The sequence below is a fragment of the Ricinus communis genome, chromosome 4 (genome assembly GCF_019578655.1).
Source record: "Ricinus communis isolate WT05 ecotype wild-type chromosome 4, ASM1957865v1, whole genome shotgun sequence".
Lineage (NCBI taxonomy): Eukaryota > Viridiplantae > Streptophyta > Magnoliopsida > Malpighiales > Euphorbiaceae > Ricinus > Ricinus communis.
The window spans coordinates 388,941-451,880 of NC_063259.1; the positions used below are offsets into that span (position 1 = coordinate 388,941).

Consider the following 62,940-nt stretch of genomic DNA (forward strand, 5'->3'; position numbering starts at 1 on the left):
AAACACAATAGTCAAGAGCAACCAGCGCCCTGAGTGAGGTCACAGGTAGCTTGGCCCAACCAAGCGAGGCGTGGAAGCTCCCACGAGAAGGGCAAGCGCTACACGATGAAAGGACGAGGCCACTCGTGAGACATGGGCAAGCAGCAAGGTCGAGGGACATGGAGCCACGAGCCGCGGACAAGGAAGCAATGTAGGCAGAAGTTGCACCAATGACACATCACGAGCTCGCGGAGGAGCCACCAGGCATAAGAGGCACTGCCACGTGTAGAAATTTGATTTTTTATTTTATTTTTAATTTTTTTTTTATTTTCTAGAAACAAAAGTTTAAAAAAAGAGAATTTTTGAATAAATAATTTTTAATACACAAAATATAATAAATAAAAATTATTTATTTCAATTAAAACACACTACTAAAACACCTTAACCCCTCCCATATAAATACATCTTTTTTTCTCTCTCTCACATCACTTTCCTTAATTAACATCATCTTTCATTTTATCTCTCCTCATTTTCTTTCTCTCTCTATAAAAAATGTTCACTTTTCTCTCAATTTTCAAGAGTTTCTCACTCAAAATCTCTAATACATCTATTATAATACTTAGAAATGGCCCCAAGGATTAGAAAAGGAAAAGAAAATAGCATCAAGCTTTCATGAAGGAGAACCAAGTTTAATGGCAACTTATGAAGCTCCTTTGACATCTATACCTATGAGGAAGGTAAAGATTTCTAAGTCTTGCTACAAGAGAGCAAATTTTATGTAAGTTTTTTAATGCTCCTACTCTAATTAAATTGGATACTTTAAGAGAATGATGATTCTATTGAATAGATTAGGATGAAATTATTTTTTTTCAAAGCATTACCATCATATAGTAAATTGAATTTAGAGTTTTTCATAACTCTACAATACAATTCTTCTGATGACAAAGAGATTAAAGTTAGACTATTTGGGTATAATTACACTATCACTTGTAATATGATTGTGCAAGCTTTCGGATTGAAGAAGAAAAGTATTTGGGAACAACATCATAGATTTGATATTAAGAAGCTTTGGAAAAAACTAACGGGTCAAGATAAACATGATGTTAACAATATTCTAAATAATGTCTTTAATAATCATTGTTTTTTGCTTATTTTAAAGTTTATCTGTGGAGGCATATTTGGTAGGAAAGAGACAAATAAGATGACTAAACAAGAGCTTAATTTTTATGGTGTTTAAACACTCATAAATCCATCTCCTGGGATATTTTATTTTATAAAGTCCACTAAAAATATCGGTTAGATCTAAGAATTATATTATTTTAGGGCATTTGTTATTACGAGTTTGCTATGTATCTTTATAGCTTTGATTCAGAGTCTTCTCTGAGGAATTACCCTTTATGAAAAATTTGGATATTAATCCTCTACTTAGAGCTAATTTAGTTAAGTATTGTGGTGGTCCTATTACTTTTAAGACCGAATTAAGTGGAGGATGTAGTAGAAGTGTGGCTAGAGAAGAGCCACTAAGAGAAGAGAGGGAGGAAGAAGCAAATAATGAAGAAATAAGAGGCCAAGAATGGGGTAGTCAAGGTTGGAACCAAGTATAGAATCAATTGCAAAATATGAATACTAAGCTTAACCAAAAGCTCGACGCATTTTGATTCCCGCTTGACTAATATGGAGAGGAGCCAATATTGACAAACATACAAGCTAAATTGCTACTTTGAGTAGATTGATTTTGATGCACCATTACCAACGCCGTCCCCACCTCATTATTGATTTTAGATATTTATATCAGAAATTTTATTTTTATATTTTTAGGACTTAGCTACCTAGTTATTTTAAAAAATTTGTTTTGCTTTTAGCCACCTTAGAATTTCTATGCTTTCTAGCCATTTAGGATTTATTTTATGCTTTTATTTTGTAATCATGACTTTATGATTATGTTTTAATTTAAGCATTTTATATTTTATTTTAGCTAATGTATTGCTTTTAATCAATGTGGTTCTTTCAATTTTACTTAAGGTGAATTTGGATGGTGATTAATTGAATAATTATGGCAACCAAGTTGCACTTTAAAATATCAAGGAAGTATTATATTTTTTTCTCTCTTGTTGATTCTTAATATATGCCTATGACATTGAGAGCAATGTCAAAAATAAATGTGGCAGAGGAGAATTAGAATAATTTTTTTTTACATGTATCTTAATTAATATGTCATGTATTTAGTAACTTTTAATTAATTTTTATAAAATTTAAATTTTTCTATTCAGCTTTTTATATTATTCTATATAAAGAATTAATGAAGGACTACTATTGTGTTAATTCTTGAGTTCTTGAGTTGTTTTTTAATAATGTGAACTCATGAGTTATTTGCACTTAAATGATCAAGTGTCCATTCTTTACATATAGACATGATGAGTAGTTTGGCAAGTTTGAATTAGGTATAATTAGAACTGAATGATTTGAGTTGCTATTTTCTTGTTATTAAATTGGCTTGCCTAAGTTTGTGAAATATGATATGGGCAAATAAATGCTCTAAAGTTTAATAATTCTACTCCGTTTATTTTAGTTGCTTAGTAACCGGGGATCTTCATGACCAATATCAATTTTCTCATAAAAAGGCAATTAATATTATGAGTATGCAAAGCATCTTGATGTATGTTTTGTTGAGTAACCAGGTGCATCATTACCTATATTTGTATTTATATAAAAAGACTTGACATCAAGAAAGAAAATAATCTCCAAGTAGCTAGATGAAAATCTAAGGGGTATAAGTAAAAAGAAAAGAGAAATGAAGAGCTCTAAAAGCAAATAAAATAAAATTTATAAATGTCTATTGATCTCTTGTTTGTGAATGAAAATTTTACCTTTTAAATAAGATTATGATGATTTGGATTATGCATAATAGTTGTGTCTTTTGATAATGAGTTAGGTTATTTGTTGTGAAACAGATGTGGAGGGTTGGATGCTTGAATCTTTTAATTAATAATTATTGAGTTTACACTTCTAAAAAAATTTATGGTTTAAGTTTTTTTGGATTAGCATGATCTCTGCATTAGTAAAATTCTTTTAAGTAATATCTTTAAGCTGAATATGAATATTCTTTGTTGTTTTTGCAATAGTTAATTCTTAAGTTGTTATTTACTTGAGAATAAATAAAGGTTTAAGTGTGGGGTATTTGATAATTTCATATTATGTATATATATTTAAGATATTTAGTGCTTTAACTATATTTTTTATATACATAATATGTGAAAATATATGTTTATTACCTCACTTTAGCTTTATTGTCAAATTACAAGTGTTATTAGCCAAAAAGAAAAAATATGAGCTAAAAAATACTACCAAATGGGCTTAAATAGAGTTGTTGCTATCCAGACTCATAATTAAAAATGTGTGGACTACTGATTTTACAGGCCTAACCGAATATATTAAGGCCCATGGAGAAATTAATTAAGTCTTTTATGTAATTATGGACCATTATTAGTTATATACTTAAGTTAGAATAGTTAAAAGTTGTAAAAGATAACTCTTAGAAGTTTTATACTTGGAGGAGGACTATGCATGAGAAATCTCTACAAGTAGTGGAGATGAAGTACATAATAAGAGGATATACTATTCAATATGCATCTGTCCATTATTCATTTATCTACAATTCTCTACAGTTCATCTTCCACAAACACTTTAGTTTAGTATTTTATTATTCTTTTAAGATCTAAGAAGCTTTTTAAGAAGTGGAGAGTGAGGATCAATCATCTTCCTACTTGAAGAATTTTACATTTCAATGGAGCTTTTATTTTCTATTTTGTTTCATATTTTTCTATTTAATTACATGATCATTGGATTAAATATGTCAGGCTAGGTTCATAAATGTTTAGTTTAGCCTTTTTACTTATGTAGGAACCTTGTTATTTATTTATTTGATAAATGATTTCTTTACCTTCATATTTTTATTAGTTTCAATTTTGTTGTTGATTAACCATCATATCAATTTAGAAAAAATTTAGGTTGAATGTATTAGAAGACACCATCTTTACTTCAATCTATATTGGTATAAGAAACTTTAGTTGCATCATTAGTTTTGAGTAATTAAAGAAAAAAACATATCACCATCTCATTCATTAGATCTAGGCTTAAAATAAAATAAGAGAATTATTAAGTAAATAGTTAGGCTAAGTTTTATTATATAATTTCATACATTTATCCTTGCATATTTATTTCATAGTTTATTATATTTATTTTTTGAATATTTTTTTTTTAAATATTGCTTTAGAGTGTTTATATTTATATTCAGTATTTTTGTGTGATAGTTAGTCTTTATAATAATGGCTCTGCAATTCCTTATGAGATTAACCTCGTGATGAACTTACCCCTACTATAGGAACGGTTCGTATAGTTGTGAGTACATATTGATAGACATCAGTTCATATAATGTTTAATATAATGCAAAGTTGCTAGTTATATTTGTGATTGTATTACTAAATATTTGCTTAGATTTTCTTAGTTTAATTTTAAAAGTTTGAATTTGTAATTAGATCACAGGTTTCAGTATCATACGATATTAAAAAAGCGGTTGGCATATTTAACATAAATAAATGGGTTGTCACACTAATTTATCCTTTAAAAATCCAATCCAAGCTAATTAAATGAGTTCTTCGAATTATATTTTAAAAATCAAATTCGATTAAAAACCAATTAATTAGAAATTATTTGTATTTTTAATTAAAAAAAATCTTGATTTTAATTTGGAATAAATGTAGTTTGGGTTAGAAGATAGGCTTTAATTCGATCATTGAAGATCTCATAGCAGAGGTGGGATTGGCATTCGCATGGCTGGTAGCAAGCACATGGTAATTTATATCCTAGATCCGGCAAAACCCCACATTTCATTTAAATGAGGGAGCTGAATTTTAAAACACATGTGTGAGAGAGTTTCATTTCAAATATAATGCCTATCTATTATTGACGATTTAAAATAAAATCGCAAGCTTTTCTTCAAAAGTTTGGTTTGATTTTATCTTTTTAATTCTCGATTCTCTATTATTTAAAGCTTCAAATTAGATTCTATAAGTTGTTGTTCTTCATTTCTTTCTTTCTTTCTTTTTCAATGTTGTATAATACTTTTTTTCTTTTTTTTTTGTTCTCATACATATTTATGCATATTTGCATATTATAAAAATATATTTTCAACAAACCATATGTGTTTACAATTTGCAAATTCATTTTGTAATACAATGAGCCTTATATTACTAACATATGAATATAAAAGTTTTATATAATGAACATACCATATGTGTTTAAAAATAAATCAGTATTCATAAGTTATAATGAACAAATTCATTATCTATAAACACCAGGTTCATTAAAGTATCACTTGAGGTTCATTATATATGAACTACAAGTTCATCATGTTGTTCATAATTTTGAAAAAGAACTATCTTTGAAATGAAATAGGTTCATTTTGTAGTATAATGAATCTTATATCATTAACAGATGAATATAAAAGTAATATGGATGGCCAAGGCTTAAAGATGTTGATTTGGATGGGCTTGATGATGAGTGCAACAAGAAAGAATCAAGGAAGGATCTATTAAGTTTGCCACAAGGTCTAATTACAAGGTTAAGGACCAAGAAGCTTCAAGAGTCCTTAAATGGCTATATGCAAGAGTGGGTTAACAATGGAAGTCTAATAGAATTCGTCCCAAATAAAATTCATAAAGAATGGGCTTTGTTTATTGTTCTTAAAGTCCAAGTTTATGAAGGCTAAATGGGCCCTGTTTAATGTTCTTCAAATCCAAGTTTACGAAGGCTTTGTTTAGATCTTAGTATCCTATTTGGTTAGATGTTAGAATTTCCTAAGCTTGTAAGGAAACTCATATTAGATCAGATTAGTTAAGTAATAGTTCTATCTTACTAGGACTTTGGATATGTCTTTAAAACATGTCAAATTCGTATGCCCTTGGTAGATTATGATTAATTAAAGTTTTTACTTTCTTTCAAGTCAAAATTGCTTGTATCTTATATTCTTGTTTGATGCAAAAATCACTTATCAAGGAGTTGATTTATCCTTGTGGTGTACCTAGGATTGGGGTTTAAGGGACGTAGTTTTTCTTAGATTTTAATTCTTGATTATCTTACACTCTAATTAGACGAACCTAGGGTTAATTTCAAGTTAGTGATTAACGGGTTCATAAGGATTAGAGTTCGTGGGTTCTATTCTTAGAGGTTCTTTAATATTTGGTATCAGAGCTTTTGGCTCTTGAATCAAGTTACTTATTCTTCTTTAATGTTAGTTCATTGTGTTCTTAAGTTTTCAAGTGATTTGATTCGTTTCTTGATAACAATCTTAACTGTTCTTGTTTAGCTTGTTCTGATATTCGAATAAAAAAAAAGAGAAAAGAAAACGAAAATAGAAAAAAAAGAAAAAAAGAAAGAAAAATATGAAAATAGAAAAAGAAAAGAAAAGAAAAGAAAAGGAGAGACAAAAAAAGATAGAAAAAAAATCAAATCTTAAAAGAATTCGATCTCTAAGTGTGTTTCTTGAAGAATCTTGATTTTGATAAGGTTATTGACTTTGTCTTCAATTCAGTTGGTGTTTTAATGAAACCCTATTGAATTTCATATTTTGTGATGATATTAGTATTGTTATGAGTCATAACATTGCTTGAATTTATAGGTTTCCTAATCCTTAAAGGATTCTTAAGTTAGATACATTATATCTTGAAAGGAATCCTTATTTACAAGGGAATAGGTGGCTGACTTATAGAGAACTACCTAATACTCTTTTTTATTATTTTTGATACTTATACACACATTTTTTAGGGTCTTTTCCTTCATTATTTTCATGTTTTTTCTTTGAAAATTTTTATTTTCGTTTTCTCTTCAAAATTGGGCAGATTTGGCATTCTTGTTGATCAAAGAGGTAATTTTCAATCTTGAATGAATTTCCTTAAATTTTTACATCTTAGATTGTTCCTTTTTCATGTACTTTGAATCTTTTTTGAGGTTTTTAAACTCTTGTTCTTATTATTGTTTGGTTTGGAATTCAAGATTCTTGACCAAAATTACTTTCTTGATTCTTGAACGATTTTTCTTAAATCTTTGCATCTTAGATGAATTCTTTCACATGTCTATTGAATCTTTTTGAGTTGTCTATTATCCTTGACTCCTATTTTTTTTATTTCAATGGTAGTTGTACAAACGTAGCTAGCACTTTAATGGTAGAGAAATTAGGATTATATCTCATTCCACATCCAAAACCTTATAAGTTTATTATGGTTAAACAATTGTGGTGAGATAAAAGTGAATAAATAAGTTATTGTGACTTTCAATATTGGAAGGTATTCAGATGAAGTGCTATGTGGTATATTGTCTATGCATGCTGGCCATATCTTGCTTGGTAGGCTATGACAATTTGATAGAAGGGTTGTCCATGATGGGTTCCTTAATAGGTTCTCTTTTGTAAAAGATGGGAGAAAAGTCATACTTACACCTCTTTCTCTAAAAGAAGTGTATAATAACCAATGTAAATTAGAGAGGGAAAGGAGTGAGGCTAAAAGTAGCAAAATTGAGGGAGAAAAATCAAGGAGTGTTAAAGATACAAAAGAGAGTGAGGTTCGGCCTAGAGAGAAAAATAAGAAAAATAGGAGCTTTTTGGCTAGAGAAAGGAGATAAGACACGTATTTCACTCAAGTAATTTTTTGTTTATAGTTACTTACGAAGATGTTTACTTGAACACTACTAAACTTGGTCTTTCCTTGCCGAGTACATTTTCTAACCTTTTGCAGGAATTTGCTGATGTCTTTCTCGAGAAGATGCCAAGTGGTTTACTACCTCAAAGAGGGATGAGCATCAAATAGACCTCACTCCAAGGGCTGCCATACCAAATTGACCAGCCTATAGAAGTAATCCAGAGGAGACAAAGGAGCTTCAAAGGCAAGTGGATGAATTGATGTATAAAGGGTATGTACAAGAGAGCTTAAGTCCTTGTATTGTTCTGGTCATTTTGGTTCCAAAGAAGGATGGCACTTGGAGAATGTATGTGGACTGTCATGCAATTAATAAGATAATGGTAAAGTATCATCATCTTATCCTTAGGTCAGATGATATGCTTAATGAGTTGCATATTGCATGTTACTTTACTAAGATTGATTTGCGTTCAGGATATTATCAAATTCACATGAAATTTGAAGATGAGTGAAAAACAACATATAAGACTAAGTATGGTCTTTATGAGTGGCTTGTAATGCCATTTGGGCTTACTAATACACCTAGCACTTCCATGAGGTTGATGAACCATATATTGCGTGAATTTATTGGTAAATTTGTAGTTGTATATTTTGGTGATATTCTAATCTATTCCAAGTCTTTCGATGATCATGTTATGCATGTGCGTAGGGTCTTAGATGTTCTTAGGGAAGAAAAATTATTTGGTAATCTAAAGAAGTGTAGTTTTTGCATGGATAAAGTCATACTTTTAAGTTTTGTTGTTAGTTCTAAAGGTCTAGAGGTTGATGAGGAAAAGGTGAAAGCAATAAAGGAATAGCCGACACCTACCAACATAAGCCAAGTTAGGATTTTTCATGGTCTGGCTAGTTTTTTTATAGAAGTACTAGGGACTTTAGTAGCATTGCCACACCTTTGAATAAGATTGTTAAGAATAATGTTGGGTTTAATTAGAGTGATGCACAAGGAAATGCTTTTAATTTACTTAAGGATAGATTGTGTAATACTCCTTTGCTGATTTTACTTAACTTTGACAAAACCTTTGAGATTGAATGTGATGCTAGTGGCATTAATGTTGGGGCTGTTTTGATGTAAAAACAAAGGCCAATTTGCTATTTTAGTGAAAAGCTAAATATGGCAGCACTTTGATACCCAACATATGACAGAGAACTCTATGCTTTGGTTCGTGTTTTGCAAACATGGCAACACTACCTTTGGCCTAAGGAGTTTGTCATACATATAGATCATGAGAGTTTGAAGCATCTTAAGGGGCAAGACAAGTTGAACATAAGACATGCAAAGTGGATGGAGTTCATTGAGTCATTCTCAAATATGATCAAGTATAAGAAAGGTAAGGAGAATGTGGTTACTGATGCATTATCCCGAAGGTATGCTTTACTTAATACTCTTAATTCTAAGTTGTTGGGTTTTGAGTTTATTAAGGAGTTGTATTTGAATGATAGTGACTTTGGTAATGTGTTTAATACCTGTGCTAATGAGGCTGCCATTAATGATTTCTATGTGTTTGATGGATATCTTTATAAAAAGAATCGCCTATACATTCCTAATTGTTCTTTGCGTAAGATACTTGTCAAGGAGGCACATAGGGGCAGTTTAATGGGTCATTATAGGGTGCATAAGACTTATGATATACTGATTGAACATTTCTTTTGGCCTTGCATGAAACATGATGTGAATAAAGTGTGTGGCTAATGCATTGTATGTTTAAAGGCTAAGTCTAAATTGCAACCCCACGGGTTATATACTCCTTTGCCTATCCCTGATGTTCCTTGGACAGATTTATCTATAGATTTTGTACTTGGATTGCCTAGGACTAGGAAGGGCCGAGATAGTATATTTATTGTTGTGGATCCGAGCTCGTTGAGCAGCATGAGAAGAATTGGTCTAATCTCAAGTAAACCATAGTCAGAGTCATAAGGAAAATCTCAGTTGGACAGGAAGGACCCACCGATTTAGTAAGATGGCTCACTTTATACTATGCCATAAAACCGATGATGCTACTTATATTGCTAAATTATTTCTTAAGAAAGTTGTGCGATTGCATAGAGTCCTAAGAACCATTGTAAGTGATAGGGATGTTAAATTCTTAAGTCATTTTGGCGTGTTTTATGGGGTAAGTTAGGCATTAAATTATTATCTTCTACTATTTGCCATCCACAAACAGATGGACAAACCAAAGTTGTTAATAGAACTTTGGTTCAATTGCTTTGTTCTTTAATTTCTAGGAATCTTAAATCTTAGGAGGTAGAGTTTGCATACAATAGGGTTGTTCATAGTACTGCACATTGTTTTCCATTTGAAATTCTTTATAGTTTTAACCCATTAACTCCTATTGATTTAATACATTTGCCTCTTAACAAGCTTGTTAGTGTTGATGGTTCTTTTAAGGCAGATTTGGTTAAAAGACTACATGAACAAGTTAAAGAGAAGATTGAGAAGCAAAATACTATAGTAGCCCGAAGGGTTAACAAAGAAAGAAAGCCAATGGTGTTCCAACCTAGAGATTAGGTTTGGGTGCATTTTTGCAAGAAAAGGTTCCCAAATAAACTAAAGTCAAAGCTAAGTCCAAGAGGTGATGGACCGTTTCAAGTACTTGAGAGGATCAATGACAATGCTTATAAAAATTGATTTACAAGGTAAGTAAAATATGAGTGGCACATTTTATATTGTTGATTTGAGTCCTTTTAATGTAGGTGATGAGCTTAATTCGAGGACGAATTATCCTAAAGAAGGAGGAAATGATATGGATGGGCCAAGGCTTAAAGATGTTGATTTGAATGGGATTGATGACAAGGGCAACAAGAAAGAATCAAAGAATGATCCATTAAGTTTGCCACAAGGTCCAATTACAAGGTTAAGGGCCAAGAAGCTTCAAAAGTCCTTAAATGGCTATATGCAAGACTGGGCTAACAATGAAAGTCCAATAGAATTTAGCCCAAATGAAATTTATAAAGAATGGACTTTGTTTAATGTTCTTAAAGTCCAAGTTTATGAAGGCTAAATGGGCTCTGTTTAATGTTCTTCAAATCCAAGTTTACGAAGGCTTTGTTTAGATCTTATATCCTATTTGGTTAGATGTTAGAATTTTCTAAGCTTGTAAGGAAACTCATATTAGATCGGATTAGTTAAGTAATAGTTCTATTCTTACTAGGACTTTGGATATGTCTTTAAAACATGTCAAATTCGTATGCCTTTGGTAGATTATGATTAATTAAAGTTTTTACTTTTTTTCAAGCCAAAATTACTTATATCTTGTGTTCTTGTTTGATGCAAAAATCACTTATCAATGAGCTGATCTATCATTGTGGCGTACTTAGGATTGGGGTTTAAGGGACTTAGTTTTCCTTAAGTTCTAATTCTTGATCATCTTACAATCTGATTAGACAATCCTAGGGTTTGATTTCAAGTTGTTCTTTGGGTTTTCAAGTTAGTGATTCACGGGTTCATAAGGATTACAGTTCGTGGGTTCTATTCTTGGAGGTTCTTTAACAAAAAGTTTTACACAATTAACATGTTATATGTACATAAAAATAAATCAGTATTCATGAGTTATAATGAACGGGTTCATTATCTACAAACAAAAGGTTTATTAAAGTATCAATTGAGGTTCATATATATGAACTACAGATTCATCAAGTTGTCTATAATTTTAAAAATAGATTTATTTTTAAAATGAAATAGGTTCATTTTGTAGTATAATGAATCTTATATTATTAACAGATGAATATAAATTTTTTACGTAATGAGCATACTAAATATGCATAAAAATAAATCAGTATTCATGAGTTATAATGAACTGATTCATTATCTACAAACAATAGGTTCATTATATATGAACTACAAGTTTATCATGTTATTCATAATTTTAAAAATAAATTTATTTTTAAAATGAAATAGGTTCATTTTGTAGTATAATGAACCTTATATCACTAACAAATGAATATAAAAGTTTTACTTAATGAATATATCATATGTGCATAAAAATAAATTAGTATTCATGAGTTATAATGAACGAGTTCATTATCTATAAACAACAAGTCCATTAAAGTATCACCGCAGGTTCATAATATATGAACTACAGGTTCATTATATTTTAAAAATAAATTTATTTTTAAAATAGAATATGTTTATTTTATAGTACAATAAACATTATATCATTAACAAATGAATATAACAGTTTTACGTAATGAACATGCCATGTATACATATAAATAAATCAGTATTCATGGATTAATAATGAATAGATCCATTATCTACAAACAACAGGTTTATTAAAGTATCACTTGAAATTCATTAGATTTATAATACGGTTTTACAGTATAGACTTATTTTTCATAAAGTTATACTCAACAATTTCATCATCTACTAGCAACAGATTCATCAACGTATCACTTGAGTTTCATCAAATATATAACAAAAATTCATTAAGTATAACTTATAATCAAGAAGTTCATCATGCATACATAAGATGTTTTAAAGGAATATTTTCTCATACAAAATAAATAATATATTCATCAAAAATAAAATTTATATAAAATATTTAGTTTTTCATTTATAAATTTTAGTTTCATAAAATTTAAACAATAGATTCTTTAATATTCTTACTGCTGTTTTTGCAAGGAATTTATGTAATTGTATTAAAATGTTATTTTAAATGAATATGAATATGTTTACAAAATAATGAGATTTGCAGAAATTTTAAACCTTGAAAGATTAAAATCGAAAGCCAACAAAATTGTAAAGATTATAATTTTAAGAATAGGAGAGTGTATGTAAAATAAAAATATAAAAAAATAAAAAAAAAAGTTGATTTTTTAATATTAGATAAGACAAATGTGTATTTTGGTTGAAGCAATAAATTATGTATTGAGCTCATGATTTTTTTTATTTTGATTGTGGATAAAAATCGTCAATTAAACTCAATATACTTTTAAAACACACAGGCCACACGTGCAAGTAATCTGAGGTATATAATACTAGATGCACTTAGGTCCAGGGTATGTACATTGTCACCTCTAAAAGCAGTCAATTTCTATGGTAAAGGGATTAACTCCATAGATGGTGTCAAAATGATAAACGTATGAAACGCAAGGCCTCAAAACTTAATTTTGCAACACAAGGACAATGTTAAAATAGCAACAAAAAGAAAGAGGAAAAGGAGTGATCAACCTTTCTTTTTGTAACAATACTTCCTTGGGAATAGAAATTTTTTAGGCACTCTAAATGTGGACTATTTTGTTTTTGATTCTGGCCTTTGTCTAGTTATAGATTGGACTTTCATCTTATGTTTCGTTTTTCAGTAAAATCTCCTAAAGAAAATAATAAAAATTTAAAAACATTGACAGGTTTTTTGCATTTATAAAATGGAAGAAAGAAAATGAGATTATTATAGATAATATTAATAATGACAGAGGCCATCGCTATCCACAGTAAAATTTAGGGGGGAAACCTCTTTAATGTAATCCAGTCTAAGTGCATGATCGAGTCAACTTGCTTCACCGCGCCCAACATTAACAATTCAACAACCAACCACTTGCAAATTTTTCAATGCTCACTTTATGACTTAGTGCCCATGGTTTTGTCTTCTTCTGCTTTATTATTTTATAAGATAGTATATCTTATCATCATTGACAGAAAGGAGATTGAGATTCTCAGACTAAATTTATAAATATAATCTAAATAGAAATGACAGACAGACTAAGTTCATGGATGTAAATATATCTAAGGATTGTAAACAATGGACTAGTTTTACACAATTTGCAGAATAATTCTTACAAGGATTTGATTCAAGAAAGAGGAGTATAAATAAAAATAAAAATTGAAGAAAGTATACAAACAGTAATGTAATTGTTGGTTCAAGTATGTAAAACTTTTGTTATAGTATTATTCCATCTTAGGAAGACGGCTTGGAAACATCATTTTGAGTTGGTGCTCTATTGTACTTCATGTGGCTTCTGACAAGCTGTCCAGCGGCAAGTGCGGCCATTAGAGAGAGCTCTCCAGCAAGGACAGAGCCAGCAACAATAGAGGCCAGAAGCCTTGAGTTAGCTCCTGGTGTCTCTTTGCTGGCACCCTTCACCCCAAGCAGGTTCAAGCATGCTGACTGTGAGGCAAGCTGTGTACCTCCTCCAACAGTACCAACCTTCACAATTTCAAACAAATTACACTCTTTAGCATACTTTGACAGAAACAACTCCCAAGTTGGTGTGGGTGTGGGTGTGTAAATTGCGAAGCACATGCATGAATTCAGCTTACAAACTGTTCAAGTTTGACTTAATTTGAGAATTGAGTTTTTAAGCCCAATTCCATTATAAGAAGACCCACCTACTGTTACACAACATATTGATTCCTGCTCAATTTTATCTGAAACCTTACTTACACCCAACACAACACACTTCTCATTTGTTTCTTTAAGAAAAATTAAAGTCAAACAATTGGGAAAGTTTGTACCTCAATAGAAGGCATAGTGACAGAGACATGAAGATCCTGCCCATCATTAACAGCTTCCATCATAGTGATACAGTGAGAACTCTCAACATTTTGTGCAGGATCTTGGCCAGTGGCTATGTAGACAGCAGTGACAATATTACTGGCATGAGCATTGAACCCACCTAGAGCTCCTGCCATGGCAGAACCAGTGAGGTTCTTGAGCATGTTAAGCTCCACCAATGCCTCAACGCTTGTCTTCAATACCTTCTTCACCATATTACCCTTAATGATCGCCTCGCATACTACTGATTTACCCCTTCCTTCGATCCAGTTAACAGCAGCTGGCTTCTTATCAGAACAGAAGTTACCTGTGATTAAGTTGTCAACAAATTCAGTATCATCAATTTAACAAAATAAAGAAAAGAAAAGGAAAGAAAGACCCGCCAACAATTTGTTTTCAGAAAGATATAATATTACCAGAGATGCCAATAACATCCATGTCTGGGAAATGATTCTGTAAGAAATCCAGTACATTCTGGACACCTTTGGATACCATATTCATGCCCATAGCATCACCAGTGCTGCAACAGAATCTCAAATAAAGATTTTTGCCAGCAATAGCACACTTAATGTTTTGAAGCCTACCGAATCTGCTTGATTTATTAAAAGCAGAGGAAATAACATCAAAATTGGAAGGATCTTCCAAATACAGCTTCAACTGGGCAGCTCTCTTAGCTGTCCCAAACCTGACAACAGGAGCCCTTGTCATTCCATCTCTCAAAAGCACACTCGTTGCACCACCAGATAAGTGAATAGCTTTGCAGCCTCTATTAGTACTTGCAACCAAACACCCTTCAGTTGTAGCCATGGGAACTGAGTATTCCTTTCCATCAAGCAACAAAGGCCCAGCAATTCCCACAGGAATCTGTACATACCCAATGGGTATCTCGCAGCATTGCCCCAATATAGAATTGTAATCAAATCCCTCTAGTGGCAATCCAGACAGGGACTTTCCAGTTATCCTCTCTAAGGCCAGACGCCTGATTGCAGCTGCTCGCTTGCAATCCCCCAATTTTGACTCCAGAGAGTACGAGGGAGTTTTCCCATCCACAACAGACCTGATGATCTCTTCATCTTCTTCGCCCAAATCAAAAGTGGTTGAGGAAATGGCGGTGGGGATTTCCTCCACCACCTTAGGCTTTGGTGGCTGTGGTGGCGATGAAAGAGAACAATCGAGTGCTTGCCCACATGAAAACCTGCGAGAATCATCTTTAAGAAGAGCGTCTTCAACCTCCCAGACATCATCATCAGTAGGTGGACGTAGAATTAAGGACTGCACAAAGTCAAACCCAAAAAAACCAAGCAGGTATATAAAAGAAGCTATGAACCCGAAAATGGCGGCGATTTCGGAGAGAGTAACAACGTGAAGAGGGGTGGAGGTCCGAATTTTCTCACGCCAACGGCTGAGGAGAAAATAAACAACCGAGAAGAACAAGGTGAAGCAGATAGCATTTGTTATATATAGAGAGACGGGTAATGCATCGGAGGATTTTGGGGCGCAAGTCTCATCATCCACCATTTTTACTTTAAGAGGCTGGACGGCTTTTGCTGTGGCGTTGGTGGGTCGTCGGCTAGCCTCCATTTTAGGGCGGCGATGCGACGGTGGATGAGAGAAATGGAATGTTAGATGGGTGTTTGTGCCTGGGTAATGTGTGCTGTTTGATTGATATTATATATAAGAAGAATAAGAAGAGAGAGAGGGGGGGTTGTTGAAGTCACGCGCATGGAGGAAATTACGAGCGAAGCACGTGATACATATTTTTCATTTTCTTTTTTATTACAATTTCAATTTTAATTATACAGTCAAACAAACCCTTCGATTCCTTTATTGTCTTCTTCTTTCTTGACCCTTTTAGCATTTACAAAATCCAATCCGTCTCGACAATATCCGTTTCGGTTCCAAATTCTATGGAAATTACTATCGCATCTGCAGAAAAATTGTTAAATGTTATGGTTATCCGTTCACAAAATTAATTATATAGTATTATATATTATTATTTACTGATTATTATAATTATTTATTAATTTCTAATTATAAATAATTGATAATATTAAATAAATTAATTAATATAATTTAATATTTAAATAATATTAAATATTATTATACAATTAATTTTATTTATAAATATAGTGTGATAATATATCTAAATTTACAATCTATCAAAATGAATAATGTCGTCAAATCTCGTTTCAATTTCTACAATGATTATATTTTAATTATAAATTTTATTACATAATATATATATATAAAGTATTATTTTTTAACTTAATTTTATTAAAATTTTAAAAATAAAATCTATAACTACTTTTCAAAATATATAATTTAAATGTTATTAAAGAAAAATACAAATTTTTATCTTTGCCACAATTTTTTCTCTCTTTTGCAAATATTAGTTATCTGGCTTCAATCCCTTATAAATAATAAAAATATTAAAACTACATCGTCCAGTCTTATTAACTTCCTTATGTTTCATCCACCGCTACCTATTTTTTATCATCCTTTCTTTAAAACTTTTCTTTAAAATATATAAATAAACCTAAAAACATTAAAATAATAATAATTAGAAAAATGACAACTTATAACAACGCAATTATGCAAATTGATTGTAAGAGAATGCATTGAAGATTAATACATATCAAATAATAATAATAATAACAATATATATATATATATATATATATCCTTCTTTTCTCTAGAAATTCTCTCAAATCCACACTCAAACCCTAGTAATGGTGATGAGCAAGGGTTATGAACACATGAATTTAGTGACTAAAATATAAATAAATTGTATAATGTTAGGGATTATAATCTTGTAACAATATTAAAATATTATCAAATTAAATTTGATGTACATTTGAATTTTCATGATTAAATGACAAAAACATAGAATTCTTAATAAATTTATTTGAAGGACTAAAAACATAAGGATTAAATTGTTTTAGATGATAAATTGCATAGGGCTGCATCCGTCAATATAATAAATTTTCAATTATTTTTATTCCAAAACAATTCATATTTATTTTCAATGTAACTTATGGTCAAAAATTACAATCCCATTTTCCCGTTTTGTTAGTCAAAGTTCTTCTTATTTAGTAATTATTTCCCCTTTTGTCTATTTCTTATGTAGTTACATAAACTTTTATTAAATCTGTCCTTGTTTAGTACATTACTCTTTTTAGTAGAAATTTACGAATCTTTATTCATTAAAAAAATAAGAATACATTTGATCAATTATCAAAACAAAAATAAATATAATTAAAAGTAAATAAATTGAAAAGAGATCCCCTCAATATAAAGTTATCTACAACAAATAAAAAATTAAATTAAGAAATAATAAAGAGAGAGGAGAAATGGCTAGAAGCTCTATCTAATTTTCATTTTAGTTTAATAAAATTTGATACTACGAATTTTGATAATATATTTTAGTTTAAGAAAGTTTAATTTGCACTATAAATTAGTCATAACATATAATAATTGGATAATAATATAGTTTTCTTATTAGCTCCCTCAAGAAAATATGCCACTTTTAAATAATCTCATATTCATTTTAGGTTATGAAGAAATGTAACTTCTTCTCTTCTTTTTACCAAAAATTGCCCAAAAGAAAGTATTAAAAAGAAGACAGCATTCTTTATCAAAGAGAGAAAACAACAATTTTCTTAAAATCCCCTTTTCAATGCTTTAGGAAAAAAAAAAAAGAAACAAAATTAATGTCCTTGACACTTGTCCTTTGGTTTTTTTAAGAAAGTTATTTGGTATTGAATATTTAAGAGTTAACATTTTATTATTCTTTTTGAAGATATTGTGTTGAAGCTAGTTTAGTACAACTAAGATAATTGTCTGCCCCAGTGGCAGTTTAATTTTAATATTAATAAAAATCTAAAATTAAAATTGAATAATATTAATATATTATAAAGATTTAATAAAAATACTAAGAAAATTAATTGACCATATAACTAACTAACTAATTATATATATATATATATATACATATATATTATATTGAGTCTTTTATTGGATATATAAACATGTTAGTTTTTAAGTACTTATTGATTTTTTATAACGATAAATTTATTCACTAAAAAAAATTATTTTCTCTTTTACATAATTTAATAATTTTCTATAGTTTGAACTCTTTAATCTTTTCTAAATTCATAACATCTATATAAAATTAAATAAATAGGAATATCTCATAAAATTAAATAAACTAAATATTTTAATAATATAAATCGAATCAAATTAAACTATTATGTTATAACTTGATTTAATATTAGATTATTTCATTTATTTTTTAATTTTTTGTTAATTTAATATTTTATATATTTTAAGTATATATTTCAATAATATTTTTCTTACTTTATATAAAAAAAATATAAATATTTTATGTTGTTTTATAATTTATTAAATTATAGAAAATCTAATCTAAAAATTAATTTTTAATTAACTGAATTCTTTACTTAGAAATTAAACTTGTTGACTCCGATTTGGATTGCGGGCGTGCCATGTGCGTGTGGTACACGAACCGTGTTTGGATTTTGCACTTATGACTTCTAACCAAATGTTGTGATTTTTTAAATGCCTTTCAGCCACAATTTATTTGAATGCTCTACTAAATGGCTATAAATGAATGTAAACTTGAATATAAAAAAAAGGTGCTAAAATAATATTGCTTGAGAGTTTCAAAATACAAAGAAAGCTTGATTGCATAAAGGAAATATAAAAAAAGAAATTGTTGCTTGAAATTGTCTGCGTTGTTTTGGTTGTCCTTATCCTCTTGCTTCTTTCTTACTTTTATTTCCTGTGTATTTCTGTAATTCCCACCAAGAATAAAACTGTAGCTTGAAACTAACTGTCCATATAACACGTGTATGCGTACTATAAAGTTAAAATTTCATAACTGTCACTGAAGAAGTTTCAAACAATTTCCATTTGAATCTCTTTTCTTGCGTGTCAAGAAACCAATTACTATTTAAATAATCGTTATCCACCACTTTAATTAAAAATAATTAAAATAATTATTTTTATTAAATTTTTTTAAAAATTATAGTGTAAACAAATGCCCTCTTTGTATGTATACAACAACCTAGCTAAAAGCCAAAGGCTTATATATATATATATATATATATAACATTTCTTAAGCCTAAGAAGAAAAGAAAAAAATTCTTTTTTCTCTCTTGCCATGGATGAAAACCACATTAGAATTAGGTATAGAAATTTTAAGTCCAAAGTTTTCTTTCTTCTTCCACCCATTCTACCCTCACACTTCACTATCAAAATCCATTCTCAACACCAAAACAACAAAGAACAACATCCAATCTTTCTTCACCATGGGCGTCAACATCACCCAATTGTGCCTCTATCGCTGATAAGCTCGAAAACCCACCTACAACGTTGTCTCTCTTAGACGACCTTTACATCTACAATAGCAACAATAACTTTTTCATTGGTACCAACAAGCTCTAAACATACCACCAGCTCTTTAGCTACTCAAACCATTATCAAAATCTCTTCCTCTTTCACCTCTAAATTTCAAAAACACAGACACCAAGTTTTCCCTTTTCTAGCATAAGATCTACTTTACCAAAAAATATCAAAAATATTTTAGGAATTTTTTTCCTAATCAATAGAGCAATTTTTTTTTTTGTTATATCAGAGAAAAAGGAGAAAGAAAGGTATTCACTTTTATTTTTTTAAAATATTATTTATTTTTATATATTGTGGGTTCAATTATTGAATTTGATAGTGTATGATTTTTGTGGTATGTTATTTTAATTTTAAAAAATATTTATGAATTGATTTGGTGAATTGTATTTTGAATGATGTAACAAAAATAAAAAATTTATGTCTTTGTTTAGCAAACCAAATTTTTAGCATTACCCCTAAATTTTAAATTGTAAACTTTGGAAGATATATGCATGTCCCTTAGAATGTAGAATTAAGCCTTCATAGAAATATATATGTGTGAGAAATAAGCCTTGATTTTTAGCAATTTTAATATTGAGGCTCTCTTGATCTCAAAATTGAAAATGAATTTGAGGCCCTCTGGATCCTTAAAATTTAAAATAAATTCAAGGCTCTCTGGAGCTCAAAATTAAAATGAATTTGAGATCCTCTAGAGCCTCAAAATTGAAAATGAATTCAAACTCTCTACGCCTCAAAATTTAAAATAAATTCGAGGCCCTCTCGATCCTCAAAATTAAAAATAAAATCAAGGCTCTCTAGTCTCAAAATTTAAAATGAATTCGAGGCTCTCTAGATTCTTAAAATTGAAAATAAATCAAGGCTTTTCGGAGCCTCAAAATAAAAAATTTAAAATGATTTGAGGCCCTCTAGAGCCTCAAATTTATTCAATCTCAATACAATTTTAGAAATCTCTTGGCTTCAATTTATTCTACTTTTACAATCTTGATTTTATGAGTAAGAGTATTCATATGTAAGCTTTTAGATGCTACTCGTGTCACTCATCAATTCAAGTGAATATATCTTTCATTACCTCTAAGAAGTTCCTCATATTATACTTACCATCTTTTAACTAAAAATAGTTAAAATGATATATAACCTTAGTTTACTTATATCTTTATCTTGAAACATATGTGAGCCATTAAATGTTATATATCTAATTTCTACACTTCACATATATCCATGATTATGCCAATTTTATGCAATACTTCAACGCATGATTCTGTTCCATTTCATTAACTGTTGATATACTCCATAGGCTATAAATTTATAGGTTATAAATTTATAAAAGATAAAGGATAGGAATGTGCACCTTCTAATTTATACTTCTTTCTTTGTACAGGTGTTGTCATGGATTCAGCAAGTACTTCACTCGAGCCAACTTGCCATTGATGTAGTTATTGCATATGTATCTTTTACTCAAGTCCTCTAATTACATATCTCATAAGTTGTTCTTATTATGACTTCACCTAGAAGAGCTACACTAGGCACCAACTTTATTCTAGATGTGATGTGGCTTTGACATCCTATGTTTGGCTATTACTTTTACTTTATAATATGGTCATGCTTTTTGTGTAGTTAGATTTGATATGGTTAGCTTCGATGATTAAATAAAATATGGCTATAAAGCCTACATACATCATACCACTTTACAATATCTCACTCATGCACCACAACCATATCATAACTCATGCAAGCATGCATCGTAGCCACTCCACTCAACACTTTACACACTACTCACTTTAGCCATTTTGCACCATACAACCATGTATTTATTTGCATTTATCTGCATTTTACTTTAAGAATTTGTGTTTTTGGCCATATGGTATTTGCTAGAAATTAGAAACAAAAACAATACAAATTACTCAAGCTTCAAAAGTGGTCATAAGGCCTACTTTTACTGAAACCAAACTTTCTTTTCAAGAAAAAAATATTGTACTAGCCATATATTTGGCCTCACATAAAATAAAACAATATTCTAACAAACATATATAACATAAAAACATAAAAAGAAATACATAAAACACATAAATCCTATCAATTATTCATGGCCACTTCATTGGCCCTAAACTTTCATTTCTTGTTTCTCAATCATTTCCCCACATGGTGGGATAATAATTCTCCAGCTATTTACCATTAATCTGTTTTAGTCTAGCCCTAAAGAATTTGGTATGGATATGATTCTCTATCTCCTGCCATGTGCATATGGACTTTCTTGGCAAAATAGCAATACCAAGCAAAGGTTGATCCTGTTAAATGATTAAAAAAAAGTCTCAACTTAAAATTGAAAAAAAAGAAGTTAAATTGGCTAATTCACCACCTTGAATAGTAAATTTAGTAATGTGCTCTAAAGCAGAATGACCACTCAAGAAAATGGTGAAATCAGAAACTTTATATTTTATAGGGTAAAGATTATCAACATTAACAACAAAAGAATATAGTATATGAAACTTTGGTTGACCTATTTGTCCGTATCTCAAGCCATGACCATACAATACTATATCTCTTATAGCCTCTATATCTACTCATAATTGTCTTTGGTGTTAGTCCAATATATCCCTACACTAATTAACTATTGGAGAATTACCCCCGGGCCTCCTTCCATATCATATACAGTAGTAGGTTGCTTAACATCTATATAAATCTGATGATGCAAATATGGCCTGCCAATGTTGTGGCGATTTGCAGTTGCCATCTTATAGAAAAATTAATCAAAAATTAAAATTATAAAAAAGGGATTATAATATAATTAAGATTTATAGTTAAGTTATTTTATGTTCCAATACAATCCTTAAAAAAAATTACTTAAAGTGGAAGTTATGAAAAAGAATTCAAAAAGGTGGAGGAAAGTAAAATAATTTTCTATCATAATTAAGGTGTTAAAGTTGTAATATAATACTTTATATAAAATAGTTAAAAAAATATTAGAATGATTAATTCACTAAGAATTAAGAAAAATACTTTATGATTCATATAATATGCCATGTGAAAATTATAAAAAAACTAAAAAAGTAGATAAATGTGAAATAATTATATATCATAATTAAAGTGTTAAAGTTATAATATAATATTTTATATAAAATAGTAAAAAAATATTAAAATGATTAATTCACTAAGAATTAAGAAAAATAGCTTAGGATTCATATAATATGTCATGTCAAAATTATAAAAAAGAATTAAAAAAAGTAAAGAAAAGTGAAATAATTATATATCATAATTAACGTATTAAAGTTGTAATATAATACTTTATATAAAATAGTAAAAAAATATTAAAATGATTAATTCTCTAAGAATTAAAAAAAATATAACTTAGAATTTATATAATATGTCATGTAGAAGAGAAAAAACAATGTTAAAATATTACTTTAATATATATAGATTTCTAAAGTACTCTTTAAAATATAGCTCGTTGATTATTATTATTATTTTTTATTCATTTTAGGATCAACAAGTCATAAACTACACAACATGAGTTAGTCATCCCCTTACACTTACCATAGAGATAAAAACTCAGCCTAATATAAAAGAAATGACTCAAACTCAAGACCTTTCACTTCCAAGAATAAATGATCCCGACACTTGAATTAGACCTCAAGTGTTAGCATGCTGATCATTAATTACTAGGATTAAATAGTATTTATCCAAGTGATTCTGTATTTTTAAATATTCTTGGTGAAGTCTATCTACAAGATGGAAAAACATATTGAAAATCGATGCATTCTAACTACTAAATTTCTGATTTTACTGGAAATAAATTTTAAGTAAAAACACAAATTCTATAAGAACAACTTTTTTGTGATCCTTAGTTTAAAATAAATTTCAATCATAACTCCCCATAAAAATAAAATGCATGAATTGATTAATTTTTTTACTTTTAAAAAGATATGCAATATAAACATATAGTTAAAAGACAAAACATCTTTTATACTTTCAAAATATACTTTAAAAGTATAATCTTTTAAGAAAACTTTTTTACTAAAACATATCTCTTATATTCTGTATGATATAAATTTCGTTTGGGCTACATAGTGCATGAACCGTCGTAAATTAAATATGCTCTAATTTCTTTCTCAAGTAATTATGAATTTTAAATTTTTTTAATCACAATTTATTTGATGCTCTATAAAATAGCTGTAAAATGACTGTAAATTGTTATAATAATATTGTTTGAGGAGTTTGAAATAAAAAAAAAAAAGAAGAAGTTTAATTTATAAAGTAAATACAAAGAGTTTGGTTTCTTGAATTTTGTCTGTGTATTTGGTTGTTTGTTGATGATATTTGATTGGCCTTTGTTGTATCTTGTGCTCTCCATAACCACCACACAACTGCTTAAAGCAATTGACTTAATTTAATAGACTGTAAAAATATGGTGCAAACATATTCTAAATAAAATCGTAAACGAAATATGAAGATGAAGAATAGTGCCCTTAGCTTGGGGTTGTTTTTGGTTCTTTAAACTCACAACTTCTTTCAAAGCAACCCTCGCCTGTTCTTTGTAAATATTCTACAACCATGTTAAAATAGCCAAAAAAAAAAAAAAGAATTTATATTTATTTATACCACTTATTTTGGATATTTTAAAAATCAAACGGATTTCAATTTTGATTCGGTTTTGCTGATTCGTACCACGTTACGCAAGAATAATATTTTTATTTTATTTTATTTTAGAGAATTAAGGTTTGATTATTTATAAGATAGCATACTTCTATGCTAAATACGATTTCAATGCAAAAATTGATTTTCTAATCCTCAATATAAAATTATCTCAAGTTGCTCTTAAAGTCAATAACATAGTACCCTCTTGATCACTTAACTCTCTTTTAATGAAATTATACCTTCCTATCTTGACATGCAACCTTCACAAAGACATCTTCAAATTTCTATTATTCCTTAGGGAAGACATTCGTATTATTGGTGAGATTAAATTCACCCTCCCCCATATAATTTATTTTGTTTGTTAAATGAAATATCTTTTATCTTAATAATGAAATAATAAATATAATATTAGCATATAATGCATTTGTCAAATTCTTAATAAATAAATATAATCATATGTAACCATCGAACAATAGTCTGAATATCAAAAGATCTGAAATTCTTAAATGGTTTTCGATTTTAAAATTGTAATTGTAATTGTAAGCTAATAAAAAAGAAAAAATATATTTTTATTTTCGCAGGCTTAATTTGATGGTGTACATATATCTCAATTTGAATAGAATCTCAAGTTTAAATATCATTTTTTTTAATTTATTTATTAAGAAAATCAGAAGAAAAAAGAATATATATTTCTGGCTTCCTATGACCCTTTCTGTGCAATCTCAACAAGATTTGTGCAAACTATTTATTTATAATGAATCTCAAATTATGATAATAACACGTTCATATACAAATAAAATAAAGGACAAAGGATCAAATACTCCCACGTACTTACAATTCATAGTCAAATAAATTTAATTTCAGTTATTTTAATAAATAGATCCATAATTTATGTTTAAAGGCTAAATAAAACTAATAAAATTGATGGCAACAGTGTTAATGATGATTTAACAAAATTGAGGATAATAGTGAAATAGAAGCAATAATTATTAATTTTAATTTTTTCAATAAAACATTAAAAAATCTAATATATAAAATTTTTAAAAATTTAAATTTAAATTTTATTTTGAATATTAGAAATAAATATTTATTTAGATTTTATTTTATTTAAATAATTTAAAATAGTTTAAATTAGATATATTTAGTACTGAGTTACTAATTTAGGAGGCTATTTGACCTTTTATCTATAAAATAAATGTAAAAGATACACATGCATAATTTTATTTTATCATAACCACTTAGGACAGATAATATAACATATATTTACAAATAAAAAATATTATTCTATATTATGACAACCACACAAAAGATGTACATATGGATGTACATTATTTTTCATATAAGATAAATATAATTGCAATTAAACTTGTTAACTAATTAAATAAAAAACAATTACATTAAATTAAATAATATGAATAATTCAACGAGGGAAAGTATAAAAGATATAAGATCCTTGAAATCCTTTCATACTAAAATATTCCAAAAAAGAAAATTAATTAAATTGTTAGAAAGCAGGTGTAGATGATATTGTTTGAGGCTAGCACGCATGTCGTTCGGGTGTAATAATAATAATAATTATTATTATTATTATGACAATAATATTTTGTTAACTCTTGTATACTTGATATTGGTATGGTGCCTAAAGTTGCGGGCATGGGTCAATTATTTATTGTTAATTATGATTAATTGGTGGCCACTAGGATAATGGTATGGTGCCTAAGGTTATGTTTATGGGTCAATTTAAGACTTAAACAAAGCTTATTCTTACATCTAATTAAGTAATTATAGGTGGAGCCATTTCAATTTATATCTCTGCCAAACAATATGATTTTTTAATTATGCAACCTCTTTAGAACTCAGTTTGGGATTGTGGTGGCATAAAACATATTAAAATGTTTTTTTTTTTAATTTCAGCAATTATTTGTAAATGATAAAAATAAACTTAAATTTAAAACCCTTTCTTTTTATAAGAATTTAGGAGCAATTTTACACAAACTCAAAGCATAATGAAACTTGACTTTGAGTTACAGTTATTTCTCTTTTGTTATATGGATTAAAATTAAGTAAAAGTATAATGTATGCTATGTTTAGTTGAATCCATTAAAATTATATTTTATATTAGTAAAAAATATAAAAGAGGAAGTATCGCCTTACTAATATGGAACTCATTTAAAAGAGATAAAATTTAGAATATATTCAATTGAAAGAAATATTTTGATGTTTTGGAATATATATTGACTTACTAATATGGAGTTCATTTGAATATTTTATATATTTTATTAAGATCTAGTTTAGCTATAACTAATTCTACACAAATTTGATTGGAATTCTAAAGGACATAAACTTTAAATTTACAAACCTCATTAATTTTAACCAAACATAATATTAACTATATGAAATTTAGTATTAATCACTTTGATACCTTAACTTTTGATTTAATTTAATAAATATATGAATTTTATTTTTATAATCTCTTAAACACTTTTGATTTTCGATTTAACTTAATAGACACATGTATATTATCTTTGAATAATATTCAATCACTTATTAATGGTACACTTGGATGTATTGAATGAAACTACAAATTAAAAGTATTTAAATATTATAAAAAAATAAAATAAGATGTCTATTAAATTATAAAATGAGATGTTTAAATGTACATTTTCTTTAAATAAATAAACACATGAATAGCAATAAATAAACTATAGTATAAGAAATTTGATAAAGACCTTTATCTTATTATATTTTATATAGATGGTGTTAAGGTGTCATTGTTTGCATGTGGGTCCATTTTCTAGCAAATTTGATTTTAGTGGAATCACGAAATATCAAACTGGGATATCAAAGTTGACAATATCCCTGCAAGTGTTTTATAATGAATGAGTGAAATGTGAATTCTATTATCAGACTATTCAATATAAAAATAATTAAAAAATTAGTTGTTTAAATTAGTGATTAAATTATTTATGTTTTTATTAGTAACCAATATAGAGGTTTTAAAAATATTTTCCTAATACAACATAATAATTTGATAATTTCGCTAGCCCTTGAAATTTAAAGTAAATCCCTTTTATAATATAACAGTATTTATAAAATATAAGACCAAATTAATTAAATAAAAATGATAAAAATTAATGAAATATATGATTTATTTATTAATATAAATTTAGATTCAACCAATATCAAAATAAATAAACTAATTATGAAATGAAACAACAAAGTCTATCTTCCTGGCTTTTTCGTAAAGCTTTACCTCTAAGTTAGATGTTTTTCTAAGGAATGTTTGGTTATATTGGACTTTGACAAAGATAAATGCATATTGTGTTAAAGTCAACTTTTAACGTACGTTTTATAGATGCTTTCATAAAAAACATATTTTTTTATAGATTAGAGAAACTAAATAAATAAATAAATATATATATATATATATATATATATGAATAATAATTAACAAATAAAGTAAAAATATATTGTATCATTCCATTAATTGTAACACATATTTATAAGCATGAATAGTTAGAAAGATAGAGTCATATTTACATAAGAAAATCTATCTATAGAGATAATGAAACATATCCAATATTACTGAAACACTTCATTATTATCATAACATTCCCTCTTGAATGTCTATTACAATGAATATATGCCTCATTAAAATTTTACTACGAAAAACCCTCTAGGAAAAAGTTTTAGTGAAAGAAAAAGAGTACATTATTCACATATAAACTTATGCCAAAATATTGTCTCATTAAAAATATTGCTAGGCAAATCCAATGAAAGAAAATCTAAGCTAAGAAGAAAAGAGTATAGTGTATCCCCTCAATAAAAACATGGCTTATAACAAATCTCTTAGTTAGCGCATGCTTATTTTATTCACCAACTTTTCAAATGTTGTTGTAGAGAGAACTTTTGTAAATAAATATGCCAAATTATCAATAGATCGAATTTGATGAACATCTAAAACTCCTTACTTCTGAAGCTTATATGTAGAAAAGAACTTTAGTGCTTGGTTCTATCTCCTTCAATGTATCCCTCTTTGAGTTGTGCAATACAAACAACATTATCTTCAGATAGCACTGTTGGACTTTCTTTATCAAATGGGAGATCACATGTTTCCTTAACATCTCGAATCATAAAAATCTCAATTATATCCATTCTTTACTAGCCTCGTGAATTGCCAATATTTCAGCATGATTAGATAATCTAACAGTTAGAGTTTGCTTAGTAGAATGCCAAGGTTATTATATGTAAACAAGTAACCCATTTGTGATCGAACTTTATGTAGATCAGATAAATATCCAACATTTGCATATCCAATTAATTCTGACTTTGAGTCTTGTAGATAAAATAAATTCATATCTAATGTGCTACATAAATAATGGTATACTTGCTTCACATCATTCCAATATCTTCGAGTTGGTGAGGAACTATATCTTGTTGGTAAACTCACAACAAATGTTATATCAGGTCTTGTACAATTAACAAGATACATCAATGCTCCAATAGCACTAAGATATAGTACTTCTGGACTAAGTACTTTTTCATCATCTTCTTGAGGAGTACTTTTTCATCATCTTCTTGAGGATGAAAATGGTCATATTTTATATCCAGGTGTCTAACAATCATGAGAGAACTTATTGGATGATATTTATCCATATTAAAATATTTTAATATCTTTTCAATATAAGTTTACTATGAAAAAAAATCCCTCCAGATAAATATTCAATCTTTAGGCTGAGACAAAATTTTGTTTATCCTAAATCTTTCATTTCAAATTCATTTTCTTAGATAAGTTACTGTTTCTGTCAATTCTGCAGGAGTCCTAATAATGTTTAAATCATTAACATAATTTCAATTATAGCAAAACCAAAATTTGTTTTCTTAATGAAAATACATGGAAAAATTGAATTATTAGTATATCCTTCCTTCAAAAGATATTCACTAAGTCGGTTATACTATATTCGTCCAAATTCTTTTAATCCATACAAGTAAATTTTGTAGCTTAATTAAATACATTTCTAGAGGTTTTGAGCTATATGCTTCAGAAATTTTTAATTTTTTAGAAACTTTCATATAAATATCATTATCAAGTAGTCTATGTAAATAATTTATAACAACGCCCATAAGATGCATACAAAGTCCTTCTAAACTTGTCAGGCAAATTAAAAATCTAAATGTAATTGCATTCACAACTAAGAATAAGTTTCTTCATAATCAATGCTAGGTCTTTGGGAGAATTCTTATACTATAAGTTGTGCTTTGTATCTCACAATTTCATTTTTCTCGTTGTATTTATGCAAAAAAAAAAAAATCTATTTATAACCTACTAGCTTAATATTGTCAAGTGTTAAAATAATAGGCCCAAAGACTTGGCCTTTTTTTAATGAGTTTAATTTTGTCTGGATTGCATCTTTCCATTTAGGCCAATCATTTCTTTGTCAATATTCATTAACAGACTTAGGTATAATGTGCTCACTTTCTTTTGCAATATCAATTGCTACTGTATATGCAATTTATTATTGACAACAGTTCCACATCAGTCCCATTTCTTACATGAAGTGACATAGTTAATTGATATCTCGTTGTTTTCATAATCTTCAGGCACTTAAACCTCTTCTAGGGTTACTTGTTAATCTATGGCTTATGCTATAGGCTTTTCACGAACATCAATTTTGGAATTGTTATTTTGTTTATTTTATTCCATTTTCTTTCTTAGATTTTTAACCTTGGAATCAGGTGGCGTACCATGCTTCTGGCGTGTCATGGACTCAGTTACTATAGTATTAATATATTGTCCTACTGGAACATCAATTCTAACTAGAGCATTTTTAGCTGGTATACTAGATTTAATAACTCTTTTTGGATCACAAAATACATTTGGCAACTAGTTTGCTATACTTTGCAAATAAATGATCTTTTAAACTTCTAATTCATGTTGTTTTAAATAACAATCAAGATGATTTAATGATGGCTCTTTTTGAATAATTTGTTTCTCTAATTGCCCCAACTTAGGAAATAAAACCTCATTAAATATGATAATCATTAAATCTCATGGTAAAGATATCCTCAATTAATGGCTCAAGATATTTAATTATAGATGGAGATTCATATCCAATGTATACTCCTAATCTCCTCTGAGGTCCCATTTATATGCAATGTGAGGAGTTAATTGAAAAGTTCTCAAAATCAGTGGTTCCTGTTTGGAGAAGAATCAAGAGAATGACTAATAGCATAAAAACAGATCCAAGTAGTATAAAGGAAAAACTGATATGCTGCCTTCCTCTCTTTTTTTTTTACTTCTTTTAAAACTGATAGTCTTTTCTCTCTTGATTGAGTTAAGGAAAGCCCTTGAATTGGAATCTTTTAGCAAAATATTTGGCTCATAGCTAGAAACCAATTATAACAGTGAAGATTTATGATAACTAGTTGGCCTGATGTAAATAGTAGTTGTTGTATGTAAAATCACATGTCCTTAAGCAATTATTGGAGGTTTATTTTCATAAACAATGGTTTAGCTATTAATTGGAGGCATTTAGTAAAAGATTTTGCTAGACCATTTTGAGTATGAACATAAGCTATTAGATATTCAACAATAATTCTAATTGATATACAATAATCATTAAAAGCCTTATATGTAAATTCACTAGCATTATCAAGAAGAATTGTCTTAATAGCATATTCTGAAAATTATACTCTTAATCGAATTATTTGAGTTAGTAATCTAGCAAATGCTAGATTTAGAGTAGATAATAAGCATACATGAGACACTACAAAATAATTGTGCTTAGCGACGGATAAAAGTGAAAAATGTGTCAGTAAAGTGATTTAATGATGGCCTAGTGACAGACCATTGTCATTGCTAAAAAATGCATTATTACTTGTGACACAACATCTTCAGTACCTGTCGGTAAATATGGCAGCTTCAAATGTCGTCACAATAGCATAAGGTTTTTGTTACTGATGGTGTAGCCAATTAGGCGTCATATCTCACTTTACCGACGAATACAGTCCGTCAATGAACTGTTGAGAAAAGAACCCCTCACTAAATAGCCGTTGGTAAGCTGTCGCTAAACATTGTTATCTTTATTTTTAAAATAATAAATGTCAATCACTAAATTTTTCTATTTAAAATATATTTATTTAATAATCATCGCTAATCTGTCGGTAAATTTTTTTATATGAAAAATATTTATTTAATAGTTGTTGTTAATCTGTCGCTAAGTGTATTTTTTTTATTTTTTTAAAAAAATTAATTAGCATATAATATTAATATTAATAGAAGAAACATAAATTAAAATTATAAAATTGTAAAATATAAATAATTATATACAAAAATATATAGTAAAAATAATGTACTATAAAAAATATTATAAAGTAAAGTATAAACAAATATGCTTCTAATCGAAGCTAGTGGACAAGGAGGAGTCGCCCTAGTCCTAAGCTAAAGGACTCTTACGAGAGCGTTTGTCTGCCATCTGAATTATTTCATTTTTTTGAATATTACAAACAGTACTGGTTTATTTAAAAAAACATTCATAAGAAGCATGTTCACAGATAATAGAAAGTAGTAAATATAACAACAACATAAAATAATAAAAAGTCATAATACGTCTAAGTTAGTTACAAAAAAAGATCTTATATGCCTAAGTATTATTATTATCTAATGTTGAGATTTTGAGTTGTTAGGGTTGTTAGGATATGATAAGTATTTATCTTTTAAATTTAGAGTCTAGCTATTAAGAGGTTGTTATTTAGTTTCTATCAAAGTCTTACATATAAGTATAAATATAAGGCTGATGTATCTCTTTTTAATATCAGAATACAATAATGAAAACCTAATTCTTAGGTTATTTCTTTCAAGTTAGTATTAGAGCTTACAAAAAAAAAGGCTTTGAAACACTTAAAACAACATAAGTGGTAGAGATGGTGAACCATCTGGATCGAAACCTATTATCATTCAATCTGAAGGAGCATTCAATGCAGGAATTACGCTTACAGAATCGAATTATGACGTATGATCTCAACTAATGAAAATGCATATTACTGAAAGAGAAAAGCTTTCCTATATTCGGGGAAAAACAAAACCACCTGTTGAATCAGAGGATGGGTATGAAAAGTGGTATGCTGAAAACCAAAAGGTGAAGAGATGGCTGCTAATGTCTATGAGTCCAGAGATCATGAAGCGATATTTACGCTTATCCACTGCCCATGAAATCTGAACTGCTTTATCAAAAGCTTTCTATAATGGCAGTGACGAGTTGCAGCTCTTCGCCTTAAACCAGAAAGCCTTTGCAGCCAAACAGAATAGAAGATCTCTCTTTGAATATTATAGAGAACTAACTGCAATTTTTCAGGAATTGGATCACAGAGACAAAGTGGTCATGAAGGATCCTGATGATGTGGTTGCATACCAAAAATCTATTGAACGACTACGGGTGCACATATTTTTAGCTGGACTGGATGATCACTTTGAGCAGGTTCGCGGAGAAATCCTATGTCAGGAGTCTACTTCAGGCCTAGAAGAAAGTTATGCCCTGATTCGACGAGAGGAGAACCGTCGTGTAACATTAAAAGGAGACTATGGAGACTCCGATGCTGCTGCTATGGTGATTCGCAACAAGTAAAAGACATCTATTGGTATTGGAAAGTCCACAAAAGAATGTACTCATTGTGATAAGTTAGGCCACATCAAATATCGTTGCTTTGAGCTTGTAGGCTATCCAGATTGGTGGGATCAGAATCGAGGATCACAAAGAAGGAAAGCTAAGAATTCCCTAATTTCCGCTGTTGCTGAAACCAAAACAAGTGTGGACAATATTGAATCAACTTCAACATTAGTAGCAACCACAAGCAAGGAAGGTAAGGTGTTTAATATTTCTACATCTGTTTGTGATAGTACATGGATAATTGATTCTAGTGCTTCAAATCATATGACCTTTGATTCTGGACAGGTTAAGAAACTTAGACCATCCTTACAAAAATCTATTTCGATAGCAAATGGTAATGAGGTTCCAATTATTGGAGAGGGATCTATTACTGCCACCAATTTTTTAAATTTAGACTCAGTTTTAATTGTTCCATCATTAAATTACAGCCTTTTATCTGTTTCCCAAATAATATCAGCTTTGTCTTGTGTTGTTATTTTTTGGTCCAATTTCTGTTGATTTAAGGATATCCAAACGAAGCAGACGATTGGTTGTTGTATTAGGTGAGGGAATTTGTACTACTTAGATATGTAATCGAATACTTCTTCCAAGTTGCATCATGCGTTTGCAATGGATGGTCCAAAGAAGGAAAAGAATGAAGCAGACATCTGGTTACAACATAGACGACTAGGCATGCTTCTTTTGGCTACCTAAAAAAATTATTTCCTGGTTTGTTTAACAACATTGATGTTTCTATTTTTTGTTGTGATGTTTGTGAACTTACCAAGAGTCATCGAAGTTCTTTTTCATCAAGTTTTAATAGAGGTCATTTACCTTTTATGATTGTTCATTCTGATGTTTGGGTCCATCTAAAATTTCAACTTTGGGGGGATCTCATTGGTTTGTTACTTTTATCGATGATTGCACAAGGATGACTTGGGTGTGCTTAATGAAATCTAAGAGTGATGTGAGTGCATTGTTTCAGAAATTTCACACACATGTTAAGACTCAATATAATGCACATATTCAAGTGCTTCGCAACGATAATGGTGGTGAATACCATAACTCTGAATTGAAACATTATTTGGAAGAAAATGGAATTGTCAATCAAAGTACATGTGTTTATACACTCCAACAAAATGGGGTAGCTGAAAGGCAGAATAGGCATTTACTAGAAGTTGTTCGTGCCTCATTACTTCATGCAAAAATGCCATTATCATATTGGGGAGAAGCTCTTTCTTCTGCTGCATATTTAATTAACCGAAGTCCTTCACGGACTCTTGATTTTCAGACACCTTTTCAAGTTCTTAATGATACTACAGCTGCTCTATCAACATCAAACTTACCTCCTCGTGTCTTTGGCTGTGTAGCATTTGTACATATTTATAAACATCACCGCCATAAGCTTGCTCCTCGAGCAATAAGATGTGTGTTTCTTGGATATGCAATAAATAAAAAGGGGTACAGGTGTTATCATCCTCCAACTCGACGTATGTTCATATCCATAGATATAGTCTTTTATGAAGATGTGATATATTTTGAGTCTGAATTTCTGAAGGAGAGACAGGAAGAAATTCAGACATTAGATTATCAATTTCAAGAGGAGTATGAAGTGGTTGATAATGGTGTTGGTGATCACTCAAAAAATTATGGGATACGTATTGAGCAAGAAGATCTAACTCCATCGATTGAAGAAGAGTCCTCAAGTGAAGAAGACCCTGAATCCCAAGCTGAAATACCATGCCAATCACCTGCTGAAGATATTCCTATTCTTGAACCCGATCCACCGAGAAAACAATTACCAGAATGATCCACCAGAGGTATTCCTAAACTTAGTTATGAGCCTGAAATTTCTAGTAAAGTTAAATACCTAATGAGTCATTATGTGTCGAATCATAACCTGTCAGAATCAAATAAGTCACTGTCAAATCAATTATCTACTGTATCTATTCCTAACAGTGTACAGGAAGCTTTATCTGATCCAAAATGGAAAGCTGCAATGAACGATGAAATGAAAGCCTTGCAAAAGAATGAAACATGGGAGCTTGTTGATTATCCAGCAGGATAGAAACCAGTGGGGTGTCGTTGGGTCTACACCATAAAGTATAAAGCAGATGTCATAATCGAGCGATTCAAAGCAAGATTAGTAGCAAAAGGATACACTCAAACCTATGGGATTGATTACACTGAAACCTTCTCTCCAGTAGATAAAATCAGTACTGTGAGAGTGTTATTATCCTTGGCTGCAAATTTGGGTTGGTCATTACAGCAGTTTGATGTTAAGAATGCTTTTTTACATGGTGAATTATCCGAAGAAATCTATATGGAGCTTCCACCTGGATGTATGTCAACAATGCAGAATGGGAAAGTTTGCAATTTGAAGAAATCGTTGTATGGATTGAAACAATCTCCACGGGCATGGTTTGTGAGATTTTCAAAGTCTATGAAAGCTTTTGGATATCATCAGAGTAATGGAGACCACACCTTATTTATAAAGAAGGCAAATGGGAATATCACAGCTCTCATTATCTATGTGGATGACATGGTAGTTATAGAAAATGATCCAGAAGAGAGAAAGGCATTACAAGAATACTTGTCCAAAGAGTTTGAAATGAAAGACCTGGGTTGCTTGAAATATTTTCTTGGGATTGAAGTTTCAAGATCAAAGAAAGGAATTTTTCTGTCCCAAAGGAAGTATGCATTGGATTTATTGCATGAAACTGGAATGTCAACATGTCAACCAATTGACACACCAGTTGAGGAAGGCCTGAAGTTGTGCATTGAGGTAGACCAAGTACCCATTGATAAAGGAAAATATCAGAGACTTGTAGGAAGATTAATGTATTTAGCTCACACAAGACCTGATCTTGCATATGCTTTGAGTATTATTAGCCAATTCATGCATAATCCTGGAGAAAGACATATGAATGCTGTCATAAGAATCTTACGGTATTTGAAGTCTGCACCTGGAAAAGGAATTTTATTCACTCAACATATGGATTGGCAAAACATAGAGGTTTACACTGATGCTGATTGGGCTGGATCAATCGATGATAGACGATTAACTGCAGGATATTTTTCGTTTGTGGGTGGAAATCTTGTGACATGGAGAAGCAAGAAGCAAAATGTTGTTGCCCGGTCTAGTGCAGAGGCTGAGTTCAGAGGAATGGCTGTTAGTGTGTGTGAAGCCTTATGGTTAAAACAAATTTTGGAAGATTTGGGTTACGCACTGAGGCAGCCAGTTAGATTGTATTGTGACAATAAAGCAGCACGTGATATAGCTTATAATCCAGTACAGCATGATCAGACAAAGCATGTAGAGGTTGACAGATTTTTTATCAAAGAGAAGTTGGATGAGAATATCATAGAATTTCCTAAAGTTTGTTCTGAAGATCAGTTGGCTGATATCCTTACCAAAGCAGTCTTGAGTCACATGTTCTTTAAGTGTCTAGGCAAGTTGAGCATGTATAATATTTATGCACCAACTTGAGGAGGAGTGTCGAGATTTTGAGTTGTTAGGGTTGTTAGGATATGATAAGTATTTATCTTTTAAAATTAGAATCTAGCTATTAAGAGGTTGTTATTTAGTTTCTATCAAAGTCTTACATATAAGTATAAATATAAGGCTAATGTATCTCTTTTTGATATCAGAATATAATAATGAAAACCTAATTCTTAGGTTATTTCTTTCAAGTTCTAACTCTTCATTCTGGTTTTCTATTTTCAAATCAAGTTCCAATTCATCGTCATTGTTGCCAGTTTCATCTCTAAGTTTTATTAACTCACCATTTACATCATTCAAAAAAACTAGATCTTTGTCTAACTGTATCGGAACATATACATTCAACTAATCCTCCTAAGATGGTGGTGTTAGACCTGATGGAGTTTTAGATGATCATTTTGGAACATCCATATAAGATCTCACTTTTATTTTGCAAAGGGCCCATCGGTCCCACTTGTCCTTACGAAAGCTCAAATATGTGCAATAATAAACTTGATTTGCCTGAACTAAAATTATAAATGGTTTATACTTATTAGACTTGCGCTTATCGTTTACATCAACAAGTTTGTACTCGGTATGGACCTTTGTACCCAAATTCAGTGTCGGGTCAAACCACTCGCACTTGAATAATACAGTCTTCTTAATTAGAAATCCCGAGTACTCCAATTGTACAACTTCTAACAGTTGGCCATAATAATCGCTCTCATCCACACTGTAACTTGAACCTTATAGGCACACTCTGTTGTTCATTGTTGATCTACCTGAATCATGCCTAATTGTCTAGAATCTAAACCCATTAACAAAATACCCTGCATAGGTCACGACTGATCTGGAAGGGCCCCTCAATAGATCCTTTATTAGTTGATTCATTTTGTTATCACTTGCCTACAATTGAAGGAGATTTGCAACAGTTATTGCACTAGATTAGAAGCTTAACTGAATTACGAAGTACTCTGTAATTAAAACCTTACATAGTTTTTGAACCAATCTGCAAACTCATTTTCAATTTTAGCATCCACCTGTTGACTGAACATGTTTGGTTACCTCATTCTCAATTGTTCGACATATACCATTTTACAATTGTAATTAAAGTTAATAAATAAAAAATAAAAAATGAAAGTCAAATTTATGTAAGATGAACAATTCAACCTACTGTATAGAGGGTTGGATTTCAAAGTAATTAAAATAATATATAACTGCAAGCAACTTTATAGTCTTTGTTTGTCATGTATGTTATTTTTCCCCTCCCAACAAATCGGCCTGGATGATTGAATATAGAAAGATTCTCATCCATGTTTTCCATAATGCCTACATGTCTATCACCATTTCGAAGCACATTTCTGCATTTTTATGGTGATATAGTCCTTAAAATAGTAAGGACAAAATAAGAATGCCTCTTATACTAAGTAAGCATTGCATATTGGCCCTTCAACCTTTGCTTTGTTTTTGACATTGTTTTTTTTAGCTTTCAAAGGTATCTCTCAAAAGGATACATCCACCTGTATTATATTGGCCCATCAATTCTCGCATCACAAGCCAAATAGACTAGTAATTGTTCCATGGAATCAAAGAAGCTTGGAGGGAAAACTCGTTCCAAGTTATATAGAATAACAGGAATGTCTCTCTTTAATCGAAGCATATCATCAGTACTTATGACATTAGACATCAGTTTTTTGAAGATCAAACTAAGTTTGGTGAGGGCCTCCTGAACAGTTTTAGGGAGTAATTCATGGAAAGCAATTGGAATTAACCTCTGCATAAATACACGACAGCCATGGCTTTTCATCCCAAACAACTTCAGCTTCTAAATGTCAAAACACAAGGCTATATTAGACACATAACCATTAGCAAATCTAAGACTCTTAACCCAGTCACATAATACTTCCTTTGCATGCTTGTCAAACGTGTAACTCGCTTTTGAGTACTTTCCTATCGCATCACATTTCAATTCAAGGGGTCAAAAGTTATAATTAAGCTCCTCTTTAGACTTATAAGTATATTTAGTTTTCCCTAAAATATTCATTACAATGTTGAAGACATTATCAAATACATTCTTCTCTATATGCATGACATCTAAATTGTGGCGATTCATATTGGAACTCTAATAGGGTAACTTCCAAAAGATGCTTCTTTTCCTCCAACCACATGTTTTACATACTGGCCCATTGACTTCTTCTTCACCATGTTCCGTAACTATTTTCAGTCCCAACTCCTTTAGTTTTTGCAAAATCTCATGCCTAGAACGAATGGACAGGGGTTTTGTCCAACTGTCTTATTCTTAGTAATAGTCGTTTATTCCTGCAAAATGGATGATCGGCCAATAAAAACTTTCGATGGTTGTCAAACCATGACTGTTTTCCACTAAGCTTAAGAGTAAAAACTTTAGATTTGTCTATGCAATATGGACATGCTAAGAGTCTAGCAGTTCCCCAACCTGACAACATCGAGTATGCAAGAAAGTCACTAATAGCCCACGTCAATGCAGCTCACATTTGAAAATTCAGTCTTTGAAATGTCATAAGTACATACATCTACCTCCCATAATTTTTTCAACTCTATAATCAATGGTTGTAAGAATACATTAAGCTTATCCTTTGGATTTCTCGGGCCTCAAACTAAAATAGATAAAAACATATATTGTTCTTTCATACATAACTATGTAGGCAGATTATACAGGGTCACCATTGCTGGGCATGAAGAGTACTGCTGCCCTGATTGACGATATAGTTAAAAACCATCCATTCAAAGACCTAGTATATTATTTTGACTTTCAGCTTCAAAAAGTTGGATGCATCTCATTGAAATGCTTCCAAGCAGGTGAATCAAACAGATGGTGGATAACCCTATCTTCAACCTCATTCTTCACATGCTACCTCATATCATTCGTAGTAGATTTTGATGTATACATAAGAGTCAGAGGAAAATAACACCTTTTCTTGTATGCCATACTTTTTTTCTGTCTTTTATCTGAGCCCCGATGTGGTTACTTGAACCTCGAATGGCCACAAATCTTACGGCTCACTAAGTTAATATCTTCAGCCTAATATATCATACACCCATTGGAACAACAATCGATCTTTTATACCAGCAGACCCATACCACTAAGTAACTTCTTAGTACTATAAAAGTTATCAATCACCATATTATTTTTAGGCACTATCTCTTTTATCAATTCACACATCTAATCAAAGCATCTTTCTGACATGTAGTTCTCTAACCTCATGCTCATTAGTCTAGCAATGAGAGATAGCTGTGAATGCCTCTTACAAATGGGCCACAACTCCTGAACTACTGCCTTCAGCATGTCATAAACTTTTAGGCTTCAGTATTAGGAGGTTCCTCCATGTCATCGACATTAACATTAGGACCCGCTGCATCCATAACCATTGTCTGATATGGATCAAATGCTTCTTCTCTAACAACACCACTTGTACCATTGACTTTAGAAATATTGTCAACCCTAACTATCCTTGTATCTGACTATTAGGTCATGGAAAGCTCCATTCTGACACTTTCAGTGATTACATGGATATCTAATCTTGTCCTTATCCATGTATCTAGGTTGACTTAAGGCAAAATGAATAAACTCCTCTAGACCATCCAAAAAATCTTGGTTCATAACGCCCTTTGTGAACCAAGAATACACACAATGACGATTTGAACTCATTTTTACCTGTTACAATTGGACATAATAAATATTACTCATTTTTTTGTTTAATATTGTAAATATAAGGTGAAATTTCTAAAATATTTTTTTTTTCATCCTTGTAACTCTTGTGTTCACTTCAAAGATAGCAACCTATACAATTTAAAAATGTACCGCTTGTACAACTGTTTTATGTTTATCCTCACATTCGTAGAAATCTCGGCGCATCTTCCCCCAGTTCTTTGAGTGCATAAAATAGAATATTGCATTATCGCATATTCCAATATGCACACGAAAAATGAAATGGAAATATGCAACGGATAAACATCAAACATAGTCTTTTTATGGGTAACGCATTTCCAGACTGTCCACACTGGACAATTCAGTGACCTCTCACTCTCTAGTGAGAAGGACACCGAACAATATTTTACAGGCTACCCGTGTAGGGATATTCTCTTATCTCTATTGTTATTAAATTAATTTAAATTTAAATTAAATTTAGTACTTGTTAAATATTTTAATTATCACTTTTTTTAGATATTATTTTATTCCAAAAAATAATAAATTTATTAAGCTTTAGATCCGCCATATAGTTTTATTAAAACTTTCATTAACCTTTTTAAGGATATTCTTTTATCCCTATTTCTACCGAAATTTTGATAGAGTCTTCTCTATAATATAGACATACCTCTACAAAACGGGTCCAGTTCCTAAATAAAAATATTCTAAATATAGCCACATACACAATACACATCAACACTAATAAATTCTAATACTACATCACTATTTTGCACATGATCTCTTAAAAAGTGATGTTTAATGTCTATATGCTTACTTGTAGAATGTTGAATGGAGTTGTTTGACAAGTTTATAGCACTAGTTTTATCACACTTAATGATTATGTGACTAAGCACTTCACCCTATTTTTTGACTTGTTGTTTTATCTATAGATTTGAGTGCAACAACAATCCACCACCACATATTCCACTTTGGTGGTGGATAATGCAACTAAGACTTACTTTTTACTAGACCAAGACACTAAGCATTTTTCTAATAAATGTCAAGTTCTGAAAGTGTTCTTCCTATCCAAGAGATCACCTACATAATTGGCATCAGAGAAGCCAACTATATCAATTGATGTATCTTTTGGATACCAAGGACCTAAATGCATAGTGCCATGCAAATATTTCAAAATTCTCTTATCAACATGCCAATGTCACTCTCTAGGACTAAATTGTAATCGTGCAAACAAACACACGTTATACATAATATTAGGTCTAGAAGTCGTAAGATAAAGTAAAGATCCAATCATACCTCTATACTTCTTTTCATCAATTGGCTTACCCTTTTAATCCTTGTCCAATTTCATGGATATGCTCATTGGTTTTTAACTATCATGCATTCTTCCATCCAAACTTCTTGAAAAGCTCTCTGGTGTACTTGGATTAGTTGGATGAAGATGTCATCCTTACATTGCTTAATTTGCAATCCTAGGAATAACTTAAGTTCCCCTATTATATTCATCTTAAATTCTCTAGTCATACATTTGGAAATTTTCTCACATAAGGATTCATTAGTAGCACCAAATATTATATCATCAACATAAATTTGAACAATCAATATATTGTGTTTGTGAGTTTTCACAAAGAGGGTTGTGTTAACCTCCCATTTTGAAAAACTATTTTGCAACAGAAATAGACTAAGCCTTTCATACAAAGTTCTAGGAGCTTACTTTAAACTAAATAATACCTTAGACAATTTAAAAACATGATTTCAAGTGTTCATAACCAGGAGGTTATTCAACATACACCTCTTCTTCAATAAATATATTCAAGAATGAACTTTTGACAACTATTTGAAAAAGTTTAAAATTCATATGGCATGTATAAACTAAAAAAAAATTCTAATTATTTCTAGTCTTGCTATGGAGCAAAGGTTTCATCATAGTCAATGCCTTCATCTTAGTTATAACCTTTGGTAATCAATCGTGCCTTGTTCCTAGTGATAGAATCTTGCTCATCTAATTTATTCCTACACACCTATTTACAATATATAATTGGATGATCCTTGGATCTAGAAACAAGTTTTCAAACTTTATTTATCTCAAATTGGTTGAGTTTCTCTAGCATAGCAATCACCTAGCACTCAGTATTAAGAGCCTCACTAATGGCCCTTGGCTCAATTTAGGAGACAAAAGCAAGATTATTATCTATGTGTTTGAATTGAGATCTAGTACTTACACCCTTTGAAAGATCACCTATGATCAATTCTTTGGTATGTCCCTTGGGTTCCCTCCAGTCCTCTAAAAGCTCTTGAGACGCTTCTTCTTGAGGTGGTGGAGCGGGGTCATTACTTTGAGGTTAATCTTGAGAAGTCCCTTCTACTTGATGGCCATCTCCATTGATGTTAAGCTTCCCAAAATCACCTAAAAATGATCGATAGAATCATTTACAAGATCAAGTGTACTAGACTCATCAAACACAACATTTATAGACTCCTCAACAACCATAGAATTTTTGTTAAAGACCCTATAAGATTTATTATAGGAGGAATAACGAGAAAAAAGATGGCTTCATTCGTTTTAGATGAAAATTTTCCAAGATTATCCTTGGTATTTAGAATGTAGAATTTGCATGCAAATACTCTAAGATATGAAATTTTGGATTTTCTTCCATTCTATAGCTTATAAGAAGTTTTGTTCAAAATTGGTCTTTTGAGCATAGTCATCTCAACAAGAGTTCTTAATATCTTTCTACAACATCATTTTATTATGGTATTCTAGGGGATGAAAGATCATGTGAAATTCCAATTCTATCACAATAGGTTTCAAATATAACATTTTCAGATTCTTTTCCATGGTCACTTCTTATTTTAGAAAATACAAAAACTTAAAATTTTCTTGCAAAACTTTTAAAAGCCTTAAAAGGATCATTCTTATGAGCTAAGAAACTAATCCAAATGAATCTAAAATATCCATCCACAAGCACATATGCATAATACCTTTCTCATAAACTGGCAACTCTAGTAGGACCAAATAATTCCATATAAATTAATTAAAGAGGTCTAAAAGTACTTACAAAAATTTTAGATTTGAAGGATGCTGCGTGTTGCTTTCCCATTTGGCAAGATCCACAAGTCTTGTCCTTTATGAACTTCACCTTTGGCACCCAACTACCAACTCATCCTTTTTGAGGCTCTGAAGGAGTTCCATGCTTGCATGCCTAAGCCTTCTATACCAGAACCATGACTCCTCACGAAGAGACATAAGACACTCAAAAGATTCATTAGCAATTTTATGGAAGTTAATTGTATAGGTATTGCTAAATCTTTCTCTAAAGATTTTCTTATCACTCTTAAAAAAAGTATCCTCTAAAGATTTTCTTGTCACTCCCCAAAAAAGTGACTTGGCAACCCTTGAATCAAAGGTGACTTTGTTACCTTTGTCACACAATTGACTTACACTCATGAGGTTATGCTTTAAACCATCAACTAAAAGAACATTATCAATCAAATGAGTCTTTATTACCAATAAAACTAGTTCCTATAATCTTACCCTTGGCATTGTTTCCAAAAGTTACGTTTCCTCCATCAATCTTTTTTAAGTGCGAAAAGAGGTTGGCGTTTCTAGTATGTACCTTGAAAATCCACTATTTACATGCCAATCATCCTCTTTCAAGCTTGACTTGAAGCATACTTACAAGAGCAAAATTAAGTGTCTTTTTTCAAGTGCCCAAACCATTTTAGGTCCTTGAGGGTTAGTCATGGAAGTCTCTCCTAATTGGAAATGTGCCTTCATGACATAGCAAAATATATTTATATGCCCATACTTTATGCAATAGTGATATGAACATTAAGCTTGAACTTCTTTTATTCACATGTCTCTTTTCTTGAAGTTTAGGTCCATCACACTTTTAGTCTAATCATGCACATAAGGACATGTATGCATGCTTGTTCCTTTAGGCTTAGTCTTTAGGACTTGTGTAGCTCTTTTCTTTCTTTTAGGAATTGGAGTTTGGTGTGTGCCTTACCCTTTTATTTTTCAACACTCTCAATTGAAGCGGTTTGTGGTGTTGAGTTTTTACAAATTTAAATATAGAAGGAGATATGGTATATGATAATGCACCATTGAAGCCTAACCCATATTTTATCAAAGGAGGCCTTTGAGACATAATTAGTATATCCAAGGCTTCCTTTCACTTATAAAATTTCGAAATGGAGCTTCTCAACTTCTCAACCTACAATTTTAAAGAATTATTCTCTTTTAAAAGAGATATTAAGCATGAGGTTTGAGATGAAAGCTCACTGAAGGATTTCTTTAAGTTATTATTTGGAGAAGTTAATAAAGAAACTTATTTTTGAAGCTTATTTAAATCTTACTCAAACTTTGAGTACTTTTCTTTATAAACTTTCATTTTTCAAATAATATCTTTTACATATTAAATTCATGGCTTCAAGTAGCTCATAATCATCCGTACAATGCATGTCATTTTTATAATCAAAATCATCACATGAGTGGGATGTGGAATACCTCATTGGAGTCGTCTTCTTGTGCCATGAAGCATAAATTGACTACTTCTTCATTTTCATCTTTATCTTCACTTGATGAAGAATCATCCCATATAGCCTTGAAGGCTTTTCTTTTCTCCTTCTCCTTTTTAAACTTCTTCTTGTTTTTACTTTTGGAGCAATCGACCTTGATATGCTCTTGCTTCCCACAATCATAGTAAGTGAGATAATTCTTCTTCTCCTTGCTGTCCTTGAAGCTTGAGTTAAAGTTGGAGGATGAGTTTAGGGCTACCACTCTCTTGTTCCCTTTTGGAGCTTTTGAGAGCCAAGGGCTTCCTCTTTACTTCCCTTTACTTTTCTTGCTCTTCTTCTTCTTCTTCATTCTTAAGAGCCATCTCATGGGTAAAGAGCTTACCAATAAGCTCATCCGTTGACACCTTTCTCAAGTCTTCATTTGCTTTTCCAATACTTGCCACCCTTGAACTATAGGCTTTGAATGGTAGAGCCTTGAGGATCTTGTTATTGATATCAATAAGTTCATAATGCTAATCCAACTTTTATAGATTGTTGATGATGGTGAGAAGCTGATTGGTCATATTGATGATGCTCTCATTGGACTTCATCTTAAAGAGTTCATACTCTGTCACCAAGACTTGGATTTTCTTAGATTTGAGTTGCATGGTACCCTCATGGTAATTCTCCAAGGTCTTTCAAAGCTTATAGGCGATCAGAAGATGTTGAACTCTTTCACATCTCTCCCTAGATAGTGAATTAGAAAAGATGATCATGGCCTATTTATCTTTTCCATTTGCTCTTCTATAGGAATCCACCTATTCATCTCTATTTAGAGGAGCATCTACACCATCTTCTTGCTTGGTTGGTGGTCTCTATTTCTTTCTCACACAATTCCATACACTTACTGTATCACTATCCAAATAAGTTTCTATCTTGTACTTCCAATGGGCATAGTCGGATCCATAGAAATATGGTCTAAGGTGGTGTATCCCTTAGTTGGCCATCTTGATCTTTTAACTCTTGCACTTAAGCTTGATTAAGAGCCCTTGCTCCGATACCTGTTGTTTGCCCTTATTAAAGTATCAAAAATGGGATTTAACCAGGTTCAAGCACACTTTGTGGACGGGAAGGAAATCCACTATTTTACACTAACATTAGACTTTCGGGCTAATTTTTGTGCTTGCCAACTCATCACTCCCAATAGATTCTTTATAAGGGATTGTTAAACTATGGACCCGAGTCCATGATTCATTGTATACAAGTGTTTAAAATATGTATGAATTTATTTTTTATGTTTGCTTTAAATGTTAGAGATTTTCTTACACTACACAACAAACACTATTTTTTTTATACTATGTCCCATCTAATTATTTTCTTGTTATATTATTATTATTATTAATTTATCACTATGTTTTTTTATTTAATTTTGTATTCTTATATATTTTATATTTTTTCATTACAACACTAAATTTATTTTTTTAATAATGTGCTAGTATTTTCTTAATGAAATTTCATATATTAGAATTAAATTTTGTACATATACAAAACTTTATTAACGATTCAATTTTCTATAAAAATATAAAATGTAACCATATTTTAGTATATATTTATATTTTAAATTATATTACATTTTACCTTACAAAATTTAAATTTAAATTTTTTATCGTTACATAATAATATTTTAATTTTTAAAAATTAATAACAATAATAAAAAATTAAAATTAGTAATTTTATATTCGTAATTATAAATATGTTCATCAATAAAAACTATTAACATCAATCATAAAACAATAAGTTTGTAAGTTAAAAACATGTATATAAATTACAAGTTAATTACACATATAATTCAGTTTCATATATAATAGCCCTAAAATTTATAAAAAACATATAGATTCATAGGTTAAAACAAAAGGTATGTAAATTATAAATTGTAGGTTCATCACGCATACATGTGAGATTCATAGATTATAATTTAGAAGTTCATAATTTGAAAAACATATTCATATGTTAACTTTTGAATTTACAATTTACAAATGATCAACTTACACCTTATATTTGATGAACCTATAAGTAATACCTAATGATCTTGTTGCTTATTAAATCTTCAATGAATCTATATCATATTACCAATGAACATATAATTTATATTTAATGAATCTATAACTTTTCAAATATGAATATGCATGATAGGGAAAATTCAATGTCATATGAAAGATAAATATGATATCTTATAAAAATATAGAATTATCTCATTTAAAAAGCTACTAATAAAAATAATATAATTTGTAAGTAAAAATTACATTGAAATTTTTTTTATGAAAATAATACTTTCTTATTAATATCTATAATACTAAAATTATTATTTGAAGAATTAAATAAATATAAAAATTCAACCATTAATGTAATTATTTTCTTAGAGAAATTAATATAATTTTAATTAGAAGAATATAAAAAAATCAACTATTAAGATAATTTCTTTTAGGAAAATCAATATATTTTTATTTATCTCTTGAATAATTAAAAATAAAATAAAGATAATATAATTATAAAGTATTACAAATAAAATAAAACAGTAAAATTTTTTACGTATAAAACATGCATATCTTATATTTATGACTTGGTGTTAGACAATGCTGCATACTTACAAAATTACAAATAAAGCAACAAAATATTAAAAACATTCACACATAGTATCAATAAAATCCATAATATAATTTATCCTTTATAAATTTAACGAGGAAGTTTATAAATCAATATAAAACCTCAAGCTTTAGCCTTATGAGATAAAATATCTTTTTAAAATACTACATATATATTATTAGCCTAAAAGCTAAGTCTAAAGCTAGAGGTTTTATATTATTAGCCTAGACGATTTATCATAAGGCTAAAGTCTCAAATTTTGATCTTAACACTTAAATTGAATCTAAAACTAATAAACTTTTAAGTGTTGTTTGTGTAGTAAATCACGATTGCATACTTCAAAGTGCAACCGCGAAATCTAAAGTTTAAAGGCAGAAGTTCTGGCACATTTAGGAAGAGAATTGTGACCGCACCCATGGAAGTGTACGTAAAACAAGAGTTTTGAGGCTAAGGCTATTGGCTTTTTGAAACTGAAAATCATAATCGCTACCTTTAAGAGCGTGACCGTGAAATTCATGAAGGGTTGTAACCGTTGCAAATCGCTAATGGATACATTTGGAGCAACCAATGTCTCTGTGCCATGTTAGATAGCCATTAAGGACATTTGAAAAATTGTGATCGATCACACTCTAAGAGTGCATTTAATGCACTATCTTAAAGCATAACATTGAGCTTTTTAGGGAAATACTTATAACGACTCTTTGAGGTTTCGAAGCTATAAAAACAACCTAAAAGATCTTAAATGATTGATCAACAATCTCCAACAACCTAGAATTAGTGTGCATTAACTTTATTTCTTCTTGCAATCAATTTCTACAATCTTTGGTTATTATAAGAGCTTGAATGTCATGTGAGGTTTGAGTGTTAGCTTAGGTAAAACTCTTGTAAGGGTTGTGTATGAGCCCTAAAACATAAGTGAAAAAGATTTGGGGTGAGCCCTAAACACTAAGTCTGGAGTGAGCTTGAGAAAGCTCCTTTATAATTGGTTAAGTGTATAGTGATTACCGAATTAGAGATTAGGGAGTGAATGTAGGGCTGGTAAATACTCGAACCACTATAAATTATATGTTGTTCTTTCTTCTCTATTCCTTCACTTTTTTATCAAACTTTTAATTTTCAACCGTTCTACCTTTCACCAATTCAACCCCCGTTTGTAGAGTGTTAGTCTTTTAGTCATATTCTATTTCTTATTCTCTACGGATTTGATTCTTACAATCTCAGAATGTTGTTAGGAGTTCTTCTCTTAATCAGGAACCTTTATTTGTATTAGACTTGTATGATGATCTGTCATAGGTTCGATTTGTTAGGAATTCCTTTTCCTATTTCCATATGCCTCAAGCTTCAATTGGACTTATTTTCTCTAAAAATCTTAAGTATTAACCTTTCAACATGAATTCTAATGGGAATAACAGTTTTACAAATATAATAATATTGTCGTTCCAAATGTTGTCGACTGTAATCTTATTGTTGATGTCCAAATAGTTCCATCCTCGCCATATGCCAAACCCTTTTCAAACATCTCCAAGATTGAAGTCTTTAGTTTCTAGAATTAGAAAAGGTAGCAAGAGCGTGTTTTTTGTATTCTAGACATGCATGACATTACTTTTGCCTTGAAAGATTCTAAGCCTAAGATAAATACTCATTAAAAACAGTTGGAAATATGGACTTATGCTAATAAATATGTAGATATACATTTATGTACATTATCTTATGTACTCTTTGATGTTTATTTTTCTTGTAAATAAGGAAAGGAAATTTAGGACTCAATGAATCTCAAGTACACTATTGAAAATATTGGCAAGCAAAAACTTGTAATCTTATAAATGGAGATGACAAATATAAAGATATCAAAATTAATGAGTATCACATGCTTTTAGAGGATAAAAAAATTGAAAATAATAATTTCAAGAGGAGTTTAATATTTGCCTATTAATTGAAAAGCTACCTAATTCATGGAAGGACCACAAATAACAATTGAAGTACAAGCAAAAATAATTATCACCTACAGACTTAATTGTTCATACCATAATCAAAGACACCAATTGAAGGGAACTCAAAGTTCCTAAAGGAAATAATATAATTTAGTGCAAGGTCTGATAGTAAACTCTTTACTCTAGTTATAAATTCAAAATTGCTAACTCCACTACCTTTAAGAAAAAAAGAAAGTTGTTTTTTTGTTTGTGGAAAATCACGTCACCATGCACCTCAATGCAAGAAAAGAATGAGAAATAACAATTCTTTTAGTCAATGACAAACTTGGTTAAAGGAGATGACATTATTGCCAAGGTCATTTCTTAAGCTAATGTTGTGGCCAAAGTGAATAAATAAGGGGTAGACTTTGGTGGTACTTGGTTTATTTGTGCTAACAAAGATGCTTTTACCTTCTACATTCCAATAGATCATGAAGAAAAATGCATATCTTAGTGATTCTTGAACTATTTTCTTGTTAAGTAAAAAGTTCTTCTCAAGCTCACATTCGAAATGACTTTGGATCTTAATGATGTTCTACTTGTATCTAATATTAGAGCAAAATTAATCTCTAGGCTATATTAGGAAAGGTTTGAGTCAACGCATTATTTAAATCTAATAAGATTGTAGTGACAAAAACTAATGTGTTTATAGGTAAGGGTTATTGTAATCAAAGACTATTGTACTTAATAATTCCTATTTTATTAATAAAAATGCATATTCTTTCACTTACTTGATTGGTTCAATTGATTTATGACATGCTAGATTAGGATACTTCAGTATTATTGTATTCATAAAATGCAATCTATAAGTTTGATTTATGTTATTAATAATATATGATTAAAAAATATGAAATATTTTATGAAGCTAAGATAACTAGGAAAATATCTTGTGAGCGTAGCTTTTTGGGTCCTTGCCCAATTGATGAGCAACCTCGTCACTGTGTCTAGGTACCATTCTTTGTACTAGGCCCGTTTTGAAATAAGCCATTCGGTTGAGGATCTTAAGGGATTACAAAAGTCCTTAAGATTAATCGGAGAATGAGTCGCCACTTAATGAGTTCGGGACATGTTTCGAGAGTAGGGATGATAACTTTATATCCCTTGCGGAGAGCCTAATTTTCCTACTCCTTAAAATTAGAGATTCTAAGTTTGGAAAGTTAAGTACAACCCATTCACCTATGCTATGATGCTTAGCCTCCATTAGAGTAGACGGACCTTTGCTTATCCTAATAATGTTTCCTTAGCCTATTTTTACCCTATATTCATTTTATACATCGATCTTTTTTATCTTTTTTAACATATGATGTGAGCACTTAAGAGACTAACCTAGACAGAGCATTTGAGTACCTTGACTATTTCCTAAAAGGGAAGCATAATAGTTCCTCTACTAGTCCTAGCTGGGAGGCACTTTGGTGGCTTGGGTTTTATCTTGTCATGTCAAGGTGTTCACACCATTTTTGCAATTTTTATTAATCCTATTCTAAGTGTCAGGTTTGTTTTAGCCTTAAGATTTGAAGTGAGCACATAGTGCAGCACGGGAGCTCACTTTGGTAAGCTTTAACTCATTCTTTATATTTACACATGCGGGGTGATCACAGAAATTACTAAGTCCAATTCTACCCTTGATTACATGTGAGGTGAATTCCTAAGCATAAATTAAACATAGATAGAATAAGGTGAAGAGAATAGAAACTAGAAAGGGATTAAAGCAATTAGGGATAAATTAAGGGGGCCTAAACAAACAATAGTCTTAAGGGCTTTAATACAAATTAATACACCCATATAATGATTTTTTTCCAATGTAGCATATCTAAATTTAGAGGGAGTTCCTATATAAACACTTAGGTATGCGTCATTATGGCTAGCACTTAATATAATCTAATAACATAATATAAAAACATATAATAAAATAAGTAATACAAAAGGAGATAAAATGAACAACATAATAGAATTCTAATAAGGCACTAAACTTAAATAACATTAAAATAAATGAGTTCTTATGACCTCGAGCAGGTATAGGGTCCACTCGCATTAGGATAGTCCCCTCAGGACACAAAAGGCAAACAACGTCGTTTGATACGCCCAACCTTCTATTATGGAGGAGATAAACTGAACTTGTATGAGTACAAGGTCCACTCACGTGAGATCAGTCTCTTAATTAGAAGCAGTAAAGGAAACAATGTCATTTTTGCCCAAAGATTGCCTTTTGGGTTCATGTGGCTTCTACACCCGCGCAAGCAGAGGGTGACCTCACACGAGCTTAGAGGTCTAGAGTTTAGAGCACACCAAATAGCATTATTTTAAGCAAGAATGATTTCACTTCAGGCCTTGCGCTTCCTGACCTTGCGTGGGCTCAGTGGTACAAATCGAAGAAGAGAAAATGAGTTTTCAAAAACCTAGAATGATTGCCTAAAGAAAGAAAAAAAGGATAAGTATTTTCTTATTTTTTCCTCTCTTTTTGTTTGGACTTTTCTTAATAAATTCTTATTTAATTTTTTTATTTTTGAAATAAATAACCTCTACACCAACCCTTGAGATAGTGGAAGGGGTTAGATATTTATAGGAAGACTTTTGTGTGTTGAAAAATGGGATTGGGGAGAGTTTTTCCGCTCGAAACTCTTTAATGGATGGTCGACACGTCATCAAGAGATAACATTTGTGCAGGCTGGACATACGAGAGGTTAGAGCATACCTCATTTTTTCCTTCACGCGAGGTGAGGGTGAGCTCATGCAACCTCGGGGTGGACACACACGAGGACAGAGTGTCAACACTTGTTTTCTACATCCAGATATCAAGAGAATCATGGATAATCGGATGATGAAAGTTACTATTTTTCTTGAGTCTTGAGGGATATAAGACAGTCAAATCACAACTAGGGTTACGAATAATTTAAAATCAATTTGGACTAAATTGACAGAAAAATATAAAGTTTACAAGGTGAAATTGGAAAATTTGAAAATTCAGGGATTAAATTGTAAATTTTTTAAAAATTGCCAACCTAGAGCCAATCAGCTCTATGTATAGCTGAATTGGTTGTACATAGAGTTGGTCGGCTCTACACAGTCTCAATTGGCTCCAATTTCAAAATTTAACATTGTTTTGGGTATTTTTCATTTTAAAATGCCAAATAATAAATAAAAAACGTCTTCTATAATATTTTATTGATAATTATTTATGATTTATTCAATATTTATCATTCAACACTTTTGATAAGTCCAAAATATTATTTTTAATTACTAATATTTATCAAAAACTTAAAGAACGTATTTACAAGTCTCTATTTATAGGTTTCCTCAATCTTTCCCTAAAAATAGAAAATGAGACCATAGGTTTGGGGGGTTGGTACTTATAAGCAGAATGACAATAAGTTTTCAGAAGCAATATATAAAATTTTAAAAATCAAACACATAGCCAAAACATTATGAATTCCTATCCAATCTTTGATTCAACCTCCTTCTCAACACTTGAGACTCGAGGATCTGCACAATACACTGACAACCTGAGTGTTTCAAAATATTCATATCATTATCTCTCTTCTACTTTCTTATTTCTTTATTATTAGAAGCATGCTAGGATTAATATAATTGTCTTTTAATGTTTCTTTTATGTTTTATGTGTTTAGAATTAATATTTTGCATAAATTTGTATGCTTCTATGATGTTTATGTTTTCTGAATTTTGAAATGGATCACTAGTTTTCTTTTAGATTTTGAGTCTAATAACCATAGAAATTGATTAACATCTTAGATTTTCCTTTTCATTGATAATAGTCACATGTTTAATTGAAATTATATATAATTGCATGTTTTAGAAACTGCAATAATAAAAATCAAGTAGTTATTATAGCTCTTATCTTTCATAATTTGATCTTTTAATCATAAAAATAGGTTTATTTACATGTATTTTACATGTTCTAACTGTCCTTCATGTGTTTTCATGCATATCCCTCGAGTGTTTTGGAATTGGAACATCAAAAACTGTCAATTTCAGCCTTGGAAAGAACCTAAGAGCCAATCGGCTTTATACGAAGCTGATCGATTGTATTTAGAGCCGACCGGCTCTATGATGTAGCCAAATCCTTGTTTGTTTAATTAGTCTCTACTTTTGCTAATTTCAGAATTTTTGCTTATTTTCATTATTTTTCACTTCTTCACAATTAATTCTGAGCCAATTGGTTGTAATAATTTAATTTTATTTCTCTCCTTTCCTTCTTTTTTTATTTTTCTCTACTTCGTTAATCAAATGCCTTTTATGTGATAAATAAAATTTTATAAAGCTAAATAAATAGATAATCGTCTCACTGCATATATTTTAAAACTGAATAAAAGATAATCACTATTTTTATAAGTCAGTAAAATTTATATCCCAATCAATTAGAAGAATATGATCAATAAATCTAAAATTTAATATAAAATCAAAAATATATATATATTACTTATCCCTAGTGATTTTGGGTGCTCAAACATTTTACTTATGCAGATCCCAAACGTTCAGAAAATATGTCCTTAAAAAGCAATCACCTTAGTATACCCTCCAAAGATGATGTGTACTAAGTAATATACTAAATACAATATATTTTGTTAATACTTGATGTCTAAGGTGTGATCTTATAAGTCACATAAATTAATACATATAGAAAATCATATAACATTTTTATAGAAAGCTGAAGTTAAAAATCAATTAGATAAAAAGATTAAAAAAATAAAATCAAATAGAGATGATAAATTTATTTTATTTAATGACTTTTATGAAAAAGAAGTAATATGAAGTTACTCCTCTTTATTCATCTAAATTAAATAGGATAGCTAAAATGAAGATAGAAATTAAAAAGAGATTATAAATTTATACTTGTTAGTTTTTCTACACCTAATATTCTATAGGGTGAAGCTTTTTTGTCCATGTGACATTTTAAAAATTGGATACTATATAAAGTACCAGGTAAGACATAATATGAATTATGAAAGGGTTATCTACCTAATCTTAGATATTTAAAGATGTGAAGATGTCTCGTTAACACTAAGACATATGACTCTATGTTTATTGATTGTGTTGATTATAGTGTTGTATATAGATTTCTTATTTTGAGACAAGAATGTTTAGTTTTTATAGTTCTTTGAAGATATTTCTCCTTTGAAATATGGACTATTTCTCATACACCTGATGAGATATGTTTGAAAACTCTTCTGGATGTTAAGAAGAAGCAAAAAGAAAAAGGAAAGAAACTTCTCTCAAAAATGATATTAACTTATGTGGGCGGCAGTTTTGGCTATGCACCAAGTGTCTTTAGCGACTACGACACTGTAAGGCTTTTCAATCTAATCAGGAACATGCTAGTTAGTCACAGAGACTAGCGTGGAAATGGAGTCGCCACCTGGGTAATTCTACAGGATACTTTTACTAATTTGAGTGACGTACTAGATTCCATAAGGAAGCTTCGCCACATCTAGAAATAGATTCGAAAGCCAACTTCTTTATTTGTGTATCTTAGCCTTTAATTTTATTACTTATCAAGCTATTTCCTATAAATACAACAGTTTATATTTAGAAGCATTTATTATAGGATGTGAGGCTCTCTTAAGTCTAGTCCATTTTATTAAGCCCAACACAGGTTTGATTAATCTATTTTTACTAATTAATTATGTACGAGGCTTTCCCTAGTCTTTTTGCTTTGATTCCAGCCTTTAAGCCTAAATAGACTACTTTTTAATTTTTATGCAGAAATCCAATTATATGGTCTTAAATCTAATATGGCCGAATTAATTCATTTAAAGTATGGCAAAGCCTACTAGATCTATATTGATTTTAACTTTAGCTTGATTACCATCTGATTGACCTAATGGACTACAGTTTTCATGTTCGGTCCAATTTTTAGGGCTTAAAGGTTATGTGTCCAATTTTAATTATGCAATCACATCACAACTATTTAGCATAAATTAAGCATAAAAAAATAAAAATGCAGAAGATTAAATCTAGCTATTATAACCCTTCCTACAACTAAAAAATGAAAAAAAAAGTACCTAAATACTAAGTACAATACATAAACATTGTTGAAATACATCAAGAACTCAAAAATCAGGGCCATGCATAACATTTGGCTCAAGGCATAGAGCTAATCAGCTCAACACAGAGCCGAATCGGCCCTAGACCTTCAAATGGTTTGTCTGCGATTTTCCTTCAATTTCTCATGTCTAGGAGCCCGATTTTACATGCACAAAGGATAAAAAACTGATTAAAAAAATGTAAAGTGAAATGAGAAACATAAAAAACATAAAATCTAATAAAAACATTTGAAGCCCCAAAGCCAAATCGGCTATAGGGCTTCGAATGGTCTATCTGTGATTTTCCTTCAGTTTCTTATGTTCAGAAGCCGACTTTACATGCACAAATGATAAAAAAATGATTAAAATGTGTAAAGTGAAATGAGAAACATAAAAGTCATAAAATCTAATGAAAAAATTAAAATCATGCAAACCCTAGAAATCAAATTTGACAGTAGGCGAATATAATATTTTAAGACAGATTCCCAATTTCAATCATACAACCTATAAATCTAATTTAATTAGATAGAAATACAAATCATTTAACTAATCAAATTCAAGACCCAATAAAATCATATTATCAAATTCAAAACCCTACATGTTCCTATTATCATATTTAAAACCTAATAAAATTAATGACATGTTAAAGCAAAAGAAATCCTAATCTAATCATATTATACACTCAAAGATAAACCTAATCATGTTTCTAGATCCATAAATCAACATAAAGAGACTAGTAGGGGAAAAATAATGTTGATGATGTGGATGTAGGAGAACCCTCAGGTTGTCACTATCGATTGTCGTTCTATGAGTCTCAAGAGACAAGGAAGTAGTTGAATCAAAGATTGGCTAAGAATCCAATTCTGCTTGAGATCTAAAAAAATTATTGTCATTCTAAAGAAAGGGTTTCCTAATCTAAGTTCTTTCTTAGTATGTTATTAAAAGAACACTTTCTATGTTTAATACGTAGGGTTTTCTCTAAAAAATCTATGTCTAGTGTAAGAGTGTTGCTAATGCTTAATGATCGTAGCCCCCTTAGACCTAGGGCATAATGATGCTTATATAGAGCTAGGGTTTGGAAACCCTAAAGATAAAATAATAAACTTTAGTTTTTTTTTTAAAAAGAAAAATATTTTCTTTTATCAATTGATAATATCCAATAAAAACCTTTTAAGAAATTTCAATTATTATCATAAAAACCTTCGAGAAACTTATTTTTTATATTTTTGGACGTTTTAAAGTCAAAATACGCGTAAAATAGCATCAAATCTCAAAAAATAACCAATCAATATTGTGTAGAGCTGGCCAGCTATGCACAGAGCCGATTCATATCTATGCTAAGCCGAAAAGCTCTGTATAGAGCCGATTCGGCTGTACGTAGAGCTGACTGGATTTTTAGGCAAACATTTAGAAAATTTTGACAATTTGATCCTTAAACTTGTTGAAACTATTGTTTTAACTTTCAAAGTTAATTTTTTCTAACAATTAAATCTAAATTGATTCTAGGATTCCCCCATCCTTAAACTCTTGAAACTCGAAAAAAGCAAGAACTTTCATCATAGGGTTTTTCGTAATTCTCTTGATATCTGGATTCGAAAAATGAATGCTGAAAACTTATCTTGTTGAAAATGACTAAATTGATTTTATTTTTTTTCATGTCGCTTTTCTTTTGACTATATTTTGGAAAGAAGCCATTAAAATCAAGATTGATTCTGTTAGAAAAAATAAAATTTGGATTTTAATTAATTTACTACTAGGTGCTAAAGCTAAGGGTTGTGTTCTTTTTGGACAAGAAAATAAGATTTCTAAATTGCACATATTTTTATATGGCTTACATTAAGTCTTAAGCAGTGGTATGAGAAATTTGATCAAGTATCATTATGACATGGTTTTACTTCTATTAAGTAGATATAAATAAATTTATTTATATAAGTTTATTGATGTTGAGTGTATGATTATTTGTTTGTATGTTCATTAAGTTTATGTTATTTTTGGACAAGAAAAAAAAATTTACAAATTGCTCATAAATTTATATGGTTTAAAGTAAGCTCTTGAGCAATGGCATGATAAATTTGATCAGGTTCTTTTTATATGATGGCTTTAATACAAAAATTATTGATAGTGAATCTATGATTATTAGTTTATATGTAGATGATGTGCTCATACTAGTCTTGATATAGTGAATAAAATTAAAGAGTTTTTTACTTCTAAATTTGATATGAATGAAATGGGTGAAGCAAGTATTATATTGGATATTAAAATCATAAGGAAGGATAATAGCATAATATTATCTCAGAAATATTATGTTGAGAAACTTCTTAAGAAGTTAGGACATTTTGGTTTATATCAATAAATACCACTTATAATGCTAACACTTAACTAAAGAAAAATAGAGGTGCCCTTATCGCTCAATTTGAGAATGCATAAATTAGTGATAGTCTATTACATTTAATTAACATCTATCGACCTGATATAGCTTATGTTGTAAGTAGATTTAGTAGATATACACAATCCTAATCGTGATTATCAAACTATATAAGTCAAACTAATAAAGTATTTAAGAAACACAATGAATTATGGTATACTTTATAGTAAATATCTCACTTTATTAGAAGGGTATGATAATGCTAACTGAATATTAGATTCAAATGAGATATAATTTACTAATGGTTATATACTTATCCTTGTTAGCAGTGTAATTACCTAGAGGTCGATCAAACAAATTACTACTACTAAATCTATTATGGTGTCAAAATTTATTGCTACATAATTAGATGGCAACGAAGTTGAGTGGTTGAGAAATCTCTTAGCAAGTTTTTCTTTAGGCTTAAACTAGCACCTTTTATATTTATGCATTGTGATTGTCAAATAATAATTGCTATTGCAAAGAATGAAATCTTTAATTGTAAGAACAAGCACATGCATTTGAAACATGATGTGATTAAACAACTATTGAAAGGTAAAACTATATTCATTGATTATGTAAAATCAAAAGTGAATTAAGTTGATCATCTAACTACCTTTAGGAAGAAAATTAATGAAACGTTGAGAAGAATGAAATTTAAGCTAATTTGAGGTATTAATATTGACAGTAATCCATCTTTTGTAATTGGAGATCTTATATATAAGTTTCATATGGATAATAACAAGTCACTCATTAATCCTGCTAGTACAATAATTTTCTTTCTTATTCTAAATAAGAAAATGAGCTAAAAAATTTTAATGAATTCTATATCCCTTATGGGTGGTATATTTAATTGTATAATATACTTGATAAATTATTTATATTAGTGTAAAATAGGACCGCTCTTATGAGATTGTAGTAAAATCTCTAGAGCTCTTATAAATTGAGTGCAAAACCACGTTAAATAGTAAAAATTATGTGGGTGAAATATAATTAATAAGATACTAATTTACACCAAAGAGTTTTTAATTCATAAAAATTTAGGTACTTCATCAACAACTTTATATACTCAATCTTATCTTTCTAGATTTTATTCATGTTATAAAAGACACTAGAATGAAGTATTCTATACTTATATTTAACTCGACCAAATAATTTATTTTTATAAATTTTTTTAAAATATGTAAAATATCTTTATATATATCTAATATTTTAAAAAGATATTTTATTTAATATTTACTAAAATATAGTATGCATGTAAAGAGCGCAGTGGGAGTGTTGGGAACGTACGAGAAGGAGAATTTGACGAAAAAGTCCAATTTTAACTGAAAGTGGAATTGATATAAACTCAGTCATACTGATGGGACATGGAAATTATATCTATGACCGGTTCAATTGCACTCTGATGTCTTAATGTTTCAATTTTTGCCATTTCGATATTTAATTTTCTTTTTTTTATTAGTTTAATTGAGCAAACTTAATAAAAACATACTAAGTCAATTAATAAAAAGACACTAAGTCAATGATTCTGATGGATTTACTTTCACCGCTTGCTAACTATAGGCACCCACTTAATATTAAGTGGACGTCCGCATTATTGCCACATTCAGGATTTTCTTAAAAGCTCTAAAACAAATGGCCAAAACTTACAATTCAACTTTCAATATAAATTTATATATTTTCTTTTTTGATAATTATTTTTATTTATTTTCTCATATTTTAGTAAATTAATTTATTATTAAAATTATTTAAATAAAAAATTTATAAAACGCTTCATGAACTATTATTTAATAATTATTATTTTAATAATTTATTTAATTTATTCTATTTTATATATTTTAATAATAATAATAAAATATTTACATTATTAATTATACATTCTTTATTTAGAATATTTTTCTTCTAGAAAAATAAATAATTTTTATATACATATATTTATTAATATTCATAAACGTCTTTTTTTGTTAGGTTTTCAACTTAATTTTTTTATAAATTTTTTATATTTTGATGAATTTAGTCTATTAATATAAATATTTTAAATAAATAAATTTGATATTTTTTTATCAATTATCAATTAATTAGTATTATTTTCTAATCTATTTAAATTTATTTTATTATTAAATAGTTTAATAATAATAAAAGATGGTCATATTGTCAATTATATATAAATCTTTATTATATTCTTTTATCAAATCAAATCAAACCAAATATTAAAATTACCATTGTTATTATTATTATTAACTAAATTAAATTATTTTACATAAATTATTTATATTAATATCTATTCAATATGTGTATAAATTTTAAATTATTTATTATTTGAAATATTATATTATTTTTTATTTGATGTCTTAAGATTATATTATATATTTTATCACTAAACGTAAAAATTATTTTATATTATTAAATTATATACATAAATTAATTATTTACATATTATATATAAAATATTTACTATATATATATATATATATATCAAGATTTATTATAAATTATATATTTTTGTTTTAAAATTAAAATTTAATTATAAAATAATATTTTATATATTTTTGATATTTTATTAATTTCTTATGATATAAAACTGTTTAATTCATATTTTATATTTTTATTTTATTAAATGAGCGGCTTTTATTTAGTTTGTATCATAATTGTAAGCATTCAACTTCAATGTAAACCAACATAGTATTCCATGAAAACCAAAAATGATGGTTCATCGAGATGAAAAAGAAAACTAAAGAAAAAATAAAACAAAGCAAATTAAATTCTTCACAAACACATTACTAAATTTCTCAAAGGAAATTACTTTTGACAAGCAGTGATCTGAAATGGTGCCACGAACATGCCTTAGGTTAGGTGGCGGTAATAGAATATATGCCTTCCGGTGAGCCAAAATTAGATGTTCATAATTTTAAAATTTAGATACTTGGATGGAAAGAAATTAACCATTTATACAATCTTACCTCTATAATTTAAAAATCAATTAGAGTTGAATTGCAAGAACATTTTGGTAATCTAATACGTTTCATTGTTTTTTCTGTCTTTTACAAACAAACAATTCAAATAAAATGTATGCATGAAAAAGACAAGTGAGGTCGACTAGGTAAATATATAATAGGGAATCATTCAGAAATATTTTAAAATTAATAAAAAAATATCGTTTTTACTATGTTAATCTTTTTAAAAATATATTTTTTTTATTTTTTTAAATATAGTGTAGTTATTTTTTGATTGCTTTTTTTTTTGTTATTTTATTAAAAAAAAAACCAAAAATGACACCAGAAAAATAATACTGTATTTTTAAAAAAAATTAAAATACCGTACTTTTTATATTTTCACACAATAAAAATTAAAAAAAATATTTATACTATATTTTAATTAAAAAAAAAACTTAAAAAGTATTTTTATTATTTTTGCTATATAATAACTGGGTCTGGGTCAACGGGTAATGAGAATGTGCAATACTCCCCAATCCTTTGAAAAGGCCAGCAAAACATAAGCTGTTGAGGTTAATTTAATAATAATAATAAAAATAATCATATGCATTAACATATAAAATGTTTAATTTTTCTTGTTAGTGTGTAATTCATTTCATCAATAGTTTAAAATATCAATAATGCATACATGCAATAAGAATCTATTGTTGACTGAATAGTAATATCAAATTTTTATTTTTATTTTGCACTAACAGACAATGACAATGTACATCACCTAACTATCAAAGACTTCTATCTTTCTTTATTTTAAAAATTATGATCATAGAATTAAACTTCCTTGCTGTGGCAATATATATATATATATATATATAATAAACTTTAAATGTCAATTGGATACTAATATACAATTGTTAAATTTAGAATTTGCACAAAATTTAATTGTCAGACATGGAATTTTGATTGAGATATGTTTTTCTTAATTATAAGAAAGAGAGAGAATAGGATTTATTTAGGTATAAAATGATAAAATAATTTTAGCAAGTTACTTACAGGCTTAATTTAATAGCATATTTCAACTTAAGTAAGATTTTAAATTGGAATCATCCTTTTCTTATTTGTAAATAAACAAATAAATAAAGAATAAGAAAGTTTGTGATACAGAGAGAGGAAGGCTTGAGTTAAGGTCTTTTCTTTCAAAAAGAAAATAATGTTGCCATTTGAGCCAAATTAAATTATATATTAAATGATTATTTTTTACCATTAACCAAAATTTAAGATGTATTCAAATATTGCTTGAACAGTACTTAGTTTGGTTTGGAGTGGGTCAATGAGGACTATGTGTACTACAACACTAGAAGAAATGAACCAAAAACATAACATGTACTAAGCAACATCATTGAGTGTGGAAATTGACTAGCCTACTTGCCCAAAATAAAGTTCCACTATTTGGATTTAGAACTCCTTTCAAGAATTTGAGCATCAAATTAATAAATTCAAATAAATGAATCTTCCATTCTTGAATTGTCTTTAATATTTTACAAACACTTTGTATAGCTTTCAAAAGTATACAGAAGTTAATTAATGGGTTTCTAGTAATGAAATAATTGGGTAAATTGCCTAGCTGGTACTAAATATTGGGACTGTATACCAATTTGATATCAAGATTTTGATTTAATTTAAATCAAAATTATACCAAAAATATAAAATAGTATATTAATTTAGTCCAAATGTCCAATTTTCGACAACGGATGGTAACGTGGCAAGTTGAGGAGGTATATTCCGGTTGTTTCGCCCCCTCAGCGTGTGCCACGTCAATTAACTTCGTCTCCTCAGCTTGCCACATCACCATCTGCTGTCGGAAATTGGATATTTAGACTAAATTGATATCTTTTTCTATATTTTTTGTACCATTTTTATTCAAATTAAAATTTTGGTATCAAATTAATATACAGTCCCAATGTATTTGGTACCAGCTAGGCAATTTACCTGAATCAATTCATTGCCTAGATGCAATATAAGTTGTCAAATTAAGTTTCATGCAGCATAAGGTTTATTTTAGGTTTGTTTTATTTTAATTAAGAAAAAGACACCAATAAGATATTTGCTTTGATCAAATGGTACTTTCAGGAGTGATAAATGTAATAAAATAGATATGAGACACTAAGTGTGTGTATTTGTGGAGTTCCAACAATTTATGAATTTAATAGAATTTATATTGGTTAAAATCTAAAGTAACAGTGGTCAACTTTAACATATTCCTAAATAGATTAACTTGAAAAAGCTGAGGTATAAATTGATAAAAGAAGTAAATCCAAAGAATGGGTTAACATTAATAATTTATTGCAAACTAAATATAATAATGGCATTATT

General features: G+C 29.5%; 1 protein-coding gene and 1 long non-coding RNA gene across 2 annotated transcripts; one reads left to right on the forward strand and one right to left on the reverse strand.

Annotated features, from left to right (window-relative positions):
* Nucleotides 1-13,417: 13,417 nt before the first annotated feature.
* LOC8285370 (3-hydroxy-3-methylglutaryl-coenzyme A reductase 1) lies at nucleotides 13,418-15,892 on the reverse strand. Its single transcript, XM_002514354.4, has 3 exons — nucleotides 14,632-15,892; nucleotides 14,176-14,522; nucleotides 13,418-13,867 (listed from the first exon to the last, which is right to left on the reverse strand). Exons 1-3 carry the CDS (start codon nucleotides 15,794-15,796, stop codon nucleotides 13,619-13,621), a joined length of 1,761 nt encoding a protein of 586 aa, XP_002514400.2. The 5' UTR covers nucleotides 15,797-15,892; the 3' UTR covers nucleotides 13,418-13,618.
* Nucleotides 15,893-32,829: 16,937 nt separating this feature from the next.
* LOC125369904 lies at nucleotides 32,830-33,359 on the forward strand. Its single transcript, XR_007215587.1, has 2 exons — nucleotides 32,830-32,908; nucleotides 32,987-33,359. It is a non-coding gene; the product is annotated as an uncharacterized LOC125369904 (long non-coding RNA).
* Nucleotides 33,360-62,940: the final 29,581 nt, after the last annotated feature.

Excerpts from the sequence above, each read along its gene's own strand:
- LOC8285370 (XM_002514354.4), bottom strand. The coding sequence starts at position 15,796 with ATGGAGGCTAGCCGACGACCCACCAACGCCACAGCAAAAGCCGTCCAG. Across the intron at positions 14,523-14,631 it reads GGATGTTATTGGCATCTCTG|GTAACTTCTGTTCTGATAAG; the intron begins GTAATATTATAT and ends ACTTAATCACAG. Across the intron at positions 13,868-14,175 it reads TCACTATGCCTTCTATTGAG|GTTGGTACTGTTGGAGGAGG; the intron begins GTACAAACTTTC and ends GAAATTGTGAAG.